Source organism: Anguilla anguilla, chromosome 5, assembly GCF_013347855.1.
Source record: "Anguilla anguilla isolate fAngAng1 chromosome 5, fAngAng1.pri, whole genome shotgun sequence".
Lineage (NCBI taxonomy): Eukaryota > Metazoa > Chordata > Actinopteri > Anguilliformes > Anguillidae > Anguilla > Anguilla anguilla.
Window position 1 is genome coordinate 30,803,641 of NC_049205.1, and position 72,089 is coordinate 30,875,729.

Here is a 72,089-nt window from a genome sequence, read left to right on the forward strand (position 1 = left end):
TCCACCATTTCCCGCAAGCCCATAAATGTGAAACCTTTTATAGTTTTCAAGCTGTTGTTGGAAATGTCCAATAACTCCAGCTGTGAAAGACTGTGAAAAATCTTGGGTTCCAGGATGGAAATCTGATTCCTACTAAGATTCAACAACCTGAGAGAGGGAAGATCCAAAAATGCATCTGTAGAAATCAGCTGTATAGTGTTCGCGAAGAAACTGATCTCTTCCAGAGCAAGTAGACCATGGAAAACCCCTGGAGGGATTGTGATCAGGTTATTGTAATCCAGAAACAACCTCAGCATTGACCACTTCACCCCTATAAAAGCATCCTTATCCAGATCACTTATCTGATTAAAGCTTAAGTTAAATGTTGGCAGCTGTGACAGACCCTGAAATACATCCGATGCAATGTGAATGATCTTGTTCATTGTCAACCGAATTTCTGACAGTGCTTGAACATGTAAAAACACCCCTTTTGCTAACTCCTGGATTGAATTGTTAGACAAATCCAGAACCAGAAGATTTAACAGACCCAAAAAGCCTTGAGCACTGATTACCTTAATCCGGTTTTCATTCAGGAGAAGAGTCTTTAAACTGGAAAGTACCAAAAATGGATTTCCCTCTATACGTTCAATGTTATTCCTGCTTAGGGACAGTAGCTCCAGTTTATCCAGTCCCAAAAATGTTTGGTTGTCAAAAACTGTAATGGCATTTATGCTCAAGTCTAAATGCCGTAGCTCAGTCAGTGATTCAAATGCTCTTGTAGGGATCCGCCAAATGAAGTTGCTCTTCAGCCTAAATCTTTGAGTCTGGTCTGGTATGGAGGATGAGGGAGGGATATCTCGAAGACCAGAGTAGTTGCAGTCCACATCTGAAGACGCCAAATAACATGTGCACCGGGAAGGGCACTCCGAGCCTGACATTGCTTCGCTCAAGAGGGAATGCAGAAGAATGCCCATTGCTGCCATGAGGAGATGAATGCCAGCCATTTCTTATCTCAGTGCTAGTTGATAATGTTAAACCAGGAGGGCACTGAGGCTCTCCAAGTCTCAGCACTGACATCAGTGTGAATGCAACCTTTCACTTATCCCTTAAGCAAGCTCATAGCATTTTGCCTCTGTAAACAACCATTAAAGTTAATGTATTTTCTTCTCTCACACTAAGTCTGTCCGAACTTTCTAGCAACAATAGTAGAGCGCATTAAATCACACTATTCTGAAACAATGTTTTCAGAACAGGCAATGACTCTGCTTGGGTTCACAGGAAAATAGTCATGTGGAAATGTCCGGAATAGAATGAGGCAAGTACCAGATGCTGTCTGAGCAAATAGTGCTACAATGGTCTTGACAATTTGTGAGAACAGCAAAGACTACTCACAAAAGGCAATGAGCTGAAGTGCTAGTGAAATTTGTTCAGCAGCAGAGAGCAGCGTCATCTCAGTCCTTTACAATATGAGATGAATTTAATGCTTTTTTCTTGGTCTGGAATGTAAATATTCTGTCGACTTCCTAACTGGACAGCATCCTGACACATTTATCTTTTTGAAATAAGAATCTCTGAGGTGATTTCTCTTCATGGCCTTTTAGAGGCATTGCAATTACAGTGAGAGTAGTCGCATCAAAAAGGAGTTCATAGACTACAGCAATAATGTCCAAATGAAAAGTAATAACACTTACAAAACATGAATATCAGGGATGATAGCAAATCTAACCATTTGCTATCATCTATATCTAAGCATGGCAAAAAGGAAGCAGTACAAAGCACACGAGTATAAAAGCTTTACATTTCTACATGTGGCTAAGTCAGTGGGTTTCAAACAGACCATTGCTGATGCGTTGTATTGAAATGTTAACCTTAATAAATATCCAGTGGAACCCAGATCATGCAAAAATAAGCGCTGTGAGGTGCCACAGCTGTGTCTAACGAGCAAATAAATACAAACATAAAGAATGAAAAATTAAATACATTTAGAATCTATATAACCTAAATTGTGGGGGAGATCAAAATCTCATTTTTCATGCACCTCTGTCATAGGACTTTGTGACCCCATAGTCGTGAATCATATCTTAATCACATTGTACATTTGTATGCAGATCTTTGCAGAAATAATTTAAAAATACTAATTTGCATAAGAATACCTGCAGGTGCTATATTTACTACCTAATACACTGCAAAACAGAAACTGCTTAAAGTGCATTGTTTTATTTGCTTATTCGCTGTTTACATGACCTGCTTGGTTCACAGAGGTGCTGTCCACTGAATCAAACCAGTCTTTATCTTGAGACAGTGTATGCTCCCATTACCATTTCTCTTGTCTGAAGTTCCCATAATTCCTATTATGTCTATGGGGTGCATGTGAAACGCAAGACAAACAAGCATAACAGAATTATAAAAGCAAAAATGACTCAAACTACATTTGATGGGGACAGATTTATCTACTGTTTATCCACTGACTAGGCGAGGACTACATGAGGGTCGGTTGTAAAGGCCTAATATGTAAAACAATAAACCTGAAAGAGGGTGCACTTTCTCTTTCACATCACTGCGTGAGTACCACAATAAATGTAACATGTATTTAACAAAATGGGCCAAATTTGTCCTTAATATCTGAACAAAAATTAACCGCTTAAGTCGCAACGGCCTGTATTCGGGCCAGAGTGGGTTTATTTGCGTCAATTCAGTTTTGGTCACATGATACCCGATTTTAAAGTGTTAAAACCCACGGTTCTATCGCTATAATTTATTTTACAATTCCATTGTCACAACGGTTCCTTATTTTGTAATGTGTGGTGGCAGAATAAGCTTGGGGGCTCCTCACTTTCTTTGCATTTTGGAAATCCACAAACGACACAAATCACAATAAAGTTGGTGTGCTTGTTATGGCAAGAATCCAGCAAACAAAATCCAAAGTAATTTTTAGTCCCAAAAATCTGGCAACTTGGAGAAATCTTGGTAGAATGTCCATGGTTTACTTAAAAAATTCTCCAGAGGAGAATTGCTGTCTGTTTTGCCACTGGATGTATTGTGTGCAAAATTATGTTAATGCCGGTTTGTATAGATTCTCTGGAATAAAACAAGCCCACCTAATAGCTTCTCAGACCAGCACTGGCCAAGCAGTCCCTCAGTATATCTTATGGGACCTGATACGACTCAACATTAACAGTATAACTTGATGGCACAGAAGAATCTTAGATAATGAAATTATATTTCTAATTGTGTATTGGTTGTTCGACTTGCATAAAAGGACACATAATTTTGCCAGCATAAACAAACCATAACTTTTTTAGTTGGCATACTTTGACATGTTGATGAGGGTATTTGACAAAGAATTAAATCAATGCACCTCAATCATTTGATTAGTAAACTAGACATCTAATGTATTTATTTGCTACAATCTTCCAGACCAGCATGTCTCCAATCAAAAAATAATGATCTTTTAGATAAGAAAAAACTTCCTCTTCTACAACTGTTTATGCTTCTGTTACTTTGTTTCAGAACTATTTGGAGTATTCTAGGGAAAACAAACTCCCAAGGGTTACCGTTCAGAAGAGACCAGGATTATGCCTGTAGTCAGAAGGGTTCAAGAACAGTAACCATTTTATTTTGGGTGTCATTTTCCAGCTTGTGTTAAAAAAGGGTGTGCTACAGAACATGTTAAACAAATGGTTTACTTTTAAGGTGTGGAGGGGCATTATTAAAGGGAAAGCACAGAGAGATATTAATTTGGGCCGCATCAGGAGTAGTCTACAGTAAGGACGTCATGGGCTGTGCAGGTTACATGGACAACCCACAATATAGTGGGTTGCTCCAGAACAGATGACTAAGGAAGGCAACCTGCAGGGGAGTCGTTATGGCAACAGCAGGCTGCCAAGCCGACTGCATCGAAATTGGGCAAGTGTGAACCCACATTACATGCCCCCACTGGTTCCCATATGACATATCAGGTTTAAAATTCAGCTCTGGGAAATGTAGAATAAATGCATCTACTTTGTACGATACAACCGTGCAGTTCTTTTCCACTGTGGTCTGTTCCTTGAGAAAGGAAGAAGAAAAAAAACACTTTGCATTTTAAACATTATTTGAACAAGCAGCTGCAATTAAACAGCACTATAAATGGCAATGAGCCAGTGAGAGGCTCCCAGAAAGTAATGACTGTACCACTGCTTTATTGCAATACAAAAAGGGATACGGTAATCCTGCAAAGTTGCATATCTTTAATAGAAGCTGCTGTCTCTGCTATTTTTTGGATGGTTGTACTTGCAAAAAAGTAAGTTACATAGTTATTACAGTTAATCTTGGTAAAGTGAGGAATAAGCAAATAGTGTGAAGCACAGAATAAGCAGCCACAGATTAAGAACTGGTCATATAAACAAAAGAAGTGATCTAACACATCACAAAAGAAAATGACAATATAAAGTGAAATAATATCATCAGACATGGTAAGGTCATGGAAACATAATTTATTAAAATGTACCTGTTCAAATCTTTGACATTTATTTCTACTCATGCTCATATAAAAATATGTCAAAGATAAACTGTATTTAAATATACATCTTTATTAACCAAACAGGATAAAGATGTGAAACAAATATATTTTTCATAATTTTAAGCATTTGTTGAGAAATAAAGAAAAGGAAATACAATTAAGGTGCAAACTTCCTTAGGTGAAATGTTTAAATGCCCACTCAGAAGAGAGTAAGGGCCAGGAGCAGCCATTAATATCCATTAAATAAACCATAAATATTGCTCCATGAATTTCTTATCAACAGAAAAATGAACCAAGTACCAAGAACTTTCACCTACATGAAAATCATTTATGGAAACCAGTGCTTTTCATATACTGTAGCGAGCGTTACTAGGATGATACAAAATCAATAACACAAGAAGGGTGTAACTGGGCATGTCAATCATACTTGCTGAGTTTTAAATCAAATGAAAGGAAATGTGTGCAAGGTATGCAATTTTGGAAATGTCAAACACATTCAAAAAAATAAACTGTAACAGGAATATGTCATTACAAATAGGACAAGCCAATAAGACTAGTTTACTTCACAAGATACACATTTAATTTGGTGTATACACATCATTACAAGAGATAACATTTTCTTGCGTATTGACCGTATGCTAAAGGCACATGATTTCCGATCTTGGTTGTCAAACGTTTTAATAGATTGGACTGTATGCTATGATAGTTCCTTGTGCTATTCCTTTGAGGATACATGTGTTAAACCCAGGTAAGGACAATATGCCCATAACTGACAAAACAAAAAGATTGCAAAACAGCATAAGCTGCTGTTAATATTTGCAACTATATGACTGAATGCGATGGCAAAACTTGTACAAATGTGTTTGTTTTGTGCATATGTGTGTGCATGTATGTGCGTGAGAGTAAGAGAGCGAGTGAGCGAGCCAAAGAATGATGGAAGGTAGGTCAAGGGAGAGTCAGACTGAAAAAGGAAGAGTAAGAGAGGCAGAAAAAGAAAACATGAGCGACAGTGGCAGAAGAGAGGGAAACAGGGTGATAGAGACAGGAAGATAGAAATTTCATATAGAACCTTTGTGTACGTGTATGAGTGAAAGTACTATATGGAGACATAGATTAGTAGAGTGGTGGATCCTTTTTTCCTTTTGGTTTGTGCATTCAGAAGCTGCCCTGTGGGGCTATATGCCACGTTTCATTATTTCAAATTAGTGAGAGGAAATACAATGGCTTTTTGCATTTACCACATGCTACTTCCTCCATCTGGTGCCCCCCAGCCATTTTGTACAACTTGAAGGAGATGGGGCCTGAAATACTGCAGATTAGATCTGTGGAATGAACCAACAAGCCAGGCTCAGGTCCTCTTTCAGCCTCCGACTGTCAGTTCATTTCAATTTTGATGTTGCGGCTTCAACTGTTCCTGAGCCTGAAAGATCCACCCTGTAGTGGAATAACAGTTTCCAGAAACCACTGTCCTGTTGAAGTTATTAAAGCCAAGGATCCATTTTGTCCACAGTGGATGACCCTCAAATGGGAAGAGGTCGTCCCTTTGACCCTTTTTGAAGTTAATCCACAATTGCCGACATGAGGGCCATGACTGCAATTCCAGAACATAGCAGCAGGATCTGCAAGAGGGAGTGTCTGGAAACAAACAGCAAAAGCATTCCTGTAAAAAGAAACTAGGACAGTCCTCTGTCCTGAAATTCCAACAGTGTTTTATTCTCCTTGTGGCATTAGAGCAGGGGTGTCCAATCTTATCAAAAAAGGGCCAAGGTTTTTGTTCTAGCTCTGCACTATGACACCCGACTCAACTAATTAATTTATAGTCTTCAATCAACACCGTGATGAGTAGAATCAGGTGGCCTAAGGCTAGGCTATAACAAAAACATGCACCCACACTGGCCATTTTCAGATAGGTTCGGACACCCCTGTTTAATAAGACGTGGTGCATGCCTTAACCCTGGCAAAGATGGACTACAGTATGGTGCCATGCATACTTTCTGGAGGGCTGCTATATAGACACAATTATTTACGTTCAGACAAGTGTCAATATATGGCTGAAGTAGGCAGTTACCTGGGGTTGGTTTCCTCCAAAAGATCTGGAACAACACTGACCAGAGCAATATAGAGAAAGCCACCTGATGAGAATGGCAGGATCCAGGCAGTTGAATCTTCTGCAAGGATAAGGAAAGGAAACACAGTAACACCTGGGCACTGCATTGCTTGTTACTAGCCCTGTTATCTCTGCATGATTCATTGCATGCTGCAAGCCTTTCTCCACTTCACTCCTAGACTGTATCATTGTCACTAGATGAGCATTACTGTTCACTCTGTGAATTTTCAAAATCTGATATGCCACTGCCACCACCCCTACCCCCAGAAGATTTTATTTTATTTATTGTCTGCCGGGACAGTACAAAAATTAAAAAGGCTCATTCTTCTATCTTAACTTCTAATAGTAAACATGCTGTCCCATATGATGCAATGTTGTCGCCTCCTCAAGTTCATTTGGGTGGGGGACAATTATCTGATGCCTAACTTTGGTAGTATGAATACCGTTAAAGGTCCAGAAAGCTAAAATGAGTGAATTCTTGAATCCTGATTGTCAAATCAGTGCCCAACCTCACTAATGGTCTTCTGACTGAATGGAAGAATCCCTGCAGCAATGCTCCAACATCCAGTATAAAGCCTTCCCAGAAGAGTGTAGTTTGATATAGCAGCAATAGGGTGGAAACTACATATTAATGGCCATCATTTTGGATGAGATGTTGGACATCAGGTGTCCACATACTTTTGGCCATGTAGTATATGTACACTGACTACAGGATATCATGCATATCTAAGTACTATTTATACTTTTCAGATTATTGTTAATTGTTAAACTTTATAACGCCTGCGATGACAAACAACACTGATGGAATGGTCTGTACATTCAGAGTACTAAAGTGCTTATATTAATTTAGAAACGTCAATGTTAAATACAGAATGTTGAAGCGCTGTAAATACACTTTTATTTACCCTTAGTTTATTTTTCAATTTTAATGACAAAATACAGGCATTGACTGAGATAATTGCAGATCCCTGCACCATGCTCCTGGTTTAACCCGAACACCAGCTTGCCTGTAACAAGCTGAAGTTGTGACATATTAGCAAAGAATGACAGAATGTTTAAAAATCCACCATGGAATTTTACATGACTTCTGGAAGGGCTGAATAGCACCAGCTAACAACATTACAGACCGGCATGTAAAAGATGCCACAAGTGAGGCATCAGTGCAAGTTAACTATACCAAAAAATATTAAAAAATATATATATTAACCCCTTAGCGCACATGCCAAATCTTGCCAATCCTTGCCCATTTAGGGGGTACCCTATTTAAAGCTTTATAACTCCAGATGTGAACACCACAGAGACTTGAAAAATTGCTTAAATGAAGCAAGACATTTGTACAATTTACAATACTAATGCAGATTAGTTTATATTCATAATTTTGGAAGAAATAAAGTGCCACAAATGCATTTGTCTAGACAAAAAAAATAAAAAATGAATTTGCACTTTAGTTTGCAATGAAATACTGAGAGATTGCATATATACAGCATGTTAAACTATACACGGGCTGGATCAAAAACTTCTTGACCACAAGTTCATAAAATCTAAGGGTGGATATGTACAACTACTATAGATGTATGAAGCAAAAACTAAGCAGTGTACCCAGCGTCTCCACATCTATCCAAAATGTCTAAATTATGCATTGCTGTAAATCACAACATAGTCACGTATTTAACTACAAATCAACTGTTTTGACTCAAGAAACTCACTTCTGCATCATTTTCAAGTGGGAATTACTAGCTTTCAGTCAGTACAGCGATCTAAAATATCTAGGGGTCCAGAAACATATCCAAAATCTCTCCAAAAATGAATAAAATGCTTTTTGTCCATTATAAAGCATACAAATGAGCCCCTTATGAAGGTGTAAGATGAAACATTGCTATCAGATTAAAAAATGTGGTACAGTATTACGGTATGTGTAATAATTAACTCTTGTATGTATTTCTATACTCTGTCCTAGAGCCCGACCGATATATCGGTTTGGCCGATATATCGACCATTATTTGACTTTTTTGACGACATCGGGATCGGCAGTTATGCAGCCGATGTGTCCCGATTTTTAAATAAGTATAATAAACAAAAACATTGATTATTTATCTGTACTTGTCTGTTCGAACGTTGTAATTGCTGTTTACTAGAATTATCCAGTAGAGGGAGCTCTAATACAAGTGTGAACTGCAGCAGCTGACGCGCTACTTCTGTAATAAGACGTTTGTCACTCGTGCCTCATCCAATATTCTCCACTGCAAGACTTGTCTGCACAGATTCGATTGCCGCAATAAAGTTATGTTTATTTAGTGAACGTTTTTAATTAAATGCGTCTATACGACCACTATGTTTATCAATCCTCATTATCAAGCGAGCGAGCTAGCTAACATATTTGGTTCACTTTAGCAAGCTAGCTGGCTACCAAGCCTTTATGAAGTGGCAGTGAGCACATAAGCAGCGTAGGATCTACATTTCCAGAGGACATCGCTGTATTCTCAAATAAATGACCAGCCAAAATAAAATGGTGATTGAATGTATCACACGTTGTTTTTTATCTGAGATAATGATATTAGCTACTATATGATGTTGTGTCAATAGCCAACGCGTTATTGCAAGCGAGTGTGTCATCTAGTCACGTGTCATCGTAGCAAGCTAACCAGACAGTAAAAACGCAGATAAAACACTTCTAATGTGGATCATTTTAAGCCATGTTATCTAGCTTTGTCGTGATAACAGGAGAGAAGGATTGCTGTTGGAGAAGTGAATCAACCAACAGTTAGCGTGGGTAACCTGCACGAAAGCGCATTGTAGTTTTTTTCACCACCGAATTCTTATGGACAAGCCTCACATTACGTATTTCATCCAGTCAATTTAGTTTCATCTAACGTTACACTTGATTCACTCATTAGCTTCGCTAGATAAAGTCTTACTCTTTGAGATCATGTAGTAGGAATAAAATAAGAAAATATAATTCATTTAACTTACTGAGATTAAATAATAAGAAATAATGAGGCTATGTCAACAGCTAATGCGTTATTGCAAGTGAGTGTGTGTCATCTAGTCACGCGTCAGAGCGCATTGTAGTTTTTTTCACCGCCAAATTCTTATGGACAGGGAAGATAGATAAAGTCTTACTCTTTGAGATCATGTAGTAGGAATAAAATAAGAAAATATAATTCATTTACTGAGAACAGATACTAAGAAATAATAATAACAAATTAATAACAACAACAACAATAATAATAATATTCATAAAAATACATGTTTGAAACTGGAAAACTGATTTTTTTAAATTAATTTTTTTATAGATGGCTGGAAAAGAGAGGAATTATGAGTTGGAGTTATTTTGAATTCACACCACTTGAAGATGGTGTTAATATATATATTTAATTTAATATCATCTTTTACATTTTTTTTATCTATCAAAAAGTTCTTTGTGTGTTTATTTTTATTTATTTGTTTTCTTATAAGTTAAATGTTCCCAAATATAGATAACCTTTGATAAAATATAAGTTTTTCAAATTGATTTGAAAATGTTGCACTTTGACAAAATATTGGTCAAAACATCGGTGGGCTAGGACTCTCCAAAATCGGGATCGGCATCGGACCCAAAACTCTGGCATCGGTCGGGCTCTACACTGTACTCTCGTATGTTTTCTTGTTTGGGGATGGGACGACATGAAAACAATTTTCAAACATCCACCACGTAATGTTCCAACTCTCACGTCATCACTGTTGCATGCTTCACAAAAACTATTACACTATTAACTAACGCTTACATTACAGTGTGAAATATCCACATTATATAATACCACTAACCTATTTAAAGACACTCAATTTCAAAAATAACGTATATAACCACAATATTTTGAGCAGTAATACTTACATAGCAATGATTAAATCTTATCTATGTTCAGTAGATGGAGACAAAGACAGTAAATCAATGATACTGTTCTATTCACTTCTGTTTTGCTCCAGAAAATGATGTCAGCTAGGTCTATCAGCAAACATATGCCTTAGCTATGCCCAGAAGTCTTCAATAATATTAGTATAATATAGTATTTCCCAAGAAATTACGAAAAATTGTTGACCACGTTTCGTTAGGTGCAACATCTTTTACTGCTACCAAGAAGTGAATGCGTAAGTGAATGCGATGATAAGAAAATTTTCGGTTACGCGGACCTATAAAACGCTATTCCAAAAGCAAAATTAGACATGCTACACATCGTTAGAAAGCTTATACTCTCACCTACTGAATAAATGAATTGTCAATCATGCCAGCCTGTACTAAAAAGGGTGACAATGCCGTAAACAACACCTGTGGTATTACGCACAGCTATTGTGGAAGGTACCCAGGCGTCACAAATGCGCATATATTTCACAAACGGATTGTCCAAAACAATATATGATCTCTACGCGTAAAACCAATGGTAAGGTTGTATATTTATTCAATATTTAGTCCCAGATATTGACTGTAGAATGACATGGTATCATTTTTAAAAACTTTTTTCTTGTTTAATAACAAAAATTTTAATAACTCCCAAGCACTTTGTGTTTGGACCCCTAATAAATAAATGGCCATTGATATTCATTGTACATAAACAAATCTACTAACTAGTGCAAGGAATGGTCCTTGCACTGCCAGAAGGTATTAGAGAGAGACATGGTATCAGCAAGGGAACACTGAAAGGGGACTAGCGGTTGGCTAACCACTACTTAAAATGCTCCTATATATGTACAAATGCAGCTGCTAATGCAGTAAACAAGGTATAACATGCAACTCTTAAGGTGTCAAACACTGTGATTGTCGATTAACCCAGAGATGTACAAGTTAAAGGGGTTACACATGATTCCTGCATAGCTGATCTTGCTTTGCGGAAATGCCTTTTTAAGCAAGCTAGGTTCAAGCTGGGGCCCAACCTGCAGTGGCATCTGTGGTGGCAAAGATGTACAAATTCTTCCTAAATGGGCCCTTTAACATGCTTTGCAAAATCAGATTAGGGGAAGAAAGGGCTGATGGGAAGGAAAGTAAGAACTGTGCAGCCCTCGTCTGCAATGGCTCACCTGCTCCTTTGGGCGACTGTGCGCAGAGGGCAAAGCAGGCACCCAGTACCCCGCCCAGGGCAGTGGACAGCTGCATTTTGGCAGCACTCCACCGGTCAAAGCCAGCCCTCAGCAGAATGGCAAAATCCCCGACCTGAAACCCAAAATAATTTGGATATGACACAAATACAGTGGATATGACAGGTTGGATAGTACCGTTACTAATACTATCAATGTTATTAAGCTACTCTTTGATTAAATAAAAAAATGTGGAGGACTGACAAGTTTTTCAGGGTTTGCAGCCATTGCCACTGAAGAAAATGCCTTTTTTACACACACTGTTATGTTTTGCATACCTCCACCAGTACAGCTTTTAAGTCAATTTTGCTATACAAAAATTCCTATAGGGAAAACAAATCTACATTTTCACAGCGGTAAGCCTGGGGCATGCAGTTCAAATACAAGTACAACTTATGTGCTTCTCCCTTAATGCTCCTTTAAATTTCTAGTTCTTTCACTTCTGGCAATGTTAACACCAAATAGAACCTAAACTGAAGAACAGAAGAATGTGCATAATTTTGTTAGACCTCTTATCAAGGTCAAGCTCAAAGCTTATTGGCCAGTTGTGATTAATAAATTGGAATTCTTGTAACAAATTTTCATTAAAAAAAAATATTCAAAAATATGTAAAGACGTAGTGAAATAAAGATATAGAGTCTGTAAATGTAACCAGAGTACAAGATTAAAATGAATAGATAAAAGTGCCATCAGTCATTAAAAAGACACACAGCATTTGGATAAAAACTGTTTCTGAACCACCTTGACTGGGTTTTATGGCTGAGAGACAGAAGGGGTCTTTTTTAAGAGCCTTACTGCGGCACCTGCTAGTATAAATATTCTACTGACTGCAAGCCAGCATCCCAGCTATCTTCTATGCTGTTCCAACAATCTTCTGAATAGCTTTACAGCCTGTGCAATTAAATTACTGCACTAGGCGGAGACGTATCCAGTCAATATGCGCTACTCTGCAATGATAAAGTAAAAAAAAATCTGGAGAAAGTTAAGAAGATGCCGTGCCTTAATTGCAATAGTCTAGTGTTAGGTGGGTAGACTGAACGATTAGTCAAGTCGGTGAGTGCTAAAATTCCACAATTAAGGTTATGTAGGCTTGAGTGATGCTATGCTTGAGTGAAGCTAGGCTTCATAAAAAGAGGCAGTAGCTATCTTGTAGACTGGCACACATGGCAACAATACAACTGGTAGCCATTATGCGTAAAAAGAAAAATAATAATACAAACGTCGTTGCACACCCCCACTACTGTTTTGGGGCATCCCTTATATGAACATTTAAGATTGGTTGATGATCTCAATCACTACACCACTAATAATCATCCAGTCATAGGGGAATGATTGGCTCTATACTATGCATGATTGACTCTATCCCTGAAATCAATGATAATTTCATTGGTCTTGCGGCTGACATGAAGAGCAAGATTACTGACAGTGCACCACACATTTAAGTCACAAACCTACACACAAATGTTTAGCTACACTGTCATGAGTAAATGAGAGCATATCAACTAAGCACACAGCCCTGGGGGACACCGATTATATATATATATATATATATATATATATATATATATATATATATATATATATATATATATATATATATATATATATAAATAAATAAATAAATAAATAAATAAATAAATAAATAAATAAATAAATAAATAAATAAATAAATATATAAATAAATAAATATAAATAAATAAATAAATAAATAAATAAATAATCAGTTCATTCATCATCTGCTTCCTGCTTGTTAAAACAAAAAAAAATGCAAGTATAGTGACATGGCTGTATGACAGGTTTGTTGGTAACAGTGTTGACAGCAGGAACAATAATCAATTAATCACAAAAACTATGTTTTAGTGAAATGTTTGCTTTGCTGAAAGCCTCAAAAGACAGAAAAAAAAAATTGATCAGTCATAACGATAACATCAGCAACCTCTCCATCAAGGTGAATCAGCACACATCATAGACAACTACTACAGCCCTGTATATGTCTACTGTAGATCAATCAACATGTACTCACCTCTGGGTAGACTGCTTAACACCAATTTAACACAATTTAAATATACAAAACAAATTGTGAAAGAGAATTTATTAGCCAATGTTCGTCGTTAGTGCTAGCTGCCCGTATCAAATTAGTTATGACAGCTAGCTAGCTAGGGATGATAGTTACCACAAAGATCCTACTAAAAAGATAATGCTAGTCACCACAGCTGTAATTATTTAGATAACAGATAGCAAAGACAATGCGATACCTAAGATTAATAGAACTGGATAGATACATGGTTTCACTCTTGCTTTACTGGATCCGACACGTTATCATTGACTGCTTGCCACTTCAGACAGTCTGTGAATGACTGACTGCCCATCTGCTGTCTGTGTTCACTAGACATAACGGCCTCCCGTTGTCTTCATGTCATGTTCGTTTAGAACTTTTGAACAATAGAATTATTCAAATTACCTTTGTGCCTCCCCATGTTAAGTCTATCAACAATTCATTGTCAAAATTTTGAAATTCGAAGTCTCATTCAAATTCAGTAAAGTCTACAGCCATGGAAGTATAAAAAAACATGCAGGTCTCAAAATGATTGACAAAATAAGTGGTGCTGTGTCAGGATCTGCTGGATTTAAATTCAGCTATGTTTTCGCAAAATAGTTAATGGTGATTACTGTCCACCAGAGAACTGGCTACCGCGCTCAGTGTAATGAATAACATTCTTTAAATGTTCCAAAGCAGTGTGTCGGGCCAAGGAAATAGTGTCATCAACAGATAAATTAGAATGGTAACTGATATGGACCTACAATTTCTGGAATGTTACATTTTAAGGCATTTCATTATTACATACGAGAGCCACTGGGTAGTAATCTTTTAAGCACATCGCCTTGGATTTCTTTGGCAGTGGCACAATGGAACCTTGGTAAATTTAGGAACAACAGACAAACTCAATGATATATTATCAGCAAAAACAGGTGCTAGTTGATCAGAGAATAATTACGAACATGGGCCACACCGTCTGGCCACACGCCAGTCCCTTTACGAGCTTTCCCCTTCTAAACGGCTTCACTCATGTCAGCCTCACAGTACCCAAACAAGAGTGTCCTCTGAATTGCGTCCAGGACATAAATGCAGTCTGTAGTTACCTTTCAAGAGACGTCCCGGCATTTACTCACCTCGTGAGGAATTTCGTGGAGGAGAATGGCAAAGGTTGTTAGGAAACCTACCTGGCAGGGTAAGATGGAGAGAAACCAAATCAGCGTCGATTTATACGGGATCTGTCCCAGCCAGACACAACGTTGCCATGGCAACAGCTGACGAAAGGGCAGACTCAAAGCGCGTCTCGTGTCCCAGTGAGTCTGTGTACTTAACCGTAACCAAGGGAAGGTGATGCATCAATCCCCCTCTTCTCCATGGTGCTGCACACTATTTCCAGCAACGGTGGCTGCCATGGCAAGTTTGTGTCCAACATTGATCAACACAACACCACCGTCAGGCCCCATCTGGTGCAACGCATATAAGATGGCAAATTATCTTTATTACCCATATAATGCATTCCCTGGGCATTTGTGCGGTTTGCCTGCAGCTTGAAAAAATAGCGTATCTCTATATTCACTGCTCAAGCGTCCAGCGTTACAGTCCTGCCGTAACTTTCCAGCCCCATTGCCACCATTGAATGAGAAGATAAAACAGCCCATTGATATTAATAAATAAGTCTGACCTCCAACATTTCACAACCCCAAGTCACTTACAGAACTTTGACCATGACTTGTTAGGTTAATAATAATCCCAACCCTAACTTATTCCCACCCCACTACACCACCACCATACATAATATCACCAATACCACCATAAGCTTATTCACATGCACACGTATGTAGGTGTATGTTGGCATATGAATATGTATATGTATGTATGTATGTGTGAATATATATATCTATGTATATGTGTACGCATGGATTATGTATATATGCATGTGCACTTAAGTATCTACATGTATTCCTTATTATGTTCTCTTTTTCAAAACAACACTTATTAGCCCCAAATGGGGGGAAATATTAAAATAAATGAATAAATAAAACCACTGGAATGAGAGAGCAGAGTGGAGGGCACAGATTTAAAAAAATAATAATAATTTTAAAAAAAACAAATGAGCAGATAAGGTAGTGAGAACATGACTTGTGCTCAGCTTTCCATGAGCATGAGACTGATCCAAGCAGAGCCTGTTCTTTTACATCCTCCGGCATCACTTACTTTTCTGCTAACCAGGAAGCTGCCAGTCACTGCCAGTCCATGAGTGAAGTTGTCAATGCAGTTTGCCAGGAGGTTCAAATATCCACTGGTCTGCCAACATCAATCAATCATATCAGTCAACATTTACAAACATCTATGCATCTACATTTTTTTTTTGTTAAGTTCTTTTTATTCACATTCTTATATTTCCATAAGAATACATAAACGTGGGAGTGGTTGGTGGGTGAAAAAAATAAATAGACAGCATCACACATGATCACTACAAAGCAGAAATATGGCAATGTTATAATGAAAAGCATCATTTTAAAAGGTTCCTATTAACATGCTTGTATGACATGTCGTTAATGTGTTAATACAAGCTTGGTGTAACACTGCTGTGGACTTCTCCAAGACGCACATATCTCAATAATAATGTAACAAAGCATATGTCCATGAAAACCCAGGGTCTACCCAACCCTTCAAGATTCTTGACAGCAGCCAATCCCACCAAAAAAGCATGCATTTTTTGTTTATTGCGTACAATATTCGAATCAACAATCCAGGAAACATAGGAATCTGCACATTCAGAATATCTGCAAGTGTCAATACCACATAATTTTTGAAAATTGTTTGTTGGTACTCACTCCCACCATATATGTAGGTATGTACCAACTGCTCCTGATGAACAATTTTTACCAAGATATGTGTCCAATATTTTTATTCAAAATCTACGGTAGGGAGTAATATAGAATCTGTGCACCAACTTAAAATGAAACAATAAACTTGGTAAACCAGATTTTTGGAGGACTTAAAAATATTGCCTCAGATTGAACCCCAGTCTACAATAACACCCAAGTTCTCTGCTCCAAATAGAAGAAAAGGTTAGAGCATTAATGTCATGATTTACAAGCTTGTTATACCAGGATGAAACAAGGCCTGGAGTGGAATCTAGGGAATAAAGTTACTGTGGATGTGTTGGGAGGGTCCTATTCCATGGAACTCCACATGTATGGAGGGCTGCGGGGATCCCAAGATACAGAAAATATGAAAAATCTGGAATTTAGTAGATTTCCTTAGTATTCTGGAACATACCCAGACCTCATCAAAAATAGCACTCAATACATGCACGTTCCTGCTAATACATGGGGGTAAATATAAATAGGGGTGACCTATCTGCACCAGAGAGCTAATTTCCACACTTGTGTAAGTCATTCTATAAATTCTGGAATACAAAATTGGCCATTACATTGCATCTTCTTTTAAAGCATGGTTTCATCTTAAATGTACCCCCATTCTTTTCCTCTTAAAATGCACAAATTAGTTGTGATCTCATAAAAATAACAGTGTAGGATATGTGTAATGCTTAGATTTTGGCCTTAGAGAGGGAAACAGTGAATAAGAATGTGGCCTGGCCTCCCCATCACAAGCATCAAAGCAAATGTGATTGGGGCAATTTTAAATTCCACTGATACCCTAATCTAGGCTGACAATCTATGGGTCTCACCTCCTCAGAAGAGACAAACCATATGACACAGGACACCATATGGGGGGTTGGAGACCCTATATGCCTAACATTTCCCATTACTTTTAGTTTGAATGCAATCTTTAGGTAGGCCAGTCATTGCCATAAATTAGTCTGACCCCCCTTCCCTTCTCTCCTAAACCTTAAGCCAGCATCACCCAATCAGGGCAAACATCCTCAAGTCATGCTGGGTAAGGTATTTAAGATGGCTATAGGAGAAAGTTGTGTGTTGTGTTTGGTTTCAGATCCTGGAAGAAGAAGAGTTATCCTCTTTTTATTTTGGTGGTGGTTCCTTGGTTGTGTGCTTGTAGCTGGTTTCCTTTCATCCTGTGGCGCTTATACTGGAAGTGGGTGATACTTTGGCAAGGTCTGGCTTATCCCTCTCTCTAGTGAACTTTGATTTCTTGGTGTATTGTTTTTTATGTGATGTAAGGTATGTAATATCAGTGGTGTGTTGAGTGTAGAAATAAAGGATGGATAAAAATAAAAAATAAAAAAAAAACTCTCTTTCTCTCTCTTATCCAGAGCGATGTACAACAAAGTGTATAAACATAACCAGGAACAAGTATGTCGAAAACCCTAGAGAGAAGTACCGGTCCAAGTGCAGGGAACAACCGCATAGTTCAACTTGGACCCTGAAGGTTAAACTGATTAACACTAACACAAACGAGAACAGCAACAACGCAGTCTATGCAAAAATATAAGCAGTATTTCTAGATCAGTTGTTTAATGTTTTGTAGTATGTCTTCTGTTGGGTAATTTAGAAGTAGAGTGCCTGCATTCAATAAAGAATGCATGTTTTCAATGCATTAATATAACTGACTGCTTCTTATTGAATTCAATTATTTAATCTTAAAACCTGGCACAGGGCTTGTTTTGACTTGTTGGTTGATTCCACCAGTTTTCTGTAGACTGACCTATCAAAGAATTTGACAATTTAATTGATAATTCTCATTTTCAATAATAATTATTGAATTAAATAACATAAAATATATTTTACATGTAGGTTAAGTGACGGGTTCTAGCACGCAATATCGCTTGTGTTCAGTATTCAGAGTGCTGAACATTTTAACAAGGGCATTGACTGTGGGAACCGCTGGATTCGGAAAATAAACATATTCTTAATTAATCCTTACTTGCCCGACAACAGCACAAATAACAGCAACTGCTTTAGTCATATGTGAAGGCCAGCATGATCAACAATGCAAACTTTTTGTCATCTCAGGTTGGCAATTTTAAGATGCAGCAGGGTTGAACTTGAAAAATCTACTTTAATCAATATTTTGTTAACAGGGCAGGCTAATAAAATACACAATGATTCATTCTACTCACCTTAATTTTCCCCGTCTCTTGATGTGAAGGGATCTTTGGTTTTTCAGTCGAGTGACCATTGCTGCGGGCCAGCCACATCTCTTGAGGACTGCTCATCTGTCCACAGCTGGTCTTTGAATGTGTATTTACTACTGTGCATGCAGAGATCTAGGGGGTGGGATAGAGACAGGGAAAGATATCACCACATTTGCGTGAGCATTGGTTGAACAATATTTTTGTCATGTTCATTTGCAATTTCAAACCAGTAGCTACTATTTGTAGCTTTTCAAATTTTATATTTAGGGTAATCTTCACCAAACTGTTAGCCAACGTAATAAAACCAACTGAATACATTCACAGCCAAATACTGTGCTACTAAACTGAGCTGTGAAAGTATGTTTACATTGTTTTTATATTGTTCAGAATTGCTTGCAGACCATAGCTAGGATAGCACAAAAAATGAATACACACAAAACTACACATACATGAACACAGCTGCGTAGATTTTAATGTAAAAACAGACCATTTTTGAATGTTGATGCAATTCATAGTATTAGTACATTGTAATATGTACATATTACATTAATTTACCAAACATTCTTACAAAGAGCAAGTATACATGCAACATATGACACCGTTGTAGATGTTCATTAAAAACAAACTACCGTAGAAAATGCAACATCTACTTGCAGTTTGTAAATGCAGTTTCACACCCGTCAATAGAACAGTCAATCCATAACTGAGGTTTGAATCTGATGCTTTACAGTAAATTTACTTCAGCGTGACAAGTAATAGCCTATGTCATCTCAAGATTCTGCTACAGGAAAAAGATGACAACCAAAAGTTGCTTGATGATTATTTTTCTGTAAAAAGCAAATATGAAACATGTATTACTTTGATTTTTCAAACATGATGCCAGGGTATTCCAAATACTGAAGCTATGTATATTATTTTCATTTTTATATTTTAGGCATTTAGCAGATGTATGTACATCCACACAATCTGTACATACAATCCATTTTTAGTATTTACTGAAGGCTAAGTACCTTGCTCATAGGTACAATGGCAGTACCTTACCTGGGACCCAAAGCTATTTGTGCAAGGAGACCAAAGTTTATGCTGCTGCTACTCCTTTGTTTCACTTTAAAGAATGACTCATGTACTCATGTACTTTGTCAATACAACTGACCAAAAAGATACAGATTGTTGTACTGCATTAAAGATATACTAGATAAAATACTTATATAAGGTTATGTACTCATATAAAGTTATGTTTTTCAACTTAGTGAATATGTAATTGTACATACGTTTATGAGGCTGTATGCTCTTCTTTATGTTATCGTAATTATGGAAGATTTAATCAAACACAACATTCTACTGGTGACGGATTATTCCTGATAGAGAGAGCATCCTTGTCATTTACCCTGAAATACACAGAGACCTCATTGTCAATTCACACCTACTGTCAATTCTGAATACTTTTGATTCAACACAGTTGTGCCACTGTTAGATCTGAATTTAGACATCTTATGGTGATGTAGATGTCTCAAGATGAACAGAAATTTGCTTTAATAAATAAAAATGTAGATGATTCATTGTCATTAAAAAATGACATAGCCCAGGTGGGCACAGCTATTGCATCCTTGAGAAAGGCGTTTACTCTGAATTGCTTCAATATATATCTATAAGTATAAATGACAGTATCTACAAAGAATGTAAGCCATACAAATTGCTCTGGATTACGAGCATCTTCTAAATGTCTAAAATGTAAATACAGACATGGTATAGAGGGTCCAAGAAACCACCTTCAAAGGCAAATGCATCCATTTCCTTTTCTCCAGTGGCACCAAGGCCACAGCATATGCTGAGAGCTGGGCTTTGTTTGTTCTCTACTGTAAACGATTACTTCTTTTACTTCTGTGCTTTTAGCTGTTTTTTTCTCGTGTAACACCTGAGAGTATAAGTTGGAACATTACCTTTATTATCATTAACAACAATTACAATTTATTAAAATCCAGTAAAATAACAGGAATACACACACACACACTCACGCACGGACACACGCACATGCACACACTGCATATATATGGTGAGTGCCATAGTGTCTAGGTTTGTAATCAAAATATTTATAATATGGTCAGAGTGTCATAATGTTTAGAACAAATAGCGTCACAGGTATTTCTGATGATTCAGGTGTGTTCAATTGCTTCCTTAGTACAGGTATAAGAGAACTTTCAGTATCTAGTCTTGATTCTAGGCTTTTGATTGCCTTTGGAGTCTGTTACTGGTGTTTGTCAACATAAAGACCAGTGATGTTCCAATGAAAGGCAAGGAAGCCATTACGAGACTGAGAAATAATGGTTTAAAAAAATTTAAATAAATTTTAAAAAAACAGTCGGAGACATGGGCTAAACCTTAGGCTTACCCAAATCAACTGTTTGGAACATTATTAAGAATAAAGAGAGCACTGGTGAGCTCAGAAATCACAGTAAGCCAAGGAAGACCTCTGCGGAGAATATAATGAATTTGAAGGCATTGGTTGAACTTCAGCAGATAAGATGCTTCAGTACACTTCAGAATTCATTCGGTTACTGCTGGTACATCAAGAGGTACATCATCAATTTGGCGCATTTTCAACTATTTTATCCAATGGTGAAAGCAGATGTTTGATGCTGTTTGTTTATTCCGCCACCTGGTGGTCACTGTTCAACATTTCATCACCACTAAAGACAAAAACAAAAAAGAAAAACTATAAAACAATTTTTTTTAAACAACAACGCAAATATGTTGTTCTTCTTTTACTGAAACCCCCTCATTTACATATTGGATTGGTGATTATTATCCCCTCATGTTGCTCTTATTGTGGCTGAGAATTTATACACACACATGCATGTCTGCGAAATACTAATGGAAAATTGTTCACACAAATATGTCCTTTGACTTGAAAGCAATCACAGCAATTTATTCACACTTCCCATTCTCATGATTAAATCCTGCAGATAAATCCTGCAGTCTCATTTAATTTAACCACAAAGAGATTTGCTCCGAGATAAAAATATGACTTGAGGAAGCATAATTTTATTTATCAGTAGCACTAGGAGTTGTATACTCATTTTTGTACTTGTCTTAAATCAGTTGAGTAAGTACCAAAAGGTTAACAGTGTTTTTATTCAAATATACAGACATATAAAAATGCCTTTTAAAGCCATTTAACAGCAAGAGAAAGGCTGCTTTATATTTTAAAAGGCTGCTTTTTATTTTTGTATGACTTTGTAATACAGCAAGGAAAAAGGCGTTTATTCATGTGACTCAGAAATTCTGTATTAAGATGGGGAAAGGGGAAGTGCTACAATCCAGAAGGTTTGACATTTCTTTAAATAACTGGTCCAAGAATTACTCAGCCACATGATTATATGGAACAACAACTACAATCATTAAGGGCTGGACACAAACCAGAACCAGCTGGGATCACAACCACAAGGACCGCAGGTACCACACCTTCTACAGCACAAATCTTGAATGTCAAAGGGACAAACGCTCTTCAGTGGAGGCAAGACAGACTCCCCCGCCCCTAAAACATCATTTTCCTGAATGATCCAATGATTACAACACTACTGATAAGGTACAAACAATTTCATACTAAGCCATATGTTGCTCAATGCTGGCTGTATCTACATGCTTAATCATCCTGCATTCTAATGAATGTTACATAAAAAATGAACTGACAAGGGCACATTGGTTGCAGGAAGAGGGATGCACAAACAAACACTTCTTGTAGTGTTCCTTCAAGGAGAATACTATTTTCTGTAGGCTATTTATGTTTCCAGGGTAGCCCAGTCATGGCAAAAATAAAAAAAATGAATAATAAGAAAACTCAGAGACAGTGCACAAGTATTTGCGATCGCATTTTGCAATACACACATGCACACAAACACATACGCGTACACATGCACACACACGTACGCATACACACACACACACACACACACAGATGGCACAATACAGTTTCATGCGTATGAGCTAGATCACGTCATTTTTGGAGGAGTGCCATCCTGAAAACATTATACATTTAAAATCATGTCTTAGCTACAACGGATTCATAAAATAACAATAAGGCATGTGTGGTTTGGACTTCCCAGATAAAGCACATACGCATAAATAGCATAAACAGGGCCGTTCCTTGGAATTCTGGGCCCCCTGAAAGAATATTGGTGTGGGCCCCCGCCCCCCGCCTTTTCATCGCCAAAGATCAATTTTACACAACTTTTTTCTTATACTATGTATTACCATTTTTTCTTTATTTTTCTGTTCCTCTATGTTCTTGACAGTGCCTGATGCAATACACCCAATTAGTTTTCTTTTTCTCAATTAACCACTCAACAAAGAGTCACTGGGTATTATTATGTAAAAATCAAGCACCTGGTGCAACACACCCAAACTCACATTATACTGGCTCAAGATGCTCCACAGGGTGGAGCTGTTAGTACTCAAATCACCAAGGTAGGCAGCTATGTAACATCTCTATTAGAATGTCTTGCAAAATAAAAAGAGAGAACATAATAGGCTACTTTCTTGTAAAATGTATTGTCAAATCTGGCTTGACTGACAATTAATTTATTCAGTAAGTGAGAGTATAAGGTTATACACTTTGTTGTACATCGCTCTGGATAAGAGCGTCTGCCAAATGCCTGTAATGTAATGTAATGTAATGTATAAGCTTTCTAACAATGTATAACATGTCTAATTTTGCTTTTGGAATCACGTTTTTATATGGTCAGCGTAACCAAAACTTTTCTTATCATCGCATTCACTTACACGCATTCACTCTGCACCTAACGAAACGTGGTCAACAATTTTTCGTAATTTCTTGGGAAATACTATTATTATTGAAGACTTCTGCTAAGTCTGCATAGCTAAGGCATATGTTTGCTGATAGACCTAGCTGACATTGTTTTCTGGAGCAAAACAGAAGCGAATAGAACAGTATCATTGATTTACCGTCTCTGTCTCCATCTACTGAACATAGATAAGATTTAATCACTGCTATCTAAGTATTACTGTTCAAAATATTTTGGTTATACACATTATTTTTGAAATTGAGAGTCTTTAAATAGGTTAGTGGTATTATATAATGTGTATATTTCACAATGTAATGTAAGCGTTAGTAGTGTAATCGTTTTTGTGATGCATTCAGCAGTGATGAGGAGAGTGTTGGAACATTGCCAAATCGCGGTGGACGGTTGAAAATTGTTTTCATATCGTTCCATTTCTATACAAGAAAACATATGAGAGTACATACAAGAGTTAATTATTACACATTTAGGTACTGTACAGCATTGTGTGACAATATTTTTGCATTATTTTTAAATCTTATATCAATGTTTCAACTTAACCTTCACAAGGGGCTCATCTATATGCATTACAATGGACAAAAAGCATTACATTCCTTTTTGGAGAGATTTTGGGTATGTTTCTAGCTATTTTAGACCACCGTTCTGACAGAAAGCTTGTAATTACCACTTGAAAATGATGCGACAGTTTCTTGAGTAAAAACGGTTGGCTAAGCCGTACCCACAGGGCACCTGTACAGCTAGCTTAATACTCTCACCTTTCTTCGGAAAAAAAAAAAAAAAAAAATATTCTGGGCTCCTGATCTGCTCCTGGCCTCTCTTTCCTTCTTCTCCACTCTTTTTCGGCGTCCCGATTTACGTTTCTGTTTCGGCAGTGCGCTTCTCTATTAATAACCTGTTGGCTGCTGCTGCAGTTCAGGAGCAATAACGTTACGCGCAAATTCTCAGAAGAGGAGGGAACCATGGACCTAACCATTTTTTTAAAGAAGGGGGTTATTGCTCAGAAAACAGAAACTTTTTTCATCAATATTGCATGATCTTATGGCTTTGTTTTAACTCTTATGCATTAGTATGAATATTAGTTAGGTCTATGCATAACAATTTTGTCATAGAAAGGGGGGCCTACATAATAGGCTACTGGGGGTTTTTGTGGGCCCCCCCAAGGGCTGTAGGCCCCTACAATTCTCATCACCATTCACCCCTAAACGACAGCCCCGAGCATAAAGTCAAAAGAACTGGGATAAGCTGTAATCTTAGACCCATAAGGGCCAAAACATGGCTATTAAAATGTATGGCAAAAACAGATAGTGGGTGGAGTGGGTATTTTTCCAGATGTCAAATATTCATCGGGTTAAGTGGAGAACACAGGCCAGCCACTGACTTCGATCTGTCTATTGCAGCAGGAGCTTGAATACTGGCTCTATAAATAGCCCTCAAGGGTATGAATCTGGATGCCTATATTCATCAACACCTGGACACTGGTGCGAGACACAGGCTCATTTCACCATTCTATCGAAGCTAAGTTGCCTTTCAGTCGTTCAGGGCCTCTGATGGGAGCAGGCGAGATTTATGATGTTAGGCGTGAACATTTTTAAAGAAACACTACCCTTTTCAAACAAAGAGGTCACACAAGGTAAACATTGGGTTGTGACTGGTCCGTAACAAAGCACATCACTGTTGACAAACTACATTGCAGTGGGAGGGTCCAGAGATTTGTTAATATTTATCGCTGTGTTTGGTCTGGGAAGTTCAAACAAATTTGTTGTCAATTCCAGCAAACGGTAGCTCTTATTTTGCTTTTAGCCACCCACTTAATATATTGTTCTGTTTTAATCAGAGACACCAACAACATAATTTAGTCTGGTGAAGAACTATAAAAGAAGTTTGCCTGCTGTGGGAGCAGGTTTATTTTGGTTTCCTAAATTAACCTGCTCCCTTTAACCTATTTAGGTTTCCCCTTTGATACTTTGTTGGGAAAATGCCTCCCTGGCCCACCCGCCAAAAATAAAATAAACTACACTTCCTGCGTGCACACACTAATGCACTGGGCTTTTACAGATGCCTCTTTAATGGTCTAGCAAACATATATGGACACGGTGCAAAGCAGTGCTTCCATTTCCGTAAATGTTTTTATTTGGCAGCTGTAATCTTCAAAGTCTAAACTTAATATTCTAAACTAATATCCACTGCAAATCTCACAAAATACAGCTTGCTGGTCTGTGAAAAAGAATGAGAGAGGTTTAGTATCCACGGAGGGAATTTGAAGGTACCCTAATCTAAAGTGTGTCTGACATGTAAAGATACTCCGAGCAAAGCCAAACAAGTCATGGCAGGCTGGTTTTTGAATGCACCACAAATAGCACATATTTCTTCATGCAAAACTCTGCCACCTCACTGAGTTTGTGCTGCTTAATTGTAGGAGTGTACTTTACAGGTTGAACTCCTGGAGGGCAGAGTTTTTGAGTTACCAGAGAGATGTCTGGTTACACAGTCTCACTTTCAGAGATTTCAGACGATGAATGAGAAATGAACAAGGCAGGCAGGAAGGACACAGGCCAGCTGAACAGACGCCAAGGGAAAAATAGGTCATCTGGGCGGGAAGTCTTCACCAAGCATGTGGCTATATAAAAAACTCCAGCGCTACAACAAATACACTCCTGCACTGAGCAGACAGTACCACATTCCAAACAGTAGACCCTCTGTAGAAACTACAGATTTGAAATGAATTGACAGGGTGAGAAGAGCCAAAGACCCAGAACGATTCTCCCAACACTGAGAGGCAGACATGAAGGTACAAGAATTCTTAGACTTACATAGGATTCGGTACGAGGATGAACCCACAACCTTCCCATGAACTTCACAGAAACTTCACAGCCTACTGCAACCATATACTCAAATGCCAAAAGTAGAAGCATTCAGCTTCTCAGACAACCTCAAAAAGTTTCAAGTTTCATTTAAGAGCATAATGAGGAAAGTGAGGTCAAATCGCAATGGAAAATTGCTTTGGCCCTCCATGCAACTATGCCCGTCTTTCTTATTACCTGCCCAATATAAACTGTCCCAAATGATCCTGATTAAACAATATGCTTCATATTGCCTTTAGGGTGAGGCTGCTTACTTGCATACAAGGAGGAGGTATGGGGCCTAAGGGTCCATTCATTGCCACCTTGCCTTCAGCGCTCCCCCCAAAAATGCCATTTCTGCCCTGACTATGCTAGCGTGCCACCCAGTGTAGGAGGCGGTTTCCTTTTTTAAAGCTAGGTTGTGAATCACCATCCTGAAAAATGGACCAATATACTGAACCAGTATTCCCTGAATATTTGTCAGTTTTTTGTTTAAAGGAAATTATTTACTGTGGCTCAAGAGGGGTGTAGTGATGGGCACTGTTAATTCTGCAAAGGCAAATCGATGGTGTACATTTAAAAAATGAAAACTCCTATGTTATGCAACAACCCCTTATTCAGCTTATCAACATCAACCCATCCGAGTCAGCGATAAACAGACATGGGCAAGTCCTCACCAAGGTACTTTGACAACAGGATTCACTGTAGGTGAGCTCCTCATTTTGACAGATTGGCACAAAAGCAAATGTCAGAAATAATTTTGACAGCAAACAGATTTGACAGCAAATATTTAGTGTCTTACGATTTATTGTGAATCAATTAGCAATATAATTAATATACCTGCAAGAGATTATACCACCTAATTTAACAGATAAAACAGCACATTAGAGTAATGTGTGGTATAACTCTTAAACCATGGACAACCCATTTCCATAGCAAAATGTGCAGGACGTCCTAGGTTCTGTCTGACGTTTTTGGTCACATGGAAAAATGCATAACTGATGAACCCATTTGTTATCTACAGGTTATATAAAATAAACATACTGATGTAATAAATAAATTAATGAAATAAGCCCACTACTCATGTGATATATCGGTCGGCCTCTAATTTCAACATCTCCAAAGGTGGCAAAAGTTCAGAATAGGCTGATGACATTCCTGACCTGGGACACACTTTCCACTCTGCACTGACAGTATGCTGTTAGACTTTTTGGGGATACAGATGTTCAGAAGCAAGCACGTTCCGAAGGCCTTGTTTGTGTGTACAAACATTCCTGAAGTCACCCCTCAAAAAAAATAAAAAAAGATTTTGAGAATCTTGTGAAGCGCCAACGTCTATAAGGTACCACCTAATTGTGAAGCAGGGTTTTTATGGCAATCTGCATTATACCGAATGGCCACAAAATATATTTCCTTTCAACAGGCATAAAGATGATGGATTGCTGTAAGACTCACAGAGGAGCACTGGGTCCTGGCATCATCCTGGCTATCCTCATCTGGGAACATCTTCTCGAGAATTAGGAAGGACAGCATGCCCAGGATCACCCACAGACCTTGGGTCTTGTGATGCTGATGGCTCCCCCCTGACAGGCAGAGTCAGAAAAAAGTCCCTATAGCAGAGTCGATATCCTTCTACAAAACAGCTACAGCATAAAACATTTTCTGGGATGAATAACAGTCAGGAGAAATCTTCTTTTTCTTTTTTCAATAGAAAGAGATATCACAAATATGTGATATCCCAAGTGCTATATTTTCATTTCACTTTTTCTAAGAGCTGTACAAAATAAAAGAAACGTACATATACATAGAATATAATAGAACGATAATAGACTACCAAAAGGAAGGTTTAATCAGTTATCAGATACCTGAATAAAGTTCACACATTAGTAAAATTGGCTACTAGTAAGGGTAATACATAGCCTTCAAGGTCAATCAATGCAGTAACAGGGTTAAGCTGACAAGATTAAGCACAGAATACTGAACACACACAGCACTGTATGGACGTATGATTGTTTAAAATGTCTAGTCAATCATCAAAAATGGATTTGTAAAGAATGGTCCAAAAAGCAAAAAATGAAAGAGTGATATAAATGAATGGATGGATTTCTATGTGAAGAAAAGATGGGCACAAACCTGGTTTGCAGGAGTAGGCCCAGGCCTCAGGAAGGAGGTGAAGGAAGACATCTCCCAGAAGACCACCAATGGCAAAACTCAGGAGCTGCTTCAACCTCCGGCACCCAGCTGGGGACGCACAAAACACTAATCAGCACAGTCGTGTCTTCTTTTGCCTCTTTGTATTCTAATTCAGTTGCTTTAATAATGTATTTGAAACCAACTCGCCCTGAATATCTTAGACTCCTGATAAGAATTTTGTCCAAGACTAAATTACTCATATGGACAACAGTCATTTTGGGGATTTTTAGGCCAATTTATGTCAGGGGCCTGTAAACATCCCCATGTCTAATTTTTTACAATGAACATAACACAATTAAAAGCTAGCATACGTTAAATGCTAGAGTAACTGAAATAGCCTCATAAGAGTAAAATATATTTTTAAACGCCTCGACTGTACTACTTGCATAGAAAGCAACCTGCAAATTTAAATTCAAGACTCAATAGTTGGAGTAAATTATTGATGGTGCCATTGTGAAAAAGGGTCTGTTCAGGCATGCAATACTAATTCTAGAATGAAATGTGCATTTAATGATAATTGAAGCACAAGCAAAAAATTCAGGAATTTCATCACATAGCTTCTGCACTTAACAGTGACAAAAGGTATGCAAGTCCATACGGATGCACACAATAACCAACTCTGTTAGGGCAAGTCCACACGCACGTATACAGGTCGTCCATTCACATTTAAGACTAAGGTTCAGCCTCTTCTGCCATTAGATTCCTATTTTTGTACCCTAGGATGAGCACATTTAAGACAAATCTGACCTTTTCATACACTTCAGGTACAGGTAAAATTTAAAAACACTCCTGCAGATCCTTGAAATGAAATCAATATCAGCCATAAGTATGTCTCAAGTCTTAACTTCCAAATTATAATTCCAGGTAATATCAGGCAAGTCCCAAGTTACAGTACTCAGTGACAAACACATAGCCTATAATCCAAACCAAAGGAAAGGAAGCACTCAAAATAGCAGGGTCAGTTGGGGGTAGATGGCAGGATGCATGCATTCTTTCCAGTCTGGTTTGGTTAAAATGACCAAGTTTGACCAAGTTTGACAGATCTTTTTTCTTTTTTTTTTGGGTGGTACACATTTTCATTTCCTTTCTGGCCCCAACACATTCTCTGAAACTGAACCTGCATAAAAAGCGCTGCAATTTCTACATCGTAAAATCAAAATGCATAAAAAATACCCTTCATGAAAGCTGAGAAACTGCACTTGAATTGTTTGATTACAAGTTGAAAATTGTTGAGTACGAAAACAAATCAAGAAAAAAAGTTTTACAATATGGAGCTCGCTATTTTTGGCCTATTCACAGCTAATCAGTTCTTTTCACGGATTGGAGATGAAACATTTTGGGTTTTGGCAGATCTTACTGGAATTTCATGTTTAGTGCAGGATTACTTTGGCCTTTGTTGACTGGCAATCCATTGGGGCTCTGGCCTTACAAAAAGCAGTAGTATTCTGTAAATGCTCAACTAGCATAGGATCTGGTTTAAGAAAATACTGATATATGGATTACATTGGTGTTACCACTGCAAAACTACTGATCTGTAGAGGGGGGTGTTGAAAATTTTAATGGTGCTCTTCACTGCAGGAAATAAATACTTTTACATGGAATGAAGATGATCACTCACTACTTTTCATTATGATGTCAATCTTCCATTTTAAAGGTATCAGTGCACTCAGTCCAAGTCAGGAAAATGTGCCACACATCATTTTGGAACTGCCAGAGCCATTGACTGCTGGAATACTACACCATTTCCATTTTATGTTCTCTACTGGTAGCTAATTAGCAAAACTTGTGAGCTACTGGACTGATGTAATGCAAAGCAACATAATTATTATTATTTTCAGGTAGTGAAAAAAGCTGTTTTGTATGCAGTATGAACAAGCAATAAGGAGTCAAATAAGCTGTGCATACACATTTAAAGTGTTTTAGTGTGTGAGTTTAAATTTTAATGGATGAAGAAAGGTTTCCCAAAATGTTTCAATTTAAACTCACTTCAATAGCAATTATTTTATAACAAAGTAGTGGACAGAACAAAACACAATGATTAAGGACACAGACAACATTTATTATCAAGTAGGCCTGGGCCATACAAGCCCTATAAAGACACAAAAAACCCCAAAATTTTACAAAGGTAGCTGGTTTCTGTTGATAATCACATCCATAGCAGACGCCTGAATGTCACACAATTTCGTCGGCACTCGCTCTCTTATTTTATGCAATTAAGTGGATTCTACTGTAGTTAATTTAGTGTGTCTAAGGTTGCATGTAAACTTGAAAGCAGTCAAAACTTTAAACTTAGTAACCCGTCACGCAAGACCAAATTTTACCTATAGATGCACAGACCATTTCTAATTGTTTTTTGTTTTTGTTTGTTTTTGCACAATTTCTCCGAAGGGCAGCTTAAAAAAACTTTTCGGCAGCCCGCCTAAGACATTTTAATGCAGGAAAAACCCCGACTTATAGACTTGTATGTGTGAGTAACCTGCCATTTTTGTATGTTGAAAACATGCTTTTGTCGACATAAATATTACTGCAAGCCCTGTAAAGAACCCCCTCTGAGCTGTATCTTCCATTGAACACTACAGCCTACACCCATGTGTAGCAATAGTTGGCGTGAACCAGGCCATGGCAACAGATGGTCTGACCCCAAGAGGAATAAGAGGCACCTTCAATAAGAGCATGAGACGTATTAGGTTAGAGAGTATGTCTTTCAGAATAAATAAAAAAACACCATGCGTATTAAACAAATTATTAATCAGACATGTTATTCATTCTTAAGTACCTATTGGCTTGAATGACCATATGTGTTTGACACCTCCATTGTAAGCATATCAAAGTTATTCACAGTCCTTCCACTCAAAAGTACCTACAGTGAAGTGGATAACAACCTTTAAATCCATTTTGTGTGGTGAACTGACTTTAAAACCGTTCCACACCTCCAGTGCTGAAGCACTGAACTCCACCCCCCACCCCCTTTACAAGTCTTATTTACATAAAGTTGATTGATGTTGGTTTGGATCCAATGTTTATCTGTAGGTCAGCTGTGTATAGAATGCAGCAATCAACATTTAACATATTCAACACTCATAGCCACGCACTTTTAAATAGCTCAACTTAATAAGGCCTAGCAGTGAAGGAGGAACATTCTATTTGTGACATGCAGAGGCTGGAAAATATTTTGCAGCAATAACAAATGTGTGTCTGGGCAAATTATTTTGCCCTGATATTAAATCTGGTACAGAGCTTAAGGAAGTGAACTCTGGACATGAGATCTATACACTGATCAGACATTCACCATTATTCACCTCTGCTGAGGTTGTTAAAAGTAAGTGTTAAATTAACCCAGGTAAAGATTACAGTGTGATCTTTTCTCCCTCCTAAAGGATAATTACTGTGATCATAATCCTTTATCTTTTAAAGAGTAAACTGAGGTTAATGTAAAAGCGAATTGCACAATTTCATCAATTTTAATTATAATCTTCTCAACTCTGGTTGATGAAAAGGAAAACTCAAAAATTGAGTCAAACCATTACATTTTGGGAAGTCAAATGAAGGGGTAATCATGTTTGTAGGTCTAAAAAACCAGCTGATAAGCGCAATATTTAAAAAATCACACACTGCATCCAACCATCCATCCATACATTCATTTTGCCACATTTTCTACACAAAGTGCTACATGCACCCTTTGTGACTGAATGAGTGTGAAACTTTTTTTCTCTAGTTGTCAAAAGAAAGCAATTAGTGAAAAATAAATCAGTAACGCATTACATTTATTTTAGTATTCCTTTGATATCGGTAATAGATATTTTTTGGACAGCAGCCAACAAGGGGAACATAGCCTAATTTGTGTTGGAATCTAAACTGATTTAACATTTGGACTCATTGCCAATCTGAAAGCCAATGATTTGGATTACCAAAGCCGTCTGGCAGTTTTGTAGGAGTAACTAAAATCTGTCATAAAACAAGTAAGACTGCTGCTATTTAATAAACTAAATTTGGTAGTCAATATGAATAAGCATTTTTTCAGCCCAAAATAATTAGCTAGCTGGGTTACCCAGTGGTCGCACCAAACGTCAGCTCTGACTGAATAAATTAGGCTAATACAACCGCTATGCTTACAACACAGCTGATGTAAGCTAGCAGAGTGGATGCACTAATTTCTTCAGTCAAATCTGAAGAGTGTATTCCTAGTTAGCAAAGTTGGGAAATGTACTTGTTTAATTACAGATGGTCATTTTGACAATATAAGATGCCTACTCTGCCTAAATTAAAGCTTATTTTTCCCTTGTCAACTGAGATCAACTTGACTTTACTCTTAATTTTACCTCTGGAAGTTTTGTCAAGCAGACGCCCTTACTAGCATCCAAGATAATGATGTAAACATCCTTTTAAAGCTTTAAAGTATTCTAATCTTAATAAATATAATTATGAACTGACCGTTATGAACAATATACTGTAAGCAATGCTAATATGATGTCATATTTTGACTGCACGAGAAAACAATCCATATAACATTAACTGTTCCACCTTGTCCCACCATATATGAACAGAATGACCAAACCTCATTGCAAAACAAACAAACAAATATATAAATAAATATATTTATTAATTACTTAATTAATTAAAAGAGGTGAAACAGCTTAAGGGAACAGTATAATACTAAAACTTCTCTTAACCAAAATCGCAAGAAACACATTTTTTGTGGTCACTCCATCAATATTAAGAGATAAGTATCCAATCATAGAAATGCAGCCACACCGATCAGTATGTGTAACTGACCTCATTTCCAAAACTGTCATGAACAAAGCAGTAAGCCTCTCAAGTTTCTGCATGTGGCAAGAACTATATCAATTAAAAGAACATAACACTAACAAATGTTTCTGCAAATTAGCACTTTTTGTCATAATTAAGACATAGGATTTTCATTATTTTATGTAGCCTAAATGTAATGTTATGTATGTAAATACCGGAACTTGAACTTTTTGACTCCAGGAGAGGTAAAAAATTAATAAATAAATAAAAAGATACAAGTAAAAGGTGATGTAGTCTATACTCAATTTTTACAGCTATTCATAGACAAAAAATGTTATAAGCCTAAGCGTATCTAATTTTGCTAAGGACAGTATGCCTACACCTGTGAACTGCGTTCAGGACCAATTATTATTTATATTAATTGACCTGTGACAATTGTTTATTCCTCAAAACCAAGCAATCTGATTCAATCTTATGAAATGGCTACATCATCATCACATTGCAAGACATACAGAGCGTAAGACAGCTGAAAAATCAATAGTCAAGCTAAGAGTCACAAACACAAAAATGTGTTGTTGGTGGTGTACACTGCTATCTTCATAATACTTTACTGACAAAACTAATTAAAAGGTGAGTATTGGACACAGTCTTAAAGCGGTTTGAGGTAACCAAATCCCCTAAAATAAGGATATCAGAGTGTAATGTTATGATGTTATGTCAGGGGGACAAAAACCTTACATTATTAAGTGCTGAAGGGCTACGACGAACGCAAGCTCATTTAAGTTTGCACCTGGTCTCATTGTATCAAGTCAGTTCACAGTTAATGTATAGTTCACTATACAGCTTTCAATCATGTTTTTACCCTTTCACCAAGCTTTTCAATTGAAAAGCATACTTGTCTAGCTCTGCCTAAAACAACCTGCACCCAGTCTACTTTTTCTCTCTCCTGATACACTTCTTGGCACTGTGCCACCCTCATGTAAGGTTCTGTTCAATGATATTACTGTTCTCTTAGTACAGGAACAAAGGGACTGCATTCCTTGTGTCTGATCATGAGGACTCAAAATCACCAAATGTATCTGGCCTCTGAAACCTCTGATCTGCTTGTACTGCATTTGACATAAAGGATGGAGAGCTAGGGAAGATGGAGCAGACGTTTGGACATTACCTTCTGTTTTCAGGGCAGCCCCAGCTTCGATGGGGATGACAAGCAGGGGGAAGATCCCACTGAGCCCCACGATGATGGAGCCTACGAGGGAGAAGAGCCAGATGTCGGCCCTCTCCCACACAAAGAGCTCTGAGAGCACCCGGAAGCTCAAAAGCTCTTCCGTGCACCAGGTCCCTGTTCTCGCTGCTGCGGCCTGCATCACAGTGGCCTGAGACATCTTTTTGGCGTTGGGTCTGTGGCTGTAAACCCCAGAGGACACATACAGCAGGGCCGTGCCACTGAGCAACACAGCTAAACCCCAACCGGGCCTCCAAGCTCGCACTCTCATCTCTCTTCCAGGCTGTGCAGAGATCGCAACCAAGGCAGGCCAGGACACTGTAGCATGGGAAAAGACCAGTAACAGTGTAAAGCAAAATAATAATAAGAATTATTATTATTATTATTATTATTATTATTATTATTATTACTATTAATAATAATAATAATAACAACAACTTTCATTTTTATCATTACTGCAATTAGCATTAATGTTTGCAGAAATAGGCTACATGCATGTGGGAAATAGTTCACTTATCAGCTTGGCTCTGTGGTGGAAATTCTACCTACATCCACCAGCAGTGAGAAGAGTCAAAAGACTTGCACACAATATTCAATTCAAGCTTTACTGTTTGCAAACATAAGCTTATCCTGAGAAGACTCTTACCTAGTACTCTGAGGCACAGCCCAAAGACTTCCTTTTTTTATAGCATAACCAGCAACAGGCTGTCATTAAAAACTGATAAACAGGATACATGTGCATATTCAGTTATATTAATTTTCCAGCAATACATAGAAATTACATTTTGGTAGATGTGTGCGGAGGTGGCTTGTCGGTCTCTTGACGCAGACCTCTTTTGCACACCCACACTCGCCAAAATGTAGACATATGACACACATATCTTTTTACCAACACAGCTCCATAACCGGTTTCCAACCGAAGATAGATAACAAATGTTCATATAACATTTAATGAGCCTAATTCAACTTCATCTGTCTGTGCAAACTTCGGACATCAACCACTGAAACAAAATGGGAAGTGACAGGAAAAGAGAAACAGTTGTATGCTCCTGTTTTTCCACATGTTAGTTTGTCATTGTTGCTAACAAATTCCAGATGTCAGACTTGAGTTCTGACATATTGGAGGAGCAATTAAGTACCCTGTATCAGTGACAATCACGCTTTCATCACATGGAAAATGATATTGACGACATAGCTCAGGAGGTAAGACTGATTGTCTGGCAGTCGGAGGGTTGCCGGTTCAAACTCCGCCCTGGGCGTGTCGAAGTGTCCTTGAGCAAGACACCTAACCCCTAACCCCTAACTGCTCTGGCGAATGAGAGGCATCAATTGTAAAGCGCTTTGGATAAAAGCGCTATATAAATGCAGTCCATTTACCATTTACCATATTGTCCTGCTAGCTACCTGTGACTGCTTTTTGACTTAAGGACAAGTGCTCTTTGGATCAGATACATTACTGATATATTGAGGCGACAACACATGTTGAAAGTGATACAATAGTGTACTGATATTTGTAAAAAGTCTAGTTATATTGTTACATGTTCTAGCCTACTTTTTAATGAGCTGAATGGGCACACGTTGTAATGAATGGTGTGAGTGCAGTTTCATGTAATTGCTAAGCAATGGAAGTTCACTCACAAACATTACAATTATTACAATATCTGCATGTACACATTAATCCAAAGACAACACATTTTGTTATTTCAGCAAATACTAATGAGAAGAGTGCAGGAACTGCTGCCAATATGTGAAGTTTGAAACTGAACTGAACTACAGTGAGAGAGAAAAGGAAATGGTTGTGAGACTCACAAGTGATACTAAAATTGGAACAGCGGTCAGATTAGACTAGGCTATAGGCCTAAATCTTCTTTCTTGACTTGTACAGCAGTTACCCTATAATGGGCAGTAGGCCTAATGAAGGTTATTTAGAATTTAATTTTATTCTGGTGTTTTCTGTTTCCTTATCCTATCTGCTTATATTTTTATGAACATGTATGGTTAAATGCAACGAAGACCTTAAGATCCTTTTTTTATAGGCGTGAGTACGTTTTGCAGAAAACAGAGCACTTATGGGGTAAAATATAGGCCTAGCCCTATTTATTTTTCATATAACGTGCGATTTTGCTAGCATGCGTATTATGATTCTGAGTATTATGATCATTATATGCTATTCAGTACATTTATACGATGGTCTATAGCCAGTATAGTCATTGAAATTTGCCGATATTCATATTCATGGAAACTTTCAGAATAATTGATGCTTGAAAGGGTAATCTATGCTAAGGCAACCATCGACTACAATGACGTCACATGCGCGGCCGCGAAACTACACGAAGCACTGATTTAACCAGCTTGCTAGAAAAGAGCAGCTTAGGCTATTAGTTGCCCGAAGTTATAACAACATTGATTTCAACTGTGAGTTTAACGTTAGCTGGAGAATACCCATTTGGCAGGGTCAGTTAGGGCAGCACATCAAAGTCATACTGATAAGATCGTCTCGTTTTCCGTTAACTGTGCAGCTTGCTAGCTACACCGATCAAATGAGCCACATTGTAAGTAGGCTAACGATTCCTTCAGCGATTTAAATAAAAACTAGGCTATTTCGAAATATGAAATTGATCCAAGTCACTGGGCTCTAGCTCCTTAGGCAGCAAGTACATTTGCGTGAGAGCCTATTTTAGAAGGCAGTCAACACCGTAAAAAAATGCACAGTACAAGCGTTTAATGACAACAGTAGCTAGAAAGTTAGAAAGTGGCTAGCTAACCCGCTAACAAGAGTGAGCTTCCACAATACAAGCTACGTTGTGCAGGAAGGGAATGGAGCGTTCGCTTGCATTAGTTACATTAACGTTGGGACGCTCCGAAAGCTCGAGAAAACGACGGTCCATTACGTGTTCTACACGAAGACACAGAAAGTAGTTTGCAGACACCTAATCAATAACGGTAGCACCACAATCACATCTAAAAGTAATCTGACAAAATCCAGACCAGAATGCATAAGGAATCATTAAAAATGTCTCTCGCTAGTCAGCGTTTAGATATTAGGCATTCCAATTAGTAAGAATCACTACATGCGTCTTCAGTCGTTACGTCACTGGAGCTAGCTATTTCTACATAGCTCGCAAGAAATAATCCAAATCTAAACAGCTAGATAACTGACAAGTTCGTTTCTTTTAATTTGCTAAAAGCTATAATTCGCCAATGAAATATAAATACAAAAATCGTATAACTTACCCAGCGGAGATCCCTGCAGTTTTTACTCCAGACAGTCCCTGCCATCCAGCCCCGAGTTTCAGCGCAGCTGAGCTGGACGCTTCAGCTGATGCGGCAGAGAGGTTTTACACGTACATCCCACAGTGGCCACGTCTCACGTCTCATCGGCCGAAAGCGCATTAGGCTTGTTTGAGATGACTTTCGGTTCGCCTCGAAAACAGGCGAGAGTAGCCGATTGCAGTCGGGGGAGGAGTCAAAAAGTCGGACACTTCTCGGTTGACTAGCCTGCCCGCCTCGTCTAGCAATGGCAGATAATGCGTTCGCGTTTTGTTGCCGATTAAGTGGATGCAGTAGAAATTACATTACATTACATTACAGGCATTTGGCAGACGCTCTTATCCAGAGCGACGTACAACAAACTGTATAACCATAACCAGGAACAAGTATGACGAAACGCCTAGAGAGAAGTACCGGTCCAAGTGCAGGGGACAACCGCATAGTTCAACTTGGACTTGGAAATTAAACTGATTAACACTAAACAACGAGAACGGCAACAACGCAGTCTATGGAAAAAATACAAGCAGTAGTTAAGACAGTTAATGCACCTAAGTCACCTACGAAACAGCTGCCTAGTTACAACCCTAAGCTTACAGTCATTTACAGGGGGGTAGGGAGGGATGGGGAGAGGTGCAGCCTGAAGAGGTGAGTCTTCAGTCGTCGTTTGAAATGGGTGAGTGTCTCAGCTGTTCTGACCTCCACAGGGAGGTCATTCCACCATCATGGGGCCAGAACAGACAGGAGACGTGTTCTGGAAGTGCAGTTGTGAAGAGGGGGAGGTGCTAGGCGTCCTGAGGTAGCAGAACGGAGGGATCTGGCTGGCATGTAGGGTTTGAATATCTTGTGAGGTATGCTGGGGCTGATCCCTTGACTGCCTGGTATGCTAGGACCAATGTTTTAAATTTGATGCGAGCTATAACAGGCAGCCAGTGGAGGGTAGTGAGCAGGGGAGTGACGTGGGAGTGTCTGGGGAGGTTGAAGACCAGACGAGCCGCAGCATTTTGAATGAGTTGCAGGGGTCTGGTGGCAGATGCCGGTAGTCCAGCCAGAAGAGAGTTGCAGTAGTCCAGGCGGGATAGAACCATTGCTTGGACCAGGAGCTGGGTTGAGTAGGTGGTGAGAAAGGGGCAGATTCTGCGGATGTTATACAGGAAAAATCTGCATGCCCGGCTTACTGCTGCGATGTTCTTGGGAGAAATCCCACTACTATTACATGAAGATGAGCATCTGGCAATTTCGGGACCATTTCGGGATAATGTTTGGCCAGCTAATTATTATTATGTGGGGGGTATATGAGAACAGCTAGAAATACAATAACACTCACTACAAATTGATGTGAATCAAGTCTTCATGTATTATTATTATTATTATTATTCTTCTTCTTCTTCTTCTTCTTCTTCTTCTTCTTCTTCTTCTTCTTCTTCTTCTTCTTCTTCTTCTTCTTCTTCTTCTTCTTCTTCTTCTTCTTCTTCTTCTTCTTCTTCTTCTTCTTCTTCTTCTTCTTCTTCTTCTTCTTCTTCTTCTTCTTCTTCTTCTTCTTCTTCTTATTATTATTATTATTATTATTATTATTATTATTAGGGGTCCAAGCAGCGAAGCTGGTGGAACCCTATTGTATCTGTTAGGATTATTATTAGGGGCCCAGGTGGGCATAAATTACCGCTTAATGTATTTTTATATTTTTACTACATTACATTAAACAAAAATGCTTGTTCTGCCTTTTTGTCACTGGTGTTACCTATGTTTTAGATGAGAATTCAGGCTTTCTAGGATGTAATTTGACTGTTTAATTTGCATATATAATCAAAGACAGAAAAGGTTAATTATATTATTAAGAAATTGTTTTGATTAGTAATAATTTACTTTTAACATGTATGTGTAAAGTTCTATTGTGTGACATTTTTCCATTTCTACTATTCAGTATTTTCTGTAACATTAGAGATAATGGATATTGAGTCATCAAAATTGAAATATCCTTAAAATGTTTACTAATGAATGTAGCAACAGTTAGATAGATACAAAAACCATATTCAATTAAATTGGGCAGCTCTGATGCCAGAATACCAATATGCCATATGGTAATACCAGTGACGCGCTGGAACACCAGTGACACAATGTGAAGGAAATGACAAAACATAAGATTGTTTCAAACAAATGTTATAAAGTTATTAGTAATATTTTTCACTACAAATAATTTCAGATTTTATATGATATGTTGATTCAATATGAACAATAAAATGAAGGTTATTGGTCAAAGATTTAGACCAAAAGATGAAGCCTATTGACTAAAATGTGTCTTTCATAACACAACATTGTTATACAAACACATGAAATATGTCCACTAGAACATTAGAAACACTAACAATTGAACGCAAACTAAAACTGCCACTTTCACACAGTCAGGTGCTCCTCCAAGTACTTCCAGATACTGTGGCAAATTTGCACTGATCTTTTGTTCACTGGCAGCTGCTCTGGCATCAGACAAACAATCTGGTCATCCCCATACCAGTTGATGTCATCTCTTAGGCTTGGCCAGTAGAACTTGTTTACTCCATTTTTGTGCATGCACTTCACTTTGACATTATGTTCTTCGACCAGTATAATGCCAGGGTATGGTTGTTCGTCGTAGTTCAGGATGCACCACTGTCCACTGTGGTGAGACTCAATGACATCTGGACGAAGTGGAGCTGAGGTATCCAGGTTGATGACATCTGGTTGATGTGGAGGTGAGAGATCATGGCCATTAGCTGGCACTGTCAGGAGAGTGACTACTTGGAGTGCATAACATGGGCAATCCCACACGCCTTCTGCTGCTTGGCAGAGACAACTTATGTCTCTATATTTTAGGATGCCAGGTGTGTTACTTAAAACCTGGTGCATTCGCATGGTCCCTTTTATAGTTACCAGAGGTACCTCAGTCATCCTCTGTGCCTTTCTTTCCACCTCTTCCTCGCTGACATAATACAACTGTATTTGACTGCCAGAGTTCCTCAACTCCTGGTAGAAAGACATTGCATCTGTTATGTCTCTCCCGTGGCAGACCAAGAGGTCAGTTGACCTCTTTAACGAACCCCCCACTCCATCCGGAGCACCTTTTCCATGACTGGCCTCAAAAAAGTTCCACGTAGTCCCCTGGAAGCCCTTCTTGTAAGGTTCCGTGCAAACCATGTAAAAGTTGCCCTTCTGTTTATATTGTGAGGTAGGGCCATCACTGAAAAAATGAAGGTGTTGCACGGCAGGGTACTGGTGTTTTATCATGTCCAGGATGGGGTCCAGATGAGCCCATATGGCTGCTGGATCATGCCTTCTGCTGGGTGAGATAGTGCAGAAGGAGATGGGGGTCTCCTCTGCTACATAGAGGACACCAGTGTGGAGTGTCACTTGCTTGTGTGACCCCCCGAAGTGGACTGACTGTATCTCTGAAGCGTACTTGCAAGTGAAGTTCTCACTAAAGTCTATATGGATCAAGCAATCATTGGTCAGGTTTTCTCTAAGGGTCTTATAGATATTGTACTGCCATCTGATGTTGAACAGATGTCTCCTGAATTGAAAGAGTCTATCTTGAAATTGGGTCACCAGCTCTTCTTCTGTTATGGCTATATCCTTCTTCACAGTGATTAAGCTACTTTTCTCTTGTTCTTCATTTGCTTTGTTGGGCGCTATCTTCTCCAGGCACCACTGGGTGAGCAACACCTCTTTGTTGGTTTGCTGTCTGGTTGTTGGTACAGTAGAGTGTTCACATTCTTGGCATTCACCATAGGCACATGTCTTTGAATTGTTACAGACTGTGCCATCTGCCATCTCCTCAAGATTGCTGGAATGTGAAAGACCAAGGCTGCGTTTCCCAGAGTCTCCTTAGCGCTACGTGCGTCGTAAGGTATCCCTTAAGCTCTTCCTTTAGCTCTCGAGCTGTTTCCCAGCGTCTCCTTAGTTAAGGTATACCTTAATTAAGGCATACCTTTAAAAGGGTGGTCTGAGGCACTCGTAAGCTGTCCCTTAGCGATGCGCTCCACGGTTTCAGCCTTATTATGCCAACATTTTGCTTTTCAAATCGACAGTTGTACTACAGTGCGTATCTAGTATCATGTTACTTCCGGCGCTGTGAGAGACGGCAGCCTTTCCAGTTGCTCCACAGCACCGTGTTTGTTTGGTTCAATTTTTGCTATTATTGCTATTTCTTTTTATTTTAAAATTGTATCGTAAGTTTTCTGTTATCTTTGCTATTCCTGCTCGTCTGTGTAGTGTGTTTTTTCTATATCCTGTGGATATGTGTAACCTATCAACACATCCAAGAACCAGCTCGCTTGTGTATTCAAGAGAGGAACTGCTGGCTCTGAAGATGTCGCAAGCCGGAGTAAGACATCACATTCCGGCAGAACTAAGGAGGAAATACCGAGGCTGCAAGGCTGGCGCTAAGGTTAAGGCTAGGCTAACGGACAAGCGAAGGCGTTTTAAACCATCGATCCCCTCCATAATGATGGGGAATGTTAACGCACTGGCGAATAAGATGGACGAGTTGTCAGCGCTCATCAACCACCAGCGGATTTATCGGGAGAGCAGCTTGTTTCTCTTCACGGAGACGTGGCTAACCTGCTGCACACCAGATACTAACGTGGACTTGCCGGGTTTCAGCTCAGTGAGAGCCGATAGAGACACGAAAGCCTGCGGAAAAAGCAAAGGTGGGGGTCTCATTTTATACATTAACAACCGATGGTGTAACCCAGGACATGTTAATACGAAGGTGATCTTATGTTGCCGGGATCTAGAGCTGCTAGCCGTTAGCCTGCGGCCATACTATCTACCGAGGGAGTTCAGTCACGTGATTGCCGTCTGTGTTTACATTCCTCCAAGAGCTGACGCAGCCACTGCCTGTGAGAAGATACATTCAATCACAGCTAGGCTGCAGACACAACATCCAGAGGCGTTTATCGCCATTTCAAGTGACTTTAATCATGTCACCCTGGAATCCACACTGACTGCATTCCACCAGTTTGTGGATTGTCCCACAAGGAACAACAGGACAATAGACCTACTTTATGCTAATGTGAGAGAGGCATACAGGGCCACCCCCCTCCCCCCACTGGGGAAATCTGACCACAACCTGGTTTACCTGCAGCCACAGTACACCCCCCTGGTGAAAAGACAACCAGCCACAAAACACACTTTTAGGAGATGGTCTCCTGAAGTGGAGGATGCCCTAAGAGACTGTTTTGAAACCACGGACTGGAGTGTGCTACAGAGTTCGCATGGAGAGGACATAGAGGGACTGACACACTGCCTGGCGGATTACCTTAATTTCTGTATGGATGTGGTTGCCCCTGCTAAAGCTGTGCGTTGTTTCCCTAATAATAAACCTTGGGTAACACGTGAGGTGAAAACGGTCCTCAACAAGAAGAAGGTGGCCTTCAAAAATGGGGACAAGGAGGCAATAAAGTCAGCACAACACGAACTGAAGCTGTGCCTGAGGGAGGCGAAAGAGAGCTACAGAGGGAAGGTGGAGCAGAGACTGCAGGCAAACAACATGAGGGAGGTCTGGGTTGGTGTGAGAACCCTCACAGGCTACAAAGCGAAGAGCAGTGTAGAGGGGGGGACAGTGGAGAAGGCGAACGAGCTCAACAATTTTTTCAACCGGTTCGACCGGTCCCCTCCACCCATCCCCCACCCCCCTCTAACCAACTCCAGAGCTGACCCCTCTTCCCTGCCCCCCTCCCATCCCCCTCCCTGCATCACTGCGGACCAGGTCAGGAGTGAACTGAGGAAGGTTCGCCCCAGGAAAGCAGCTGGCCCAGACAAGGTGTGTCCCAGGCTGTTAAAGACCTGCGCCGCTGAACTGGGGGAGCCTCTACAGTACGTCTTCAACCTCAGTTTACAACTAGGGAGAGTGCCCACCCTGTGGAAGACATCCTGCATCGTTCCGGTTCCGAAAAAGAACCGGCCAAGTGAGATGAATGACTACAGACCGGTGGCACTCACATCACACATCATGAAGACACTGGAGAGGCTCCTCCTCAACCTCCTCAGGCCTCAGGTGCAGCATGCTCAGGACCCGCTACAGTTTGCATATCGGACAGAAGTTGGGGTGGAGGATGCTATCCTCTACCTCCTGCATCGGGCCCACTCGCATCTGGACAAGGGAAGTGGCACGGTCAGGATTTTGTTTCTGGACTTCTCGAGTGCCTTCAATACCATCCAGCCCCTTTTGCTTCAAGACAAACTGGCTAGGATACGAGTGGACCCCCGCTTGGTGTCATGGATTACCAACTACCTCACAGACCGGTCACAGTATGTCAGGTTGAAGGACATCACATCTGACACTGTGGTCAGCAGCACAGGAGCACCCCAAGGGACTGTGCTGGCTCCTCTACTCTTCACCCTATACACTTCGGACTTCAGCTATAACTCTGAGTTGTGTCACATTCAGAAGTTTGCTGATGACACGGCCATCATGGGGTGTATTAGGGGGGAACGGGAGGAGGAGTATAGGAGTCTGGTGAGGGACTTTGTCATCTGGTGCCACACTAATCACCTGCAGCTCAACACCTCAAAAACAAAAGAACTGGTCATAGACTTTGGAAAGTCCAGACCACGCCCCCAACCAGTCCAAATTGAGGGGGTTGAAGTTGAGGCTGTGGACAGCTACAGGTACCTAGGGCTGGTGCTGGATGACAAGTTGGACTGGTCCAACAACACTGACAATCTCTATAAGGGCCAAAGCAGACTGTACTTCCTGAGGAGGCTGCGATCGTTTAACATCTGCAGGAAACTCCTGTGGATGTTTTACCAGTCGGTAATAGCCAGCGTCCTGTTCTATGCTGTAGTGTGCTGGGGGGGCAGCACATCAAAGAGGGACTCCTCCAGGCTGGACAAGCTGATCAGGCGGGCCGGCTCTGTGGTTGGCGTGAAGCTGGACTCCCTGGTGACAGTGGCGGAAAAGAGGACACTAGAAAAACTGCTGGCAATTCTGGACAATACCAGCCATCCCCTGCACACTGTCATCAGCAACCAGAGAAGTATGTTCAGCGACAGGCTGCTGCTCCCGAGGATCAACACGAACAGACTGAAAAATTCCTTTGTTCCCCGTGCCATCAGACTGCACAACTCCAAAGTTGGAAGGGAGAGGAGGGGGTGGGGGAGGATAGGTTAGGTCTGAGGTCTGAGGAAGTAGAGTTAGGCCTGATCACCTGAACATCATCATCATCACACTGAACAGTCTCATTATTTATTGTTTACTACCTATTTAATTAAACTGGAACAACCGCTGCTATTTTATATAACCGCTGCTACTTTATTCTTTATTTATTTTCTTTATTTATTTTCTGTATATTGTTACTATCTCTATGTTTGGTGTGTGATGTTTAACTTGTTAACTTTTTAACTTATGGTGCTGTACTCACTGGAAACCTGAATTTCCCTAAGGGAACTTCCCTACGGGATCAATAAAGATTCTATCTATCTATCTATCTATCTATCTATCTATCTATCTAGTAGCACATCTGCATGTGAAAATTACATAGATAGTTTAATATTAACTTTACGAAAATTAATTATCCAATCAATGTTTCTGTGCATAGCACGTCGTGAGAATGTTGTCGTTTTACCTGTCTATCCCCATCATGATGGTAATTAAGTATAGGGCCTATCCATGATACTAATCCAATTTGTGAAAAGAAAAAAAAGTTTTTTTTAATTTATACGTAGTGGCGCTAACTTAGGATATGGCTTTTCTTACTGCATACCCTGTAGAAATTAGTTCGTTTGTGTGTGAGTCAATGATCGCACTGACTTGGAACAAACCGCCGGTCTATTAAGAATATAAAACCTGTGTGTGCAAAACAACGCTGAGTTAGTCTACTTGCAAGACCGAACTAGAGCACGTTGATTGGCCTAGCCATAAACACACATACAGGTACAGTGGCTCATAATGGACAAACATAGCCAAATGATCTACATCCCCTTCCTTTAGCTCACACCTCCTATATAAAACAAAATAGCACTGGGTAAATATCAACATTACGGAACATTTTTCTTACCATGTTGTTTTACGATTTTCGGTAAACAACCCAATAATGATATTCTTGGTTAAATTTAAGATTATCCAACAGCAAATTAAGGTGGATGAACAAATCACTTTAACAGGTAGACCTATTCATAAGGCAAAATTCATCATGGTCAATTTCCACAGACGCGCTTTTGCCTTTCATCTACGATCATTTTTGCATTGCAGAGAAAAGTTCGCGGGAATCAGTGCAGTGCAGTGATATGCTGCTACAGTTGCCTATATATTGTGTGACAGAAACAAATTAACATTAGACCTTTGTTTCAATAAGAACAAAATAATTCACCCATATGTAGCCTATTTCCTTTTCCCTGGTCTTCCACGAAGTCCCAGACTATGGCTTATATGTCCCGATTGATGCTTTTTTTATTTTATCCTTTGTAGCCTATATGTACGTATTTATTGAAACTATCACAACGTCTCGTCTTAACGGACTCTTAAAGAGATTAGCAGATGATCTCTAGTAGGCATAGCTTCCTCTTCTGCAATATTAGATTGATGTAAAATGATTATGACAACACTTGTTATATTAAAACGTCATTCACAAGCCTTTACAAGTGAGACAATCGATTCGCTTGGCATCGATTGATAAACTTTTCAGCACCACAGAGAAGGCCAGCTCCAACTTACGATGTATATCTTTAAGTTGTCCCTTAAGAGTTGCCTTAAGGTATAGTCTGGGAAACACTCGTAAAAAAGCGGTTTCCCTTAAGAAGGTATACCTTAAGAACCTTCGTAAAACGTTAAGGTACATCGAAACTCGGAAACGCAACCCAAGTTTGTGCATTTTATCCAACATAAACTGTAAGTTCTCATGAGTCTCGCACTGGCAAGTTTCTCGGTCTCTCTCCTTCTGTGTCACCACCCAAAATGGTCTCTCCCTGCAGAAGAAGGCATATGAAATGTTTTGCCCATGCTCAGCAACAAATTTCCTGTGGAGGTTTTTCTGGGAATCACAAAGAAGCCTCCTCTGTTTCTTAATTTTTCTTAGTGTGATAGTGTTTTTCTTGCCAGGGGTTTGCCTGCTGACATCATCTCTTAGGTAGAACTGTCTTACAGCTCTCTTGTTTATTTTGGCCAAGCTTATTTGTCGAACTCTGTTTTGTGGCTTCCAGGCTTTGTATGAAAAACCAATGCTCTGCTCGCACAACTTTCTGAATTTGTATTTCTTTATCAGCTTTCCTGTCAGTATATTTACAAACCCCTGTTTGGCTTTGTCTGCTTTGGCTGATTTGTACTTTGCTCTTAGATCCCCCAAGAGAGCATAGTGGAAGTTTAGAGTTCTACTAATTGATGAAGAGGCAGGACAGCCTTGTAGAGTACTTCTTGTCTTCGTTCTTGGACTTTCAAGGTCTTTATTTTTACCCTGCAGACGTTGACAACGTTTTTTGTATTTGTGGTGTAGTCTTTTGTGCCTTTCCAAGTTCTCCTGCAACTCCTGACGTTTTCTTCGACCTATCTGTGCTTCTCTTCTGCGCACTCTCCGCCCTTGGATTTGTTGTCTGTAAAACAAAAAGATGTAATATAATGTACCATTGTATTAGATTTCTAGTGTAAGATACATGCAACATATTATGAAGATGAAATCCTACTCTGTCATGCCTATCCACAAAACTGCGTAGCTTGTTACAACAATATATATAAATTCTCGTGCCATGTGACAAATATTGTGTAGGCCTTCTTAAAGGGATAGTTCATCCAAATTACAAAATTACATATTGGTTTCTTTGCAGTGTAAGCAGTCTATGGACACGGTATGAAAGTGATCCATGCTTTGGTTTTGCGCCACAAATGCTAAAAAAATTGCATTTGAAACATTGGCCAGGTTAACAAAAGCATGGCTTGCTGTGGGTAAGCTATCCCTTTAAGTAACTCTGTAAATAAGAACTTACGTCTTCCTACAGACATATTGTCTTAATTCTGACCTTGTAGTTCTGAGTTCACTGTCTGGAGTGGATGGGGGGGGTCAACACTGTAGTTCCTGCTCTCAATGTCTCTCTGTGTTTTGCCTGTCTGACCCGCCATTTCCTTCGCTCCTGTCTTTTTTCCCTTTCTGTGAGATCCTTCACTCCCTTTCTTTTTTGACTCTCTAAATCATTTAAGTAAGTTTGGTGTTTTTTCTTAAGGTAGGCTGCTCTGCGGTCTGGGTCAGCATCCCTGCGCTGTCTGTACAGTTTTTGCTTTTCAGCAGCACTTAATTTCGCCATATCTATCAAAAGGAAAGACATATTATGTGGTTACAATATTGACACAGTAATAAAATGCTAATAAGTCTGTTTTAATATAATTGTTGAAGCTTTTATGAAACCTTACTTTGGGGAAAAAGGTAGTGGTGTTATTGATTGTCACTAGTGTTATCCTCATGTCACTGGTGTTACCAACTGGAACAGTAACACCAGTGACGATAACACCAGTGACAAATCTGCAGACAAGATAACATATCCAAAATGGTGGCCACTGTAGGTCAAACCACACTTCTTAAATTGTAAATAAATCACTTAATCATGCAATTTGATCAATTATTTTAATCAAATTTTCTTTCCCCTTACTATAAACTGTATAACACCAGTGACACATCTTAAGTCCTCGCATGAAATTACTGATTTATGCATAAAATTGTTAACATATGAACACTCACCTTGTGCTTTTCAAAACAGCCCCGCCTCCAATGAACCTTTGACCCAGGAAGAAGTTGGCAAGGATGTTGCATTTTTTCAAAGTGGTGGTTTTTAGAAATGGTAACACCAGTGACATGAAATCAAGGGACAGCTATTCCCTATAAATTATTTTTAATATTTAGTTGATATTTTAGTTTCTTAAGTAGTCTACTAAATAACTATAATACTTTCCTTTGTATTATGACATTTAAAGGGGGAGAAAAACATATATTTTAGCTCAAAATATGTCACTAAACCATGACTCCTTACCCGAAGGACAAGCCAATTTCATGGCACTGACCATGCTCTACAGTATATTAAAAAAATGGTTTGCAATATAACTGTCTTACATATGTTTTATTAACAACAAAACACTTAAATTAAAACAAAAAATTTATATTTTGTGTCATTGTCTGACACTTTTGAGTGTTTTTCCTGGTGAATAAGGCCGGGACAGGAAAGCCACCATTTTCATAGAATGACCCAGGTAGCATGGATGGCGAGTTTGTATTTCGTTTTTGCTACTAAAAGTTTGTTAGTAAAAGCTTTTTGAGAGGATGAATCATTACTGTTCTTTGGCATGGATCCATTTGAAGACAATATCGGGTGAGTTCGTTTAGTCTTTAAATTCGTCATTATGCTGAGAGAAATCGTATTCTCAATTTAATCTCTAAATTGACTGTAATCTTAGGGTTGTAACTAGGTAGCTGTTTCGTAGGTGACTTAATGCACTCTTCTTAACTATTGCTTGAATTTTTTGCATAGATTGCGTTGTTGCTGTTCTTGTTTGTGTTAGTGTTAATTAGTTTAACCTACAGGGTCCAAGTTGAACTAGCGGTTGTTCCCTGCACTTGGAACGGTATTTCTCTCTAGGGTTTTCGACACACTTGTTCCTGGTTATGGTTATACACTTTGTTGTGCGTCGCTCTGGATAAGAGCGTCTGCCAAATGCCTGTAATGTAATGTAATGTAATATTCCGTAGCAAGAAGATAAACCCGACATTAGCCCTAAAATATGCCAATACAGCAGTGAAAACGCTGCTCACTGAATAACGAAATAAGCGAGGCTAAGTTTTTTAAAATTATACCATATCATTCTACAGTCAATATCTGGGACTAAACGTTGAATAAATATACAATCTTACCACTGGTTTTACGTGTAGAGATGTCCCTTTTGCGACTGAGTGGTCATATATCGTCTTGGACAAGTCGTTTATGAAATATACGCGCATTGTGTGATCCCTGGGTAGGCTACCTTCAAAAATAGCTGTGCGTAATACCACACCTGTTGCTTACGGCGTTGTCGCCCTTTTTAGTACAGCCTGGCTTGATTGACAATTCATTTATTCAGTAGGTGAGAGTATAAGCATTCTAATGATGTATAACATGTCTGATTTTGCTTTTGGAATAGCGTTTTATCGGTCAGCGTAACGGAAAATTTTCTTATCATCGCATTCACTTACGCACTCACTGTGGCGTAGCATTAAAGACGATGCACCTAACGATTTTCATAATTTCTTGGAGAGTACTATTATTATTCAGGACTTCGGGGCATAGCTAAGCCATATCTTTGCTGACAGACCTATCTGACATCGTTTTCTGACGCAAAACAGAAGCGGATAGGACTTTGTCATTGATTTTCTGTCTCTATAGGCTACTACTAAACACAGATAAAATGTCATATTGCGATGTAAGTATTACTGCTCAAAATATTTCGGTTATATACGTTATTTTTGAAATTGAGTGTTAGTGGTATTATATAATGTGGATATTTCACACTGCAATGTAAGCGTTAGTGTAATAGTTTTTGTGACGCATGGAACAGTGATGACGAGTGTTGGAAGGTTGCTAAAACGTGGTGGACGGTTGAAAATTATTTTCGTCCCATCCCCATCCGTCATTATGCTGAGAAATAGATAAACCATTTTTATTGATATTAATTGAGTTTCTCTGCAAACGGGCGAAAACACGCTGGTATAATAAAACAATGACGGTAAATATAGCCTATATATGAGTCAGGAGCAGCCCCGCGCTGCCTCCCGCCACCTAACAATGTTTTTTTTTCTCCAGGAACCCACCCACCACCAGGAGATCAGGACAAGGCAGGTAAAAGGGAAACTTTTATTTAATGGTTAATTCATAAAAACAGAGCACGCCACAATCTCGCACCAACCCCACCCTTCCTTCCTGCCCCCGGCTTCCTCTAGCACTCTCCCACTCTGGCCCTCCCCTTCCCTTCCACGAAGCCCCGACGCAGGTAGGAGCGACACCCCTCACACACCACACACTTTTAAGCCGCTGGGGTTCCCCTCACACGTGCCCACACTCAGCAGAAAAACAGTGTACCCACTCTGGCCCCCCTGTGCCTCAGCCCCGCTACCGGAGGGGGGAGACGTTATTGAAGTCCCACTGTTTGCCACACAGAGTCCCTGCTGCGCCCTGCAGCTGGAGAGCGAGTTGGCGCCGGCTCCGGTCCTGGTCCGTGCTGTACAGTCTCACAGAGTGGGAGACTCGCTGTTCCTCCGCCCTCGTCAGGGCTTGTCTAGAGTCTCCCCTTGCGGCGTTGGTCCTTGCCGAAGTAGCGCAGTGTCCTTGCCACAGGACCAGTGCGGCTCTGCTCAGCGCCGCTCCTCCCTGAATCCCACCACGTTTTCCACTTGGTCCGGGTGCAGCTCGCTCCTTGTGGCACCAGTGCAGCGTCCGGGACCGCCAGCCAGCCACCACCAAGACAGGAGACAGCTCATACAAAAGAAGGAAACAGAAATAACAATAGCAAAAGGAAAGCAAACCCAACCTCAACAAAAACTAAACTAACTTAAAACAAAAAAAGGACAAATCCTCATCTGAGGAACCCAACATTCACCCCTGGCGTCTCTCGCGTTCTCCCTCTCACCTGCCTCTTTAACCCTGCAAGCTTGTTAGGGCAAACACGAAACAGCTGCGCCACGCCCCCAACTCCCGCGACCGGTGAATCGGCTTACGATCTGCATGTGCACCCAGACTCCAATAATCCATCCCCCAGTGAATCCGGCACAGCTGTGTCAGGCTACCTCCTGCCATATGTAGTCTGCTTCATTCCGTTGCTACCATAATATAACAAACTTTCTTGTGTCTACAGCTGCAGTTTCTCGCTGCAATTACTATTGAATAAAAACAAAAGACGCAAATGCTGTAGTCTGCCAATGTCAAAATAAATAATAAGGTACTCTTCGCGCAGCACGCATGCTAGCAGGGATGTAGAGTTGATATTTCGTTTTTTGTTTCATTTTTTTAAATGTCGTATTTATTAGGCTATATGAAATATGTATTATTATCCTATCTGTCTCTGAGGCGCTCTGAAATGTGCATTCTCTGCTAAACTGAGCAATGGATTGGAATATGTGTCTGACGTGGTGTTGCACGGTATACCGAAACTTCAGCACTTTTTTGGTATTTAAAAAAAAAAAAGAAACGGTTTGGTATTAGAATTTTCCGACGTTCGGTAGTTTTGTGTCAAATGTAAAAGCCAGGGAAATGTGTCTCCCGCATTACTGATTGAGAGGATGAAAAGTGTAATTTGTCAGAATCTTCGCTAGATGGCAGTAGCAACTAAGGTTGCCAAGTGAGTTGACTTACGCTTGTGCACTCACTCGTTGATACAGCGCAAGCGTCGACTCAGTTCACCTCAGTGGCAATAGGTGTTCCAATTTGGAAATATTTTATTATAGGAAGATGCTGTATTGTTATTAAAATATGCTATTTTTAGATCTATGTAAAAGTGAAAGACCTGTATAAAGATTATTTAGTTTAAAACTGTTTAATTTTTGAAATATATTTAATATATTTTTCTATTGTTTAATGTTGTAACACTATAGGCCTATGCTTATTAATATGTTGAACAGGTTTCAACTTAAAGGTTGTTAATAAACCAGGTTTTTAATAAACTGTGAATTCGAAAATGAGGTCAACCCTTGTGGACATTACGTTTCTGATCTATTAAGGTAATTTCAGTATCGTTATGTACCGAGTATTGAATCAGTATCGTTTCAGTATTGAGTATCGTGATACTAAACGTGGTATTGGTATCAAAGTCAAAATTTTGGTATCATGACAACACTAGTCTGATGCCTTTTTTAGTTGCGGCATGGACGCGCTGCAGCTTTACATACACGCCAGGCCATCTAAGTGTTATGACATGCCATCTAAGTGTTACGACATAGTAAAGGCCTTTACGGGAAGCGACCAGGACACATCCATGGTGACGCAACCAAGTCATCCGACAGCGTCTCTTAGCACAAAATTGTCCATAAGTCATCAATATTTTACTATGTCAGACACATATTCCTATCCATTTCTCTTCATGATATTCAGCAGATATGGTGGGTGAAGGTATATGATCATGAGGACAAAGCCATTTAAAAATTGCTCCATGGGGACGCGATAGTGCCAATGCTTGGACCCCTCCCAACGCCGCTTGCGGCTTTAATTATTATTATTATTATTATTGGATAAAGGAGTTTGTGTACCTAGAGCTTCTACTAATTACTTTCTCATTATATTTTATTCAGGGGTTTTGATAGTTATTTCGATATGAACTCCATTGCAGAGATGTTTAGTAAGACAGCATTTATGAGTAATGTGTAAAGCATTCAATTGTGAATGTCAGTACTCTGATAAAAATCATTTGGTGTCTGTCTGACAGTTCATTAAGTTTATCTTGGAATAATGATGGATAAGATAGAAGTCTCATAACTTCCTTGTGGGTGGTGACAGCTTTTCTGAGCCAATAGGCGCTTCGCTCAAACCAGAGCAAGTCGTTTCCCATCATGCATGAAGTTGTGCAGTCGGTGGAGAGCAACTGCGTCGCCTAGCCCTGAAAACTGCCACAAGACAACCTGCCTGCAGCAAGCTGGGGAATCTCCACCAGGAGAATCTCCACGGAGAGGACCGGAAGCACGTGACCTCCATGTAGAGGACCCAATGAAAAAGCAGAAGGACCGGAAATTGCGTAACCTCCACACCCCGAATCTACCAGGAGCATCTCCACCATCGATCTCCACGGAGAGGACAGGAAGCACGTGACCTCCATGTTAAGGACCCAATGAAGAAAGTGGAAGGACATGGAAATTGCGTAACCTGCACACCATGAATTCAAGTCACCTGACCTCCTTTATTTAGGAAACGAGTTGTTTTGTAAGATGTTACCACTTGTATATTCGAGTCGTTTTAATTAACGGTCGATAAGTCTCTGGTTACAACGCAGCACTTAGCTACGTTAACACCCTTAGTGCTCCGTACTAGGCTAATAATAAGCCGGGCATAATGCTGGCTTCATGTATAAATTATATATAATGCATATTTTAATTAGTTTATTTAAATGTACATGTATTCACTGTAGCCTTACAGTAGGCCTATAATTAGTTTTAGAAGTGTCTCGATATGCTATGACTACGATACCCTCGCATCTACGATACCATGCTTACCTTAAAAGGGAGTTGTCTCTTCTCTGGAGACACACCTGTTTATGTGCATTTATGAGTCTGGTGTTTCTTAGGGAATACAACTGATAACGTCTAATGATTAATCAGTTCATGACAATTTAATTATTAATGTATAATGAGAATATTTTTGATTAAACTCATTTTAATCTTACCGAAGTCTCCCGAGTATAAATCTCACTCCTGGATTAGATGCACCAACGCTATTTAAATATACGCTTTCATGTCGCCGAAAAGCGGATGACGATTCACCATTCAAACATCGAGTCATAACTGTGGACACTTAAATCTCAGATGTAGTTGTACACCAAAGAATCATAATTCCTCAGGAAATTATGCAGCAATGAGACATGTCAAAATTTGAATAGGCTTAATAAAATGAGACAAAAACCACTTGTTACAATAGACTTTTCTTTAATCAAACATCCAAAATAAATACAATCAAGACTATCACATTTATTCAGCCTTTAATGGTGAAATCCGCTGGCCATGGCAAATTCTGCCCGATAGCAGCTGAAGCCCTCATTCTTTTTCAAGATCTTGATGATTACCTTTAAAACAGAAAACACAAGTCACTAGTCCCCTTTACACATCACTGTTATTGTTTGTCATGTAACCAATATCAGTCAGCAATAACTCAGCATTCACATCTTACCTCTTGAAGTATGACATCAAAGAGGTAGCCCATCATGTTGATTTCACCTCTGTCAATTTTTTCTTGCACACTGGTAGCAGATGCTATCAGCTTCATGAGCTTGACAGTCTAAAGATTTAATACATTTACATATTTAAACAATCTGACATAACTTATTTTGTATTGCACTTTTCAAAACCCTGGTCACAAGTGCTTTACATTTATATAATATTAAAGAGCATTGTCAAGCTTTTCAAGAACAGAGTAAAACAAATGCTGGATTAATTTACCTGACTACACAGAGTTTTTGGTGATTTGCTCTGAAAGTGGCGGAGGTAGGTATCTGTTCTGACAAGAGGATTGTCTCAGCTAACATGCAGGAAGGGGTCAGGTAGAAGCAAACTGCAAACACAGAATGCATATCAGGCCAGTGCCATATGTACCACAATTAAACCATCAGTGAAAGCCCAGGATATATGGGTATATTTATAAATCAATGACAAACTATGTTCTACAGCATATCCATCAATTTACCCACCCAGATATAATTTCTGGTTAACAATGTTGTACATTTTCAGCTCTCATAAAATGCCAATAGTACAGATTCTGATGTAGTCAGCTGAAAGGAACTTCTTAGCTTACAAAGGAGATGTACAGTAGAACGGGCACCAGTTTGAACAGACTAGGCAGAATTGGTGTCATTTCAAATAGACAGGAATATGGGTTTAACGTCAGCATATCTTTGAAATGCACAGCATTTTTTTGCATGTGATTTCACATGCCTCTGAATATTTGTCACCTTTGATGGTTCAAAGATTGGGCTCAGCGGGCAGTGGAATAAGCGTTGGCAGCACGTGTTGCATTCTTTCATTGATGGAGAGCCAGCATTCCAGAAGGATATATACATCTAAAACAGATACAGATTAAAATTTTATTTCAAGTAACATTTATGTGTTCCAAATTGCAATTAAAAGGACAGTGGTCTTGATTTCACTTCACAGCAAGGGGTTAATAATTTGTTTAGATAGTAAAAATACACTTGCTAGCTTTAAGTTTGGATTAAAACCACTAATTCATAACCAGGGGTATATGCACCACCCAGCGACTACATATGATAATCAAATATATTGGGAAACTATTGCAGAATAAATGTCAGGATATTGCTTCCAACTAGTGTATCGCCAAACAATGGCACTGTGGTGCAACAAACATATAGCCAATGTAAACAAAAAAAACGGTTTAAGGAAACAATATTTTGGCATCATAAATGGATGACCACTTATAAGGGCATTAAAGGGTTTCGGGGGAGAGGCTGCAAAATGCATATACAGAACATCTAGCTAACCTTATGATAGTCTTCAACATGTCATATATTCGCCCGCATTCAATAATAATTTGCGCAAGTGACACCGAGTAGCAATGACCAAGGCTAACACACGTAGCAAACATTTGCGTAAGTTTCTACAGACAGTATCCCCTCACCAAACCATTACAATAGCTTCCTTGTTAATAAGTTATATTTTAATTATTGAAAGTAGTACAACACTGATATATCTCGGCTTTAGCTTCGTATGTTCAAGAAACCTACCTCCATCAATGTCGCTTTAAAAAGTTCTGTTGTTTACTCCGTTCTCTTCTCGTCGTAGCACTGAGATAACTTGACTCCAGCGAAATGTATGAGAACCAAGCGGCCAAAACCAGACTTCGTTTTTGAAGCTCATTTCCTGGTGTTGTAGTTCCTGGTTGCTCACTAGCGCCACTACGGATGGCTCCAGTATAGGTGTTTTCATATCCGGTTTCCATGTAAGTCTACGGTACAAATGCGATCAAAATACAAAGTCAATAATTTTTTCTCACAAGAACAAATAGTCATAATAGGTGTATTTTATTCGTCTTATGACTGTCCATCAGTCGATTTCATGATTTATTGCGTCATTTGGGCACAGTGCCAATATTTCTTCTGGACCAATGAGGTACAGCTTGCGTCACTTCCGGATTACTGCAGAGGACTGAGCTACAGTAGGGGCTACAATCTGTGGTCACTGGGGTGGGAGGTGGCGTCTCTTGGCCTTGACATTGCGGCTCCGACCACGATCCACCTGTGCGAAGTCAGAAAATGCAGGCATCCCATTTTGTAGTGGTTTCATTATAGCGTGTGCTATTTACAGCTGCACTAGACGACCATAAAATAATCCTCCTCTGAAGTTTTGCGGTAGCCAAGTCATTTTTACTATTTCCTTTAGCCCACTTAACCAAATAATTAGTTGGCAGAATTCTTAATCAGCTAACGCTTATTTGCTATATGTGGTAGTCCAGTAGCCTATGCTAAAACAGTTCGCAACTTCGGCTACCAAGCCATTTGACTAGCTAGCTAACCCTAACCGGCAAATATTCCATCTGTCAAACGTGTTTGACGGCTTGTCAGTCGTGTACATCCCGTAAATGTCTACCTGAGCTATGCTGCACGAATGTGACAAAGCTAGAAGCTAGCAAGAAAATAATAATAATTAGAAATTCAATGTACATTATTTTTGTCTTTATGCAACAGGTGGAAAACTTGCTCTTCAAAGTGCGTTGTCATATTTACACGCCTGTAAATCAGTTATTAAAATACTTGGTAGATTTGTTAATCACCGCTGACAGTGTTAATTTTTATTCGGTAAAAAGTGACTTGCGAACGATCGGCCAGCTAGCGTCACCCAGCAAGTAAACACCACAAACGGCGAAGGAGTAGTAGCAGTTAATGGCTCATTAACTGACTGTGGCGAAACCCTACGACGATAACTTGCTTGGTTAACAGCAGGTCTACCAGACAGTTATATGAAAATTAGCCTAGTCAAATCACCAGTAGTCTACACATCTCTGATTGATTGACCATCAGTGCAGTCGATGTTCCTCCCCTGTAGTTCATATTGCTAATGCGTGAGCTAACCACGGATAGCTTACCTAGCTCACTGGCAAGCTGATATGCTAGCTAAGCATATCCGTTTTGCCGAGAAACATAAATTGAAGATAACTGAACATAATTGTATTATTAATGTCATACATACAACGTGATTACATGACACAGTACAGTCACGGATGGAAATTAAATTCCGTAAACATTTGATCATATATTTTAAAACATAACGGCAGACAGTCAGCTAGCCTCAAGTTTGTTCTGCAATCGTTCGTTCAGGTTGATGGGCTTTTCCGCACCGGACTGTCAATCACATTGTAAAAATCACAAGACCGCTTAACTCTATGGTTTTGGCTCCAAATCGAGAACATGGCCGCGCCCGCCATTGAGCTTCAAAACGTGTATTACAGACCCACGGAGAGGCAATGGGTGACGTCACAGTAGCTTTGTCCATATTTTTTACAGTCTCTGATGAGAACACTTTATTTGGGTCACGTGAGTTCCGTTTGTGGCGTAGACATTACGCAATTTCCGGTCCTTCCACACTTTTTCATTGGGTCCGCTACATGGAGGTCACGTGCTCCCGGTCCTCTCCGGGGAGATTCTCCTGGTGGAGATTCCCCAGCTTGCTACAGGCAGACCCTTCTCAAAACTGCAAGCGCCTCGCTCCCGTGAGATTTCTGCGACTGGCGCAGTCGGATTTCCAGAGCAAATCGGACAACATTCTAACCGTCATATAATGCGTTTGGCAAGGCGGTGGTCAAAACTGCGCATGCCTAGCTAATCTCAAACAAGCCTATTGAGCTTGTAAATCAAATTGCCTCCAGGGGGTGTCTGGTTCGTGACGTCACAGCACAATGTTAAAATCCTATTGACTTAAAAAATCATTGATTGTAAAATATCTATAGCGATTAAAAATAAAAGATTTCTCACGTTTTTTTGGGACCGTCATTCTCTGCCGTAGCATGTGCTTGGTTCTATTTATTTCAATCTCTGGAGGGAAAAATAACGAATTTATGTCGATTTACGAAGTGTTGGTGGTCCTGAACTACACTAAAATCAAAGTCGCACGATATACGTCACAACCACGTGTGCTTGTAAGTCTGCCCGCCAACTGCGGTGCATTGGCTGCCCCTAACTGCTGGTCTGGGATCAGATTTCCCTTCCCAGGTTCTAACTTTAACCATTAGTAGGAGAAGAAAATAACTGACTCTGGACCAGCAGATAGGGCCAACTGCACCCAACACCGGTGGCTAGCTAGCTATACCCACGACAAATGTGGTGTCACTGGTTAGCTTAATGCATTTTTTCAATGGTCAGGACAATAATGTTAAGAAGGGAGAAAATCATTCCAAATCCAACCATGTAGAGCAGGTCATATACAGCCAGAGTAGATTAGCGGGTCTGTTAGCGCCAGCATGAAAGATATTGTTTATAAAGTTTCGGTTAGCTAACGTTAACGTTAGGATTGACTGGATCAGCAGGTAGCTAGCTAGCTGTCAAAGTCAGGTTTATTTGTCATTTCATACCATATGCTGTACAGTACACGATGTAACGAAACTTCGTTTCGCAAGGCTTCGGTGTGACATAGACTTTCAGTCTGCTCACAGCACTTACAAAGGAATACACACATTGTGAAAATCAGAATCACAGTGCACTTACACAAGACAGGCTTCCAGCTCGTAGGAGCGATGAGGTCTACAGTAGGCTATCTTCGCTAAATCTCTGGCTGTCGGAGTGGTGCTCATCTAGTGACATAGGCTTTATTAACAATTGGCCTGATTTCTGGGGAAGGCCTGGCCTATTGAAGAGAGACGGACTCCACCCGAGCTGGAGAGGTTCTCGTGTCCTATCGAACAACATAGCTGCTAGTCTTAATAAGGCCAGATCCTGACACTCCATCAGGGCACCGGCCAGGCCGCAAGCTTCTAACCTTATGTTTTTGCCTGCTCGTTTCTTTATACCTGTGTCCCAGACATATGGCCCTACGCCTCTGTCTGCAAGGTGTGTTTCAGAGCTAGCTAACAGAAATAGTATTTCAAAAGCCCCTTTAATTAATACTCTTAAACTAGAATCTGATATCTGCTATATTGAGACTGTGTCTGTTCCACGCATCTATGCCAAACGTAAAGCTAACCGTGGAATTGATGTGGATAACTTAATTGTCATTAAAACACGGCACGCTGCTATTATTCATAGTGAACCATCCTTAAAAATTGGACTATTAAATGTTAGATCACTCACTCCAAAAGCAGATCTTGTCAACAAATTGATAATAGACTATAATCTCAGTGTATTATGTCTGACTGAAACTTGGCTAAGACCTGATGAATATGTGGCGATTAATGAAGCGTCTCCTGTGGGTTTCATAGGTACTCAGGTGTCACGTCCATCAGGCAGAGGGGGAGGCGTTGCAGCTATTTATCAGTCCTTATTGAGTCTAGCGCCTAAGCATGGATATATGTTCTCCTCTTTTGAAGTTCTTATTACTAACTGTGTACAGCCCGATCTAGCTAATAAAAGTGCTAGCGGGCAGTCCTTTTTTCTTGTGTCTGTTTACAGGCCACCTGGGCCTTATTCTGATTTCTTAAGGGAATTTGCTGAGTTTTTATCACACCTTGTAGTTTCAGCAGATAAGGTCATAATTGTTGGTGATTTCAACATACATGTGGATAAAAATGGTGACCCCCTAGGAACAGCTTTTGCCTCTATTATTGATTCCATTGGTTTTGAACAGAATGTTTGTGAGCCTACTCACTACCGTGGCCATACCTTAGACTTAGTTTTGTCCCATGGTATTAGTGTGGTAAATCTTACCATCGCACCTCATAACCCTATACTATCAGATCATTTCCTTATTACGTTCAATATTAAGGCATAAAATCCTCCTGTATCAGAGCCTAGACATTACTACAGCCGCTCAGTAAACCCTGAGGTTATTCCAAAATTTTTTAATATGCTTCCGGAGTCATTCCTCTCCACAGAAGAAAAGGCTGATGAAAATGCTGATGAAGCAGCTCTGGACCAATTGACTAATCAGCTAACCCTTACCCTCAGGAACACTCTTGATGTTGTTGCCCCCCTTAAAAGAAGAAACCCTAGTCAGAAAAAGCACACTCCATGGTATAACGATACCACCCGGGCCCTGAAGCAATCTACTAGAAAATTAGAGCGAAAATGGCGGTCAACAAAGCTAGAAGTATTTCATCTTGCATGGAAAAACAGCTTTCTTCAGTATAAGCAAGCTCTTGCTTCGGCTAGATCTGCCTTTTTCTCAAAACTTATTGAACAAAATAGACATAACCCAAAATTAACTAAAAAACAATCATCAGAGTTTTCATCTTATCCCTCCAATCTTAGCAGCAATGACTTCTTGAACTTCTTCGATCAGAAAATCGAGGCTATTAGAGACCAGATTTCCAAATTGTCTCCATCATGCACTATTTCTGTTCATGTTAATAAACAGCCCCACACCTGGTTACAACAGGAAGATTTACAGACAGCGGTACTAAGCTGTTTTACGCCCATTAGCATGGTTGAGTTATCTGAATTAGTTATGTCTTCAAAACCGACAACCTGTATACTCGATCCTATTCCTTCAAACTGGATTAAAGAACTATTTCCAGTACTAAGCCAGCATATACTAAAAATTGTTTAGTACATCCCTACAACACATCCCTAGTCACAGGATACGTACCTGAGTCACTAAAAATGGCAGTCATTAAGCCATTATTGAAGAAACCAAACCTAGAACCCGATAAATTGGAAAACTATAGACCTATTTCAAACCTTCCATTTCTTTCAAAATTATTGGAGAAAATTGTTGCTAAGCAACTAAGTGCATACCTTAGCTCTAACGGTATCCATGAAGTATTCCAATCTGGGTTTAGACCCCACCACAGCATAGAAACCGCACTTATCAAGGTTACAAATGATTTACTACTGTAACTCTGTGTCGGTTCTTGTGCTCCTTGACCTGAGTGCAGCTTTTGACACAACTGACCATGGAATTCTACTGGACAGACTCCAGGCCTGTGTTGGACTTCATGGACAGGCACTCGCATGGTTTGGATCATACCTATGTGACAGGAAACAGTTTGTCAAATTAAAAGAAGAAGAGTCCAGTTCCTCAATAATGAAATACGGTATTCCACAAGGATCAGTACTAGGACCAGTACTCTTCTCGCTATATATGCTACCACTTGGCAATATCATCCGGGCACATGGCGTAGAGTTCCACTGTTATGCGGACGATACCCAGATTTATATTTCAATGAAACCTGGCGAAGCACTGCCGCTTTCGTGGTTAGAGGCCTGTATTGTAGATATCAAGGTTTGGATGCTTTCAAATTGTCTGCTCCTAAATTCAGACAAGACTGAAATGTTGGTTTTAGGTCCCAAAATATTAAGGGAGAAATTGTCTACTCTCACCTTAAACTGTGATGGTTGTTTGGCTAAACCTAATATGGTCGTTAAAGACCTTGGTGTCACCATTGATCCTGATCTATCTTTTGGCACCCATATAAAAAACATATCCAGAATTGCCTTCTTTCAGCTGCACAACATAGCTAAAATTAGACATTTCCTGTCAGTCGGGGACGCTGAAAAATTGATCCATGCATTTGTTACGTCTAGGTTAGATTACTGTAACGCCCTGCTTTCTACCTGCCCTAATAACTCGTTAAAGAGTCTCCAGCTTGTGCAGAATGCAGCTGCTCGTATCTTGACCAGAACTAAGAAGTATGAGCACATTACACCAGTACTACCGTCGCTTCACTGGCTACCCATTAAGCATAGGATAGACTTCAAGGTTTTGCTCCTGACTTTTAAAGCTCTGCATGGACGTGCACCTGTGTACATATCTAACCTGCTCCTACCTTATAAGCCCACAAGGTCACTCTGATCCCAAGACGCAGGCTACTTGGTAGTCCCAAGAATTTCCAAAAACCTAAAAGGTGGTAGGGCTTTCTCCTACAGGGCCCCACTACTGTGGAACCAGCTTCCAAAATTTATAAAGGAGTCAGACACAGTCTCAATATTTAAATCTAGATTAAAAACGCACCTCTATGCTCAGGCTTACAATCAGTTGTAGTCTGGAGACAGGGTGCGAGAAGCCTGTAGTCATAGAGCTTTGTAGGTGGCAATCCTTTCCTTACTGTCACCTGTCAATCAGCTGTGACCCGACTTTACATGGGCTGGCTCTTGATAGGCGGGTATGGTTGTCTACCCCTCATGACTGCATGGGCTCTCCATCCCTGTCCTAGTAGATATGCAGCCATATTCTACTCCTGGCGGGCTCCCCTCAATACATTTCACTGGCACTTTACTCACTGTCTGTTATATTGCAAATTTCCTAATTGCCGTTTCCACCTTCTTCCCCACGCTGCCGGCGAGGCTCTTGCCCCAACCCTCGAGAGTGCTTTGAGAGTCATCTGGTCTCCCCCACCTCTGCGGTCCAGCCCCTCCTTCGTCATTGCCTCCACCCTGCCCACATCTGCCGCCACCTGCTGTTCCCCATCACCGCCACCCGGCCCCACCCATCATCTGAGCCACATCACATATCATATCTTGTGCATAAACTGGCTGACATGCTGGTCACCAGTCGGCACCCTGAGCCGACCAGAGGAGGATGGGTTTCCCCCTTGAGCCTGGTTCCTTCCAAGGTTTCTCCCCATCTGCCACAGGGAATTTTTCCTTGCCACTGTTGCCTTAGGCTTGCTCCTGTGGGGGTTTGGGCTAGGGTTCTCTTTAAAGCGTATTGTGACAACTGTTGTAAAATACGCTATATAAATAAAATTTGATTTGATTGAGGTGCAGTAGGCAAGAGATAGACAATTTCTAATAAATAGTTTTATTAAAACATAGTAAGTAGTAAATATATTGTCGGTAATTTATCGAAAACCATGCTGGCTAGCTATATTGCTGTTGTGTTGTGATAAAAATATATATGACGTTATATTCCATTTGAAATTACGTCTTAAATTAGTTATGTTAGGTTGTACTCTTTTATACGGTCTATGGTTGTACTTTATAGATCCCTGAAAGGAAATCTTGTTGTCATCACGACCGTACAATTATGATGTGAAATAAACAATATAACTTAATAGTAACAAATCTGTTATTTCCAGTAATTTTAAATTGAAATACGATATCAGTGACACTAGAAGTAGAAGGGCGCAAGCGTGTTCCAGCTGAGCTGTGACGATATAAGCGTTCGTCGTGAGCACAGTACCAGTATGTGTAGTTCCTAAGCGTACTAAACGTACGCAACGTTGTACCTTGTACTTCTCATGGGTCAATCGTGCTGCTGATATTATATTTCATGAGTCATATATGTCATGAGTACCGCATACCAATAGCTAACTGGTTCCCGACTTGTAACTAAAAATATCGCTTATTGAAAATTGCCCCATTCATTTTCCCATTGACAAATTTGCGGGAAAACGAGGGGAGTGGCTTGGTGACGTTTACACTTACAAGCTCTATTAGCTCCGTGAAGCTGGCAATTTTTGCTGGCAACTTTTGCTGACAACAACTGGAAACTTCCGGTTAGAGGATTTCAAACTAAAAGCTCGGTAAATGCAATGATTTCTTAAGTGCGATTTTGTCGTTTTTCTTTTTGTACAGTTGGATATAATTACACATTATATATTCATATACAGTCCTTAAACCCATACGCAGTCCTTTCTGAAAAATCATGTTCCCAGCAATTGTTGCTGGTGTTTAAGTGTAGCCCAGCCATGCATTTCTATACACTCTCAGTTCAGTACTGGGTCATTGTTTACCATATTACTGCTAAAACTAAAAATTGTTACCAAATGAAAGGGGGCATACATTGACTCAACAGACCCATACCTATAACATTATGTAGTCATTTCTGAGAAATCATGTTTCCAGCAATTGTTGCTGGTGTTTTAGTGTAGCCCAGCCATGCATTTCTATACACTGTCAGTTAAGTACATTACATTCTGGAAGTTCCCTGAAGGCCAGGCCATTCAGAGGTGAAAGGAGAGAACAGTTAGGTGAGCAATTACAACATGTGAAGTCATACAAATTATTTAATTAATTATTGGGCAAGTCAAACCCAAATTGTTTAGTGGCATTTAACAGAACTGGTGTGGGCGCCAGTACACCTGTATAAAGAAAAATTAAATCAGAATATAAAAAGAAAGGCTTGGTAGATAAAGATGAAATTGCAGTACTACAAAAATTTGAAATAGAAGATAATGCAAGCCCAAATTTAAAGGGATTTATTTGTGTCATTCAGGCAGTACCACTTAAGGTAATTTGTTTTACAGAGGGTGGGGTAAGACCAGAGACTGTAAAAAATATGGACAAAGCTACTGTGCTACCCATTGCCTTACCGTGGGTCTGTAAAACACGTTTTGAAGCTCAATGGCGGGCGCGGCCATGTTCTCGATTTGGAGCCAAAACCATAGAGTTAAGCGGTCTTGTGATTTTTACAATGTGATTGACAGTCCGATGCGGAAAAGCCCATCAACCTGAACGAACGATTGCAGAACGAACTTGAGGCTAGCTGACTGTCTGCCGTTATGTTTTAAAATATATTATCAAATGTTTACGGAGTTTAATTTCCATCCGTGACTGTACTGTGTCATGTAATCACGTTATATGTATGACATTAATAATACAATTATGTTCAGTTATCTTCAATTTATGTTTCTCGGCAAAACGAATATGCTTAGCTAGCATATCAGCTTGCCAGTGAGCTAGGAAAACTATCCGTGGTTAGCTCACGCATTAGCAATATGAACTACAGGGGAAGAACATCGACTGCACTGATGGTCAATCAATCAGAGATGTGTAGACTACTGGTGATTTGACTAGGCTAATTTTCATATAACTGTCTGGTAGACCTGCTGTTAACCAAGCAAGTTATCGTCGTAGGTTTTCGCCACAGTCAGTTAATGAGCCATTAACTGCTACTACTCCATCGCCGTTTGTGGTGTTTACTTGCTGGGTGACGCTAGCTGACCGATCGTTCGCAAGTCACTTTTTACCGAATAAAAATTAACACTGACGGTGATTAACAAATCTACCAAGTATTTTAACTGATCTACAGGCGTGTAAATATGACAACGCACTTTGAAGAGCAAGTTTTCCACCTGTTGCATAAAGACAAAAATAATGTACATTGAATTTCTAATTATTATTATTTTCTTGCTAGCTTCTAGCTTTGTCACATTCGTGCAGCATAGCCCAGGTAGACATTTACGGAATGTACACGACTGACAAGCCGTCAAACACGTTTGACAGATGGAATATTTGCCAGTTAGGGTTAGCTAGCTAGTCAAATGGCTTGGTAGCCGAAGTTGCGAACTGTTTTAACATAGGCTACTGGACTACCACATATAGCAAATAAGCGTTAGCTGATTACGCTTTCTGCCAACTAATTATTTGGTTAAGTGGGCTAAAGGAAATAGTAAAAATGACTCGGCTACCGCAAAACTTCAGAGGAGGATTATTTTATGGTCGTCTAGTGCAGCTGTTAATAGCACACGCTATAATGAAACCACTACAAAATGGGATGCCTGCATTTTCTGACTTCGCACAGGTGGACCGTGGTCGGAGCCGCAATGTCAAGGCCAAGAGACGCCACCTCCCACCCCAGTGACCACAGATTGTAGCCCCTACTGTAGCTCAGTCCTCTGCAGTAATCCGGAAGTGACGCAAGCTGTACCTCATTGGTCCAGAAGAAATATTGGCACTGTGCCCAAATGACGCAATAAATCATGAAATCGACCCATGGACAGTCATAAGACGAATAAAATACACCTATTATGACTATTTGTTCTTGTGAGAAAAAATTATTGACGTTGTATTTTGATCGCATTTGTACCGTAGACTTACATGGAAACCGGATATGAAAACACCTATACTGGAGCCATCCGTAGTGGCGCTAGTGAGCAACCAGGAACTACAACACCAGGAAATGAGCTTCAAAAACGAAGTCTGGTTTTGGCCGCTTGGGTAAGACTGTGGCATGAACTAACGCATAGTAGTCCAGCTTTTTGGGATGCCACACTTGGATTTATTACATCACAACAAAACACCAAAAGGATTTTATTCTATGAAATCTCAGTATGTACACCACCACCTGTCATGGTTCTGGGGTGTAGTGGCCTTGTGCTGCCACTAGAAGGCACCTGGCCTTTGAGAAGTTCTTAATTTGTTCCAGGTGTCTGATTTCCCAATTATTTTCACCTGGGGAGGTGCCTTTAAAAGCACTGACAGAACAGCCATCTGCGCTTCTGTGTAAAATCCTGTTTAACACAAAGCCGGTACGGTAGAGGTATAGGTGCTCGGTGGACGGTTTACTGAACTGTGTTGTGGTTGGTTCTGGGTCCTCTTAAGGCGAGTCAGTCTCTTAGCGCAGTGTGCGCATTCTGACACCTTAAGAGCATTTATACTTTTATTTTGAGCTCGTGTGAGCCGGTGGGTATCGGGACGTTGTCCCGGGTAATGTATTTTGTTTGTGTTTTTCTGAGCTGCGTCTCAGGGTTTTCTTTTCACTGAGTAAGTTTTGCTACTCAGTTGTCTTTTCTTTTGAGACCAGTTTTGGGTTTGGTACCAGAGCTTCGCCTCTGTACCACTGGTCCTTTTCTTTTTTTGCCCTGGTTTTCACGGGTCGCTTTTGGTTTCGCGAGCCAGTTTTACGGCTGGACAAGGGGGTCCTTCGGAGTGGTTTTTTACTCCGTGTTTTCTTTGTTGTTGTTTAGGATCCTTTGTGTGCGGGAGTTGCTCTCCCAAGGATCTTACTTGTTTTGTGTTTTACTTTCGGGTGTTCCCCTCCCTTTGTCCTTCGGGACTTTGTGGCTAACGCTTCCGGTAGCGTTAGCTTTTCGTTCCCCTATATTCGTCGCTTCTGGTTCTCCAACACCCCCACACCGTTATAGTACACAGAAGCCTTATGGAGATACCAGCGACCGATATTGTGGTAGAAATGGACGCTAACACTCTGGAGAGGGCGGTAGCCGCCCAGCAAGCAACCATTTCTAACCACGGACAGGGGTTACAGCTGCTCCAGGCACAGCAGGCAGCTACGGCGGAGCAGCAGGCACTGATCTTCCGTAGACAGGAAGAGATGTTGCAGCAACTGAGCAGACAACAGGAAGTGCTAATAGGGCTCGCAGACAGTTTTCGCCAGTTAGCAAGCGAGTCCCGCTCCCCGACGGCGCCCGTACCGTCACCAGTGGCACAAGCACTGTCATCCACCACACTTCCCCAACCAGGGTTACCAAATGCTAGGGAGCCTAAATTACAGCTTCCGTTGCGCTACAGCGGGGAGGCAGGAAAGTGCAGAGGCTTCCTGTCTCAGTGCCTAATTTTTTTTAAATCACAACCCTCCCGTTTTACTACCGAGGATGCTCGGGTAGCGTTCATTTTATCTCTACTTACCGGGACTGCTCTGGCGTGGGCTGACCCTTTAATTCGCGCACAGGCACCGGTGATGAACGATTCCCAGCTACTGATGCTTGAGATGGCCCAGGTCTTTGACCATGACATCTCGGGCAGGGAGGCGGCTACCCGGTTGACCCGGATCAAACAGGGAGGCCAAAGTGTGGCCGAGTTTTCAATTCATTTTCGGGCATTGGCAGGGGAGACGGGGTGGGCAGAGGAACCGCTCATGACCCTGTTTATAAACGCTCTATCCGACCCTGTAAGAGACGCCTTGGCCACTCTACAACCACCGGTTAGTTTGGGGTCACTGATTTCTACAGCGATCCGCATAGACAACCGGGTAAGGGAACGAGAGAGAGAGAAGGCGGACAGAAGAGACCGGGCGACCTTTTTTGCTCCATCACTTCCGGGCAGGGATGCCAATTCGGGGCTCAATCAGGTTGCTCATAAGGGGGAGGAGCCAATGCAGATAGACAGCTCGGCTCTTGGGCGGACCAGGAGAGATAAGCCATGGAGAGGGCGGTGTTTCTTCTGCAAACAGCCGGGGCACCTGGTTAAAAAATGCCCAAAGTTGACCGTAAAAGACCAGTCTCACTAGTGGAGCGGAAGCCACCAGTGAGACATAATAAAGTTACAGACTTTCGCACGTTTTTATCTGTGGAACTGGCCTGGAGAGGGGCTGTGGTCCAGGCGGAAGCCTTTTTAGATTCTGGGGCGGTCGATAATTTCATCGATCGCAGGTGGGCTCAGAACCTGAATTTGCCAGTCCGTTCCATGTCCCATCCCCAATCCCTCATAGCACTTGACGGCCGCCCGTTGGGCACTGGTACGGTGAGGCAAGTGACTGAAGTGGTTTCGATGCGTATTCCATTCCGGGGGCACGTGGAGCGCATTCGATTCTTTTTAGTGGAATCCCCCGCGTACCCACTGGTATTAGGACATTCGTGGCTGGTGGAACACCAGCCCCATATTAATTGGGGTAACAAAACGAATCCTATTGCGCAGTGGGGGTCTCGGTGTGATGATCACTGTCCGCAGGTGCGCTCTCCTTCCTCCTCTCCTCTCAACGAAACCGATATGGGGTCTGAGTTGGACGAGAAGGAGACTGGGTCGGGTTTCAGTCCGGGATTATTTCCTGCGTTCTCTGAGGAGCCAGAGGAGAGTCTAGCTTGGGACTCGGTTTGTGACTGGAATCCTCCGGCAGACGAGTGGGATGGCAGTTTGAATTCCGACTTGGAGGAGGAATTTTTATCTCAGTCTTCCGGTGGTGAGGATGAGGCACAAATGTTAGGAGCGGTTTCCGTTCCCCTTCCTCCCAATGTGCCGGCGGATTACAGAGAATTAGCGGAAGTGTTCAGCAAGCAAAGGGCCACCACACTGCCGCCGCACCGACCATATGACTGCGCCATAGACCTCTATCCGGGTACTGTGCCTCCTAGGGGTTCGCTATATTCTTTGTCTATTCCCGAGGGCGAGGCTATGAGGAGATATATTCAAGAAGCATTAGCTAGTCGGTTCATTAGACCCTCAACCTCACCGGCAGGGGCCGGATTCTTTTTTGTAGGGAAACAAGACGGTAGCCTGAGACCGTGTATTGATTACAGAGGTCTCAATACGATCACTATAAAGAATCGGTACCCGTTGCCCCTTATGAATTCGGCATTTGAGCGCCTCCAATCGGCAGCTGTATTCACTAAGCTCGACCTCCGTAATGCGTACAATCTGGTGCGCATACGTGAGGGCGATGAATGGAAGACAGCTTTTAATACTCACACTGGCCATTATGAGTACTTAGTGATGCCGTTTGGCCTCACTAACGCCCCCTCGGTGTTCCAGGCGTTCGTTAATGATGTGCTCAGGGAGATGCTGGAGAAGTTTGTGTTTGTCTACCTAGATGACATCTTAATCTTCTCCACCAATCTCTCTGAGCACATCAAACATGTCAAGCAGGTATTAGCCAAACTCCTAGAGGCTCACCTGTTTGTGAAGGCAGAAAAATGCGTGTTTCACGCGGACTCCGTCTCGTTTCTGGGGTTTATTGTGTCGGCAGGAAAGATCCAAATGGACCCGGATAAGGTTTCTGCGGTCAAGAATTGGCCAACCCCTGATTCGATAAAGCAAGTCCAACGATTTTTAGGATTTGCAAATTTTTATCGACGGTTTATCCGTAATTTTAGTTCAGTGGCTGCACCCATCACGGCGCTTACTAAAAAGACGGTGGTGGGCCAGTTCTGCTGGAACCCCCGAGCGGAGGCGGCATTCGTGGAACTTAAAAGGAGGTTTTGCTCCGAGCCCATTTTAATCACTCCCAATCCTTCCTTGCCTTTTATTGTGGAGGTTGATGCCTCTGAACTAGGGGTTGGGGCCATCTTATCTCAGCGGTCTCCCCATGATCAGAGGGTGCATCCCTGCGCTTATTTCTCTCGTTCTCTGTCTCCCGCCGAGAGAAATTATGACGTTGGGGATCGCGAACTACTGGCGGTCAAGCTGGCATTGGAGGAGTGGCGTCACTGGCTTGAGGGAGCGGAGCATCCGTTCACCGTGTGGACGGACCATAAAAACCTTGAGTACATACAAGACGCAAAAAGACGCAACTCACGGCAAGCACGGTGGGCACTATTCTTTGCGCGGTTTAATTTTATTCTGACTTATCGGCCAGGGTCGAAGAATATTAAACCTGACGCACTCTCTCGCATTTTCGACAAATCGGACGAGGACCGTCCACCGGAACCCATCATTCCGGTTAATCAGATCCTCGCTCCGGTTTGTTGGAAGATCGAGGCGGCTGTTCGTGAGGCGCTACGTCGGGAGCCGGACCCTGGAGGGGGCCCTCCTGACTGTCTCTTTGTCCCGACTGAGGTACGGGCTCAGGTGCTGAAATGGGGGCACTATTCGCGGCTCACGGGTCACCCCGGGGTCCACAGGACCAAAGAGTTTTTAGCCAGGCGATTCTGGTGGCCAGGTATGGACAAGGATGTGCGAGAGTTCGTATTGTCTTGCTCGGTCTGTGCCCGTAATAAGAATCCCCATCTTGCACCATCTGGGCTGTTACGTCCACTACCCGTTCCTAGACGGCCATGGAGTCACATAGCTCTGGATTTTATTACGGGACTACCACCATCCGAGGGTCACACAGTTATTTTAGTTGTGGTAGACCGTTTTTCCAAGGCTGCCCATTTTATTGCCTTACCTAAACTGCCATCAGCACCGGAGACGGCGCGGCTTATAATTGATCATGTTTTTAGGGTACATGGTCTGCCGCTGGACATCGTGTCGGACCGGGGGCCGCAATTTGTGGCGCGGTTTTGGAGGGCATTCTGCGCTCTCCTGGGTGCGTCGGTGAGCCTTTCGTCTGGGTTCCACCCAGAGACTAACGGGCAAACCGAGCGCACAAATCAAACACTGGAGAACACTCTCCGGTGTTTAGCGGAAGCCAATCCTACAACATGGAGCCGGTTCCTGGGGTGGGCGGAATACGCACACAACACCCTGCGTAACGCTTCCACAGGATATTCTCCGTTTGAGGCTCAGATGGGGTACCAACCGCCGCTATTTCCTGAGTTGGAGGATAACATGGGCGTGCCGGCTGCGGGGGCTTTTATCCGGCGTTGTCGGGCCACCTGGAAGAGGGTTCGGGCATCGCTGTTACGCGCCAGTGCCAATCAAAAGAGGCTGGCTGATAGGCGTCGTCGTCCGGCCCCATCTTATCACGTGGGTCAGCGGGTGTGGTTATCCACCCGGGACCTGCCGCTGCGGGTGGAGTCCCGGAAGCTCGCTCCTCGATATGTAGGGCCATTTAAGATCATCCGCAAAATCAACCCCGTCACGGTGCGGTTGCAGCTCCCGCGGGCAATGAGAGTGCATCCGACCTTTCATGTCTCCCGTCTCAAGCCTGTTCTTATCAGTGCGTTGGCTCCGGTGGAAGATCCTCCACCTCCCCCGCGGTTCCTGGAGGGGGGCCCGGTTTATACGGTGCGGCGCATTTTGGCTGAGAGACGGGTAGGCAGGGGTAAACAGTACCTCATTGACTGGGAGGGCTATGGCCCGGAGGAGCGGTCATGGG

General features: G+C 40.7%; 1 protein-coding gene and 1 long non-coding RNA gene across 2 annotated transcripts; both read right to left on the reverse strand.

The window, feature by feature from the left end:
* Positions 1–4,188: 4,188 nt before the first annotated feature.
* slc39a13 (solute carrier family 39 member 13) lies at positions 4,189–38,110 on the reverse strand. The gene is made up of 10 exons (XM_035419467.1): positions 37,846–38,110; positions 34,555–34,929; positions 28,581–28,688; positions 27,903–28,030; positions 18,776–18,922; positions 15,943–16,032; positions 14,865–14,915; positions 11,637–11,769; positions 6,549–6,648; positions 4,189–6,115 (listed from the first exon to the last, which is right to left on the reverse strand). Exons 2-10 carry the CDS (start codon positions 34,880–34,882, stop codon positions 6,040–6,042), a joined length of 1,161 nt encoding a protein of 386 aa, XP_035275358.1. The 5' UTR covers positions 34,883–34,929; positions 37,846–38,110; the 3' UTR covers positions 4,189–6,039.
* Positions 38,111–54,468: 16,358 nt separating this feature from the next.
* On the reverse strand, positions 54,469–56,431 carry LOC118228097. Its single transcript, XR_004765406.1, has 5 exons — positions 56,294–56,431; positions 55,505–55,612; positions 54,996–55,107; positions 54,727–54,834; positions 54,469–54,622 (listed from the first exon to the last, which is right to left on the reverse strand). It is a non-coding gene; the product is annotated as an uncharacterized LOC118228097 (long non-coding RNA).
* Positions 56,432–72,089: the final 15,658 nt, after the last annotated feature.

Coding starts and splice junctions, on each gene's coding strand:
- slc39a13 (XM_035419467.1), bottom strand. CDS start 34,882: ATGAGAGTGCGAGCTTGGAGGCCCGGTTGGGGTTTAGCTGTGTTGCTC. Junction 6,649..11,636: donor ACAGTCGCCCAAAGGAGCAG/GTGAGCCATTGC, acceptor TTATCCTTGCAG/AAGATTCAACTGCCTGGATC. Junction 6,116..6,548: donor TTGGAGGAAACCAACCCCAG/GTAACTGCCTAC, acceptor GTTTGTTTCCAG/ACACTCCCTCTTGCAGATCC.